General features: G+C 39.1%; 3 protein-coding genes across 3 annotated transcripts in view; 1 reads left to right on the plus strand and 2 right to left on the minus strand.

Annotated features, from left to right (window-relative positions):
• The first annotated feature begins 6,523 nt into the window (after positions 1 to 6,523).
• Positions 6,524 to 36,952, plus strand: LOC139457869 (uncharacterized). Its single transcript, XM_071239218.1, has 6 exons — positions 6,524 to 7,246; positions 28,481 to 28,565; positions 29,466 to 29,665; positions 30,928 to 31,013; positions 32,298 to 32,487; positions 36,062 to 36,952. Exons 1-6 carry the CDS (start codon positions 6,941 to 6,943, stop codon positions 36,176 to 36,178), a joined length of 984 nt encoding a protein of 327 aa, XP_071095319.1. The 5' UTR covers positions 6,524 to 6,940; the 3' UTR covers positions 36,179 to 36,952.
• A 6,386-nt stretch (positions 36,953 to 43,338) lies between these two features.
• LOC139457870 (uncharacterized) lies at positions 43,339 to 54,123 on the minus strand. The gene is made up of 6 exons (XM_071239219.1): positions 53,818 to 54,123; positions 48,082 to 48,166; positions 47,031 to 47,227; positions 46,459 to 46,541; positions 45,052 to 45,241; positions 43,339 to 43,455 (listed from the first exon to the last, which is right to left on the minus strand). The coding sequence occupies exons 1-6, from the start codon at positions 54,121 to 54,123 to the stop codon at positions 43,339 to 43,341; spliced, it is 978 nt and encodes a 325-aa protein (XP_071095320.1).
• A 17,137-nt stretch (positions 54,124 to 71,260) lies between these two features.
• LOC139457871 (uncharacterized) overlaps positions 71,261 to 72,089 on the minus strand; it is an 8,318-nt gene continuing 7,489 nt past the window's right edge. Inside the window, exon 6 of the mRNA XM_071239220.1 lies at positions 71,261 to 71,377. Coding sequence (XP_071095321.1) covers positions 71,261 to 71,377 — 117 coding nt within the window. The remainder of the gene's footprint in view (positions 71,378 to 72,089) is intronic.

Raw genomic sequence — 72,089 nt, forward strand, 5'->3', positions numbered from 1 at the left:
AGCAGTACTGCGTGCGGAGTAAGATATCAACAGAGAAATGCCTCAGCAGTACAGTGTGTAGAGTAAGATATCGACAGAGAAATGCCTCAGCAGTACAGTGTGTGGAGTAAGATATCGACAGAGACATGCCTCAGTAGTACAGCGTGCGGAGTAAGATATCAACAGAGAAACGCCTCAGCAGTACAGCGTGCAGAGTAAGATATCGACAGAGAAATGCCTCAGCAGTACAATGTGTGGAGTAAGATATCGACAAAGAAATGCCTCAGCAGTACAGCGTGTGGAGTAAGATATCGACAAAGAAATGCCTCAGCAGTACAGCGTACAGAGTAAGATATCGACAGAGAAATGCCTCAGTAGTACAGCGTGCGGGGTTAGATATCGACAGAGAAATGCCTCAACAGTACAGCGTGCAGAGTAAGATATCGACAGAGACATGCCTCAGTAGTACAGCGTGCAGAGTAAGATATCAACAGAGACATGCCTCAGCAGTACAGAGTGCGTAGTAAGATATCGACAGAGACATGCCTCAGTAGTACAGCGTGCGTAGTAAGATATCGACAGAGAAATGCCTCAGCAGTACAACGTGTGGAGTAAGATATCGACAAAGAAATGCCTCAGCAGTACAGCGTGTGGAGTAAGATATCGACAGAGAAATGCCTCAGTAGTACAGCTTGCGGGGTTAGATATCGACAGAGAAATGCCTCAACAGTACAGCGTGTGGAGTAAGATATCGACAGAGACATGCCTCAACAGTACAGCGTGCAGAGTAAGATATCGACAGAGAAATGCCTCAGTAGTACAGCGTGCGGAGTAAGATATCGACAGAGAAATGCCTCAGCAGTACAACGTGTGGAGTAAGATATCGACAGAGAAATGCCTCAGCAGTACAGCGTGCGGAGTAAGATATCAACAGAGAAATGCCTCAGTAGTACAGCGTGCGGAGTAAGATATCGACAAAGAAATGCCTAAACAGTACAGCGTGTGGAGTAAGATATCAGCAAAGAAATGCCTCAGTAGTACAGCGTGCGGAGTAAGATATCGACAGAGAAATGCCTCAGTAGTACAGCGTGCGGAGTAAGATATCGACAGAGAAATGCCTCAGTAGTACAGCGTGCGGAGTAAGATATCGACAGAGAAATGCCTCAGTAGTACAGCGTGCGGAGTAAGATATCGACAAAGAAATGCCTCAGCAGTACAGCGTGCGGAGTAAGATATCGACAAAGAAATGCCTCAGTAGTACAGCGTGCGGAGTAAGATATCAACAGAGAAATGCCTAAACAGTACAGCGTGTGGAGTAAGATATCAGCAAAGAAATGCCTCAGTAGTACAGCATGCGGAGTAAGATATCGACAGAGAAATGCCTCAGCAGTACAGCGTGCAGAGGGAGATAACAGTACAGCGTGCATCCTTCATTTAAAAGATATTTCGTTATAGATAACCCAGGTAGGTTTTTGCTAAGTATGTGTTTAATGCACTGTGTTCATAACAAATAGATTCAGTTGCGAGATCACATAAAACATGAACACAATAAACTATATCCATATATTCAAATAGCTGTCACATTCAACATAACATAAGTCAAGCAAGCGGGAAATCATTTGGTTATTTTTCTGAACAATGAGGACAAATCTTACCAATAGTACGTTACATTTCTATATCATAAGCATACGGAACTTAACTTTTCTGTTAGAATTATGAGCATTTAAAGTTGAAAGATAACCATAAAAAAGAAACCAAACCTTGTAAATATGAACAAATAAGAATATAATTTTGATGCCGTCTTTATGTGTTTAAACCCTAAGGGATACTGTTAACCTGAAAGTACATTATGTAACCCCATGGTTGCTTGTTTAGTACATGTAACTCCTTGGTTATTTATATGTTATTCAACATTATCCTCCAGACAGAGCTGCATGACATGTAATACACTTGAAGGTCTTGTCCTGCCCCGTCAAACGCATTCCACATTAAGGCCCTCAATATCAAATATAGTGTGTTCTTGAAACTCAGAGAAATACTTCTGTGCAACCTTACACAAATTACCAATTCACATTTTTACTATAACATTGTTTAAAATGCTCAAAATATTTAGCCAAAAAGCAAGACCGTTAATCATATGTTGTTCCCAGTCTAGGTCTGGTATGGTAATATGTAACCCCAATTTATCATTTGGAATAATTCGTCCCAACTCAGGGACTGATTTACCTTTGCTGTAGATTAGGTAAGAAGATATTGCCTGAGCACCAGACAAGAATGCCGAAGACTGTGTTGACTGTGGGAATTGATCAAGTTAATGTATCAAACCAAAGCTTTTAGAGTATGTTATAGGAACCACTATATCTCTGCCTTGCTATGTGCAAGGAATGAAAACAGAACTCTATATTCTGATCCAAAATTGGTTATGTCATCTCAGAAATTGACTGAGAATTGATCACTAATGGGTTTAGCGCATGGCTAACTTGGTTAACAATAACTTGTCTGATTGCCACAAAATATTAAACGTTTTCAGCTGCATAAAATAAGTTTAAGCATGGAATATATCCGCGCCCTGGGTATGAAATCAATATAAAAAGGGCAATGTAATATGTGAAAACAAAATGCAGGCTTAATTGCAGGCGCCTTTCTGTTTGATAACTTTATTGTCCTTTTATTCGGGAAGCTCGTCAAGAAATATTGTTTCAAAACAAAATGCAAAAAACTAGTATAGATTTGGGAATACATTCACTTGAATCAATACCTTTTGTACTAGAATATCATAAAATTACTAAATTAAAAATATAGTTTATGCTTGTGTCGTTTTTGCCGTACCAAGTGCCCTGAATATCATCGAAACCATTCTGTGAATCATTTTTCTAAGCACACCCTTCTACAGGACAATCAGTACGTTCTATTGTACAGTACACATGTTTACAGTAAACAGCCTTAATGAGGGTACCTACAATGTAACTGCCTTGTACCTATATTCCATAGGGGCGGTCGGGTAGCCTAGTGGTTAAAGCGTTAGCTCGTCACGCCGAAGACCCGGGTTCGATTCCCGACATGGGTACAATGTGTGAAGCCCATTTCTGGTGTCCTCCGCCGTGATATTGCTGGAATATTGCTAAAAGCGGCGTAAAACCTCACTCACTCACTCACTATATTCCATAAAAAATAGGGGATCATGAAATGCAAATGTTCCAAGTATTAGAACAAATATAAGTGTTGACGACAAGAATCCTATGCAAGAATGTTTATGTTTGTAAAACATAAGACAAAAACACAACCAATACTTTGAACGTGCTGCACGCAGTATCGTCACATACATGTTCGTACGTAGGGTATCGTTCCTGATTCGGACACTTTAAAGGAAGGGCGATTAATATCTGTTGACCATTACTTCTGCCAATCGTATTGATTATGACTATCTTACAGTTGTGATTTACTTGATTTCATTCATTGTTTGTGTATGAAGTAGCGATGCGCAGTCTGTAACAAGCGGAGCGTCTACAAGCTATTGGCCTGCTGGAAACAATGGAACAGGTACCAACAAACCCAAAATATTGACGATCGACCCCGTTCAAGGCGCTCCAGGTCAATGACAACAGTACAGTATCAATTAATCCAAAATCACGCTCTATACGAAATCGAGCTTTCATTGGGCTACTGGAGTACGAGTTAGGGGTAAGACGATTAGAAATTGTCAATGGTGTACACAAGGTCGAAACTGTACTAATCGTCGCTGGTCACAATTCATGTTTTTAGATTAATCCCTATTCACTATGCAATGATTGTGTGTGATTGCATCACTATGACTCACCTAACACAACTCCATATTGTGCAAGGCGTATGGGTCGCCGTTTTGTCTTGCAGGACGACAACGCCCGTGCACACAGTGAACGAATAGTCAAGGCTCACCTCCAGCAGCACACGATCCTTTAAAATGCCATCGCCAGCAATGAGCCCAGGCCTTTACCCTATTGAACACGTCTGGGACATTATAGGCTGCCGACCATGTAGGCTGAAATTGGCCAGGAACTGCAACAGGAGTTCGACATCAGGCACTGTGATGCATAGGCATAGAGAGAGGGAGATCTTACTTTCCTGAATACATTATGTACCATATGCACATTTACGTCCACAAACAGAAGACGCGTTGACACAAGTGCCACACCGACCTAATCCTCCACAGGTCAGAACTAGGGCAACGTTAAAAAGACAAATCACTAAATGTATCGCCTCTTAGTCTTCACTTGGTAAGGTTGGGCCAAGGATAGCAAACTACGTATTCAGACAGCGCTGTGTCCATTAGTCTGCCAGTTCTCAATTAACAGACTTCACGCCCCTTTTACAAGCTGTTATGAATGTCAAAATCACAATAGTAATATGAATTGCTCAGCAGAAACCCATTGGCCGCTGAATCTTTTTAAGCGTATGACACTGAATTATTACCTCCTTTTCTATACCATATGAAGATCCACCTCGAACTAATGCAACCTATTATATATGGATATCACTGAACAAACAAAGCTTGTTTTAATGTAACGTAAGTGAACACGGCAGGGAAAATCAATTGTAGCGTCATTAAATTGAAGATAAATTGTCACGTACACCTTCGTAACATGCATCCTTGTTTAGGACGAAATTTTTCCGTTACCTGTTCATGGAAAGCGATGTGTGCATCTGCCAAAGTGGGCGAGCAAGTGAAATTGTAGTCACATCGTTGATATTTAAACATATCGTGACTGTGAAATGTTATACATTAGTAATAAATACGTTTAGACTATATACATGTCTGTCTATAAACATCCGCAAAACGCCTAGATTTCACATGCCTATCCTTACAAGCAGCTAAACAAAAAATATCACTACACATAACAATACAATATTAAAAGGGCTACAGAGCAACTATGGATCTCTGCAATGATCATTCTGCCAATTTATAAAAACAACTTCCCATGTACATCAAAATGTATAATTCAATTCTATTTCCTTTATAAAACGAACAATTAAATTATAACCTATATCATTTAAATTGCTCGTGAAATATTTATGGATGAAACCTTGAAATAGGATCTCCTGTTAATGAAACATCAACACAGTCAAGCATCATGCAACAAGCACATGCACCTTCACTACTGTGGGATATATATATTTTCTAGGTATTAATCTCTTATGACTTGCAATATGCGACTTTACTCTGTTGGCTGTTCAGGACCGGTCTGAAGCTTAATTTATTTTTTAACTTTCAAATTGTCAGTCCTTACTGTCTGATTTTAAGAGTACTTTATTTGTCAAGTATGGTTTTGAATTTTATATTGCCAGTGGTATTTATGATTGATCTAGTTAGTCAAATGAAAGTGTATATATCAAATCTATTTCTTTGAAAAAAGACAAGCAAAACCCTCAGTCAGTATTTTACGGAAGCGTAGTATGGCCACGGTGAATTTTTTTGTCTAAGTATCTCCTACGTAGGACTTATTACCTCCTACGTAGGACTTAGTATCTTCTACGTAGGACTTATTATCTCCTACGTAGGACTTAGTATAGCCTAGAATTACTATCTCCTATGTCGGACTTAGTTTCTCCTACAGAGGACTTAGTATTGACTAGAATACATATCTCCTACGTAGGACGTAGTATCTCCTACGTAGAAGATAGGAGGTCCTACGTAGGGGATAGTAAGTCTTACGTAGGAGATAATAAGTCTTACGTAGGAGATAGTGATTCTAGGCCATACTAAGTCCTACGTAAGAGATAGTAAGTCATACGTAGGAGATAGTAAATCCGACGTAGGAAATACTAAGTCCTACGTAGGAGATACTTAGACAACAAAATAAGCACCCTGTCCCTACTACGCTTCCGTAGTATGTAACTTATGTATCGTTATAACCCTTCTTAAGCAGACTATCTCCATGAAGTAGCAGAGCGTCCACCCAGAGAGTAGAAGGTCTGGGGTTTGATCCCCGGCTGCGTTATACCAAACGTTAACGCCTGGCGCCCAGGTAAAAACAAAAACATTTCGGCTCAGAGTCAGTACACTGTGTCTGTGTGGGGAATCCGTGTTGAACTGTGGCATGTTATCTCTGCAGGTTTGCGCTATAAAATTGGCAGTAGTCAGGACTGGTAAAAGCAGCCAGGGTACTAGGGTCTTTCAATCGTTGGTGACAATTCCTGATTAGCCTTGGGGTAATGAATTTTGGTTTGTCAGCACTATCTTCGTGCACTTGAATTCCAATGACGAAATTTAGCAGGAGATATGAGTGTGTCATTAGTTCTCAATCCGAACTCAACAGCTAAACAAACGCTATATCACTGAGAAATTATGCGAATGCACAGTTCAATAGAATTGCAATCGATTTTTCTATCTGTTAATTTTCTCGTGTCGTTTGGTACGAAAGAACACCGTTTATTAAATATAACGCTCGCATTGTTTGCAAGCTTGTTGGCTCCCGCAATTCGCTTCCTCCTATCAGACGTTCAAACGTAGCATCTCATATGACAACCAAGTGAAAATGAGTTATATTGATCCTTTGACAATGGATCATGTAGCTAGCACAGAATCGGAGTGAATTTGTTGACGGTATTACTTCCTCGATCAATTCTTACTTATTTTCTTACGAGAAAGAGACCTAAGAAATCCCATTGTAGACTGGTATATTTGGAAACTAATTGCCAAGTCATTTTGTTCTAGAAGTGACGCAAAACATCCATTACTGTTGTTAAAAGGGACGGTCTTTCAGTTGAAACCTAACACAGCAAGCTCACAAAGAGATGTTCCACTGAGGAGTTGTACATGGATTTCAATAACTGCGGACGGGTAGTTGGACATAATATCTGTCAGCAACTGTAGGACCTGCCTCCAACTTTACAGATGAAGAATGAGATGGGATAAAGGTATTGCTTTGTTCAACTTGCATTAACACCTCTAGCTTATCCATCTCGTTTCTCAGAATACAGGAAAATGAATTTTAGTATTTTTACCGTAGTCCTAATTCTGACCTGTGGAGGATTAGGCATTTGTGACGCTTGCTTCAACACAACTTCTGTTGTGGAGGTAGATGCGCATATGGAACATTATGTATTTAGGAAAGTAAGGTCATCGTCTCTCTATTCCTGTGCATCAGAATGTCTGATGTCTTCAGTCTGCATGTCCTTCAACTTTGAAACCAGGATCCGCATCTGTGATCTCAACAGCAACAGCAGTGACCAGGTGGCCGTCACAACGCGGCCAGGTTTTCTCTTCAGTGACATCAACCACTGGCCTAAGGTACTGTTATAGTATAGTATATTGTTATTTTTCGTTTAGAGCACTTACTGACTCTTGTCTTTTGTACATGTGCAACCACAGTACAGGTATCTCTCATCACATACTTAAACTATTTTTAAGTCAATATTTATGTATCATTAGTGTACAACTTGATTTAGTCACGATATGGGTGAAATATTGCCGATATGACTATAAATCTGAACTCAATCACTCACTCAAACTATCTACCTTACTTTTGTATTGGCTTTAAATGTACGATTAATGTACTATCATTGGAGGTAAATGTCGACTCTCGCCATTCAATCCCTAAAGTCAACTGTACCTGTGTTGGATTATCAAAGCATGAGTGATCTTAGGGTAGCTGGGGTTACCGCATTTCTAGGGTTGCTTGCAGACAAACTCAATTAACCGATTTAACCAGTGTTAATCAATACTAACTTCAAACACAATCTGTCTTAAAGACATAATGCAAAATGGCAGCCAGGAAGAGACACACTATAGCCTGATGAAATAATATAGCACAATCCCATTAAGGGTTCACAAGTGTTTCATTGATGAACAGTGATGGTTTCTGGGATCGCACACAACTGCTCTCAGTTTTAACAACAGAAGTCGTTCACTGGACATGCTGGATGTTCTTAATAATAATGTCTTGAGGGTAAAATGGTTTGTCAAATAATTATCCTGTCTCACACCATGCCAAAATAGCCCATATCAAAGATGTTTAATGTGGCCTTGACATATTTTACCAACATGAAAGAACATTGAATGAACATTGTAGGTAAAGTAAAGTATTGAAGAACAAAATTCAAGTGTGGAACACCAACTTGACCTGCCAAATCAATATCAAGGTTACATTATTGATGCAAGTATTGATATCAACAGTAGAAATAAACCTAATTACCTTTATCGATGACGTCACTGCTCCCCAGAGGTTCACAAGAGATGGGCAACTTTAATCCCCCAATGGATCTTTTGAATAAAATGAGATCAGGTGTAGAAAGCTTCTTTGTTCCAGTAGTTTTTGAGGAGAGGATGTTTACGAAGGACGCAACTTGCTTGACAAACAGACCATGACATTTAAGCACAATTTCAGTCAGGTGAGCATATAACCAAGGTTCTTGGCAATGAATTTTACGCCTGAAGTGGGCCTGTACAATGAGGAGGGCATATAATCAGGGGGGATATATATTTACCATCATGTCCGTCCGTCCGTCCGTATTTCGTTTTTGGAGCATAATTTGACAATCTTGAAATTTGTTCTTCCAAAATTGGTATATGTATTAACCAGGGACTGACGATTTGTCGTTTAGATATTTCTCTAAATTTGATTTTCCCTGTTTACATGAAAACAAGTTTGACTCAGCTGAGATGGAGCTAGGTTTCCGTAGCAGAACTAAATAAAAATCCTCAAAGCCTTTCATCCAAACTTGATACATGTATTAATCAGGGGCTGAAGTGATGCCTTTTGCTATTTAGGAATTTGATAAAAAGTTATTTCCTGTTTCCATGGCAACAAGTTTGAATATCACTCTGTTCATAGAAGTGTGTTTGTCCGGACCATATCTCTAATAGTAATAGGTATTCTTTCCTGAAACTTTGTTCAAGCACAGACCAGGTTGTGCCTTTCGCTCTTGAGTTTGTAAAAGATTTTGTACTTGTTTCCTTTCCCATGTCAACAATTTGAATTTGTCTATGTTCATCGTAGTGTGTTTGTCCGGAACGAAAATATAATACGCATACTTTCATGACACTGTGCACACACAAAGACCAGATTGTCAAGTGGTGTAAAGTCAAATCAAGTCTTTTATGTGTACAATTTGTTTGTCTGTTTGTTTCTTTGTTTGTTTCTTTGTTTGTTGTTTAACGCTACACTGAGCAATATTCCAGTTATATTACGGCGGTATGTAAATGACCACTGGCCCATATATAGATAAAGTGCGTATGTACATATTCCAATGGTACATGAAGTCATAAGCTACTTATATCATAGTACAAATTCTAGTGTTCGCAAAACTTTGTCTCACCTCATAACTTTGACATAAAAATTTACATGAGTTTCTAAATAACCTTACATTGTTCGAAGTCAAAAGCGTTCTAATTTATATATATTCCGATTGTGACGACACATTTCAGGCTGATAGAGGTGTCTTATGTTTTTATAGGAGATACATATTTAGAGATAAAATGATATTTATCTTCTGTCCCTAGATCACAAAGAGGACATACACCTAAACTTAAATCAATCCCCGACCATCTCCCTTCGTTAACTTTCAACCGTAAATGGCGACTATGCTTGTCGTAAAAGTCGACTAACGGGATCGGATTGTCAGACTCGCTGACTTGGTTGATGCATGTCATCGATCCCAATTGCGTGGGTCGATGCTCATGATATATCAATCACTGGATTGTCTGGTCCAGACGTTATTATTTACAGACCGACGTCATACAGCTGGAATATAGCTGAGTGCGGCGTTAAACAATCCTTTTCACTACTAAGGGGCAGGTAGCTCCTCAATGCAAAAACTTTTTCTTGACTAATACGTTTACTTAAGAAGTTGAGGTGGTGAGGTGAAATGTGAAAAAACGTTGCGTTCAAGGTTATTGCGCTAATGTGTGTGTGTGTGTGTGAGAGAGAGAGAGAGAGAGAGAGAGAGAGAGAGAGAGAGAGAGAGAGAGAGAGAGAGACATGGATATAGATATAGACAAAACAAATGTATTATTGTCAGGGTTCATTTTTATCGCAAGTGTGAATCAGCACTCGTAAAACATCTAGTTTGTCCAAGCGCATTACATATATATATATATATATATAGCCATGTGGCTTCATTATCTTAATTACTTATTACCTGTACAATAGTCAGCCGCGTATTCAGTAAACAAAGAGCTGTATCTCCTTTATAGTACACAGGTTGGTCTGAGCACGGTTAGTGACTTTCTAATCTCTATTTAATCTCTGAATAATGCAAACCTATTAACGAACAAGCACTTGTTTGTCAGATATGCTGCTTTAAGGCTGTAATTGTGTTGCTCTTGTCTACCCATGATATCCTTAATCACAAGTCAACAGGCTAGAATCCCATTGACTCCTAAATGGACTATTGGGTTCAGAAACGTTAGCGTTGTAGACCCTCTATTTTGTATTTCCTTGGGCATTCATCTCATAAGATTGTGTCATGCATGGTAAAGTAAATAACAATCAATATACTTCTATTATATTAGTCTGCCTACGTGAAAATAACATGCTGAAGTTTTATGCACTAGCGCACACGCTACACCTCATGAGTCAGGGCAAATAATGCATAGTGTCTTGTCCTGAAGTTGGTGGAATCAAATGCCATAAACACTGTCAACTATGATATTCAGAGTAAGAAGCAGGGCAAAACTTAACAACCGTGTCTATTATGCAAAGTATCATTGATTTCTACCAACTTGTTGTACGCTGTTGTACACTGTGGACTGACTGACTGAAGTTGCGAGAGAGGTCATTTCTTGGACATCGAACATGCCATCATTTCTATTGTGGGGGTGACAGGTTATAGAAAAGGGTTTTAAAATGCTAAACGAATATATTTCTACAACAAACTTTTTGAATTAACATTCTATTATAAATTTAACATGTGTAAGTGTTATTAGTTAGTTAGCAATTACCCCCAGTAAACAATAATAACATCAAAATAAATGCCTCTCCACCTCAAACTTGGATGTGTCAGAACTTGACCTACAACATGGTTACTCACACCTCGCAGCTGTCAATGGCTGACATTCTTGTGTTTACATTCTCCATTGCGCCGTAAGCAGGATGACAACCCCGATCTATGATGTGCTTCAACATTAACCAGTAGATTTACTGGGAATGATCGAGCCTGCTGGTACAATATGATTACCAATGGAACTGAGTACGACTGAACAGCCGCTTTTTAGCCTGCAGACGAGCCGGACATTTTGTACACGAGGTAGGGCCTATCTCAGAATCTGCCTGGTGTGACCTGTCAATTTCAAGATTTCATGGATTCCAAAGCCAGAGTGTGAATGGAATGACACATAGTGGGTCGTGTATGATTTTCTTAATTGTGCGTGTTCTTAAATTAATTTCTTCAAGTTTGACTTCAATGATGTTGGGACATTGTTTTCGTGGATTTTCGAATGGACAAGTGTTTTCTGAGTGATGGAATTTCAAATCCAAATCCTTACGATGGTAGTTGACTGAGATAGAAGCGAGTATCGATCACAAAAAGTTTTGTAAACGACAGGTTGTGATGAATAAAGTTTATTCAATCAATTTTTATAATGTTCTATTTTACTTTCATTGTCGGTTGTTTCAATGTGGAAATAGCTTAAATTGTTCCAATCTTGTCACCATAGAACATTTCCCTAACAGTTTCATGAACATTTCATCTGTATGCTCAAGATATGCCTTCGTTAAATCTTTTAATGTCATCATGAAAGCAGCCAACGCCAAAAACATCCGATGTCAAACTACCGTATTTCCTCTATTTGACGCTTTGCCGTCTGTTAATTTCGCGAGGGCCCTTGCCTCGGCGTGTATAAGACACCTGGCTGGTATTAGAGACCCAGCATGTATTAGAGGAAATATAGATACGTTTTACAGTGGGGTGATCGATCGGCAGCCATTTTCTATGAATCGATATGTAGGCTATCTATGCATTCATACGCACGTTTTTGTTGAAAAGGCTTAATATTTTTGAAAGGGGTTTCCGTAGCAAATAGGAACGTTGTTGAAACGTTATAACCGACACCAACGATGCTTAAGAGTACCGTTGTCACAACAAAACATTCCTTTTACAGCTAATACGAAAAACTGTCGTTTGTCCACTGCACATCTGCGTTTAAGTTGACGATGAATTTTATTTATCTGGAATACATTCGTTTAGGCAAACCACAGTGATGTAATCGGGTCTGGACCAGACACTCCAGTGATCGATATCATGAGCATCGATCAACGCAGTAGGGATGGATGACATGCTTCAACCAAGTCAGTGAGCCTCTTACGCACAGGAACTCGTTATTGGTCAGTAAATAAAAATATAGACCCCTATATTTAAGTAGAGAAAAGGAGCGTCACTCGCCATCTTGCCGGTTTGTTTACATTCGATAACCAAGGCGATTGTTTTATTATACGCTTATTGACAAGCGCATTTCTGGCCTTAGATTGATCAATAGTACATTTCAACACATGTACAAGTCATCTACATTCAATTAATGTCCCTTACTTACCGAAATATCGACAGTTTATTTCGCGAGCTGGGAAAATGTTACCAACCCCGAGCGGAAGTAGATTTCAAACGCGGGCAGAATCGAGCGAGCCACCTGATTGGCTGAAAATACGCAGCCCCCCCCCCATTAGAGAAATTAGCGCGAAATTTGAAGACAGTTATCTGCAGTGACAGCAAAATCTAAAAAATGACATCAGATAATTTATTCAAATGGTAAATATTTATTATTAATATGTTTTTCATTTTATAATATACTTGTCATCTAAAGCTTATCTATTATTAGCTGGAGAATTTTAAACTTTCCATTACTATATTAATATTATAGGCACATTTTCATGTGTATTGCCTGTGCCTGGTGACATTATGAATACTGGTCATGCTGATTGAAAATGAATAAAGTGAACATTTCAAGTTATTATTTATCATGACTGCAAAAAGTAATTAATTTTTTTGAGAATAATAAGTAAATTACAACATTACTTGATCATATGAATATCACAAACACACCCAAATCTCATGATGTGCCACTGTAATATACGAAATTCTGATTTTTTACTAATGGCAGCTATATTGCAATGTTACAATAATTCAATTTTCAGTTATGTAAAGTTCTTGAAACATTCTCATAGTTTACATGAAAGGTATGTTGAAGATAGCAAAAGTACTTTTGAAATTTTGTGACAATTTTGGTCACAGATCAAAAGTGTTTGTCGGAAAATATATAAAAAATGCTTTTCCAAATATCACCACAACCAGGCACCGAAAACCTGGTGATTGGACAAAAAACATCACGGTTTACCGTGGCATCAATGTGAGATCTGAACAGACACAAAACATTGAATTTGCTGCAATATCTGATAACATTCCAAAAGACTATTTTGACTGTATAACTGTTGGAAGGCAGACAGGTTTATCCTGTAATGGGAACATGATATATTTACAAGTGAGATTTTCTACTGATGGGCATGTACATCTTTCCTTCAGTGGTACAGTAATAAATGACACTTTTGGTATTCAGTATATACATTACGACTCAAAATACCGTAACTCATTCTTTTCAACACTGAATATAACAAGATACTGTCAGGGCATATCTCCTAACAGAATATCAGATGAGAAAGAAAATATTGTTCTTCAGCAATATTTTGAGAAGGAAACCATTGCATACTCTGCTAACTGTTTGAAAGTATTATCTTTGAATTGTTTAAAGTCAACAGTAACATGTCAGAACTGTAGATTCCATTTCTCCTCAGTCTCTCCGTAATTTCCTTGATAAGAACCGTTATTCCTGTGCCAGCCTCGCCAGATTAGAGTGTTGTGTCCATCTTTGATCAAATTCCATGCAAACACCTGTTCTTCAGTCAAAGTTATCATTTTGAACCCACGTTGGTTGCACATGTGTTGTTGTTTTCAAGCTGACTTGACATAAGTATGTCAGGTGGCTCGCTCGATTCTCCCCGCGTTTGAAATCTACTTCCGCTCGGGGTTGGTAACATTTTCCCAGCTCGCGAAATAAACTGTCGATATTTCGGTAAGTAAGGGACATTAATCGAATGTAGATGACTTGTACATGTGTCGAAATGTACTATTGATCAATTTACGGCCAGAATTGCGCTTGTCAATAAGCGTATAATATAAAAAAAATCGCTGTGGATATGGAATGTAAACAAACCGGCAAGATGGCGATGACGCTCCTTTTCTCTACTTACATATAGGGGGTATATATTTTAATTTAGTGACCAATAACGAGTTCCTGTGCTCTTACGACAAGCATAGTCGCCTTTTACGGCAAGCATGGGTTGCTGAAGACCTATTCTATTCATATGAAACCTGTATCTAGAAATTGTATTTATGATGTGCTCTTTGCTGTAAAGTTGTCATGGCCGTTTTGGTTGTCTCAAACAGCAAACCTTTGGCATCAATGGTGTTTTTTCAGAGGTGTAATCAGGTTCCAAGGGTGGCCTTGAAGTAAAATTGATCGCTTAGCACACTGCAGACTCGAGTTCCATTCCAAATGTGTATCTGACTCATTCCCGAGACGTAATTACATTCATCTGCTAATTGCGGATATTCTTAGGAAGCAACCAAATTTGAATTGCAGAGAAATGTGGGCTTAATCCTATGTATTTAAAATTAAGCGAAATGTATGTCATATTGATTGTGTGCAATATATCGATAGTTTCAGAAAGTCGTTGTACCGCCACAATCAGAAATGAGAAAGAATTATTGTATGGAGTATGTTCATTACTGTATGAGTGTGTTGTAAACTGTGGAGAGGACGTGACTTGAAGCTATGTTACAACCCTTAATGTAAAAATTACTCTTAACGTAAAAAGAAATACATTAAGGATTGCGGGTTAAGTCTTGTTATAACCCTTAGTGTAAAAGTTAGAGTTAAGTTAAAGTTGTTAGAACTTTAGATGTAAAAAATACTCTTCGTGTAAAAAAATTACATGTAGGGTTGAAGTGATAGATAACATTTTTTTTAAATTAAGGGTTATCAATAATGTATATCAATAATGAAATAATACTTATCGAACTTACTGTTTTACAAGGTTATTTAGCGATACTCTTCAAGGTAACCTAATTTCCTTTACTATCCTAATACCATTACGACGGAACGGAGGACAAAGAAGATGAGACAAAGTCGGAGATGGTGGTGGGTTGTTGGAATGGTCAATTAACAGTGTTTTAGAAACAAAATAATGGACATTTTGAAGTAGTATAACGGATATGACAATTGAGCATCTACAAGAACCATACGACAGGAATTCTAATGCAATGATGTTTTGTTTAATAAACACACCCTGTCGGTTTCCAAAGTGCCATGTCGAGTCATAAATAGCCACTTGAAGTTATATAGTTTTCGGATATGAAGTCTATACCTTTTCTATCGCAGTTTACTATATCCTGTAGTAAGACCATTGAAAACAGCTAAAAGGAACATTAGGTATACGACCTATAGAGTATTTCATGTCAGTTTCGATATTCTGGGGGAGCGGACATAAGTTTACCGCGGAACTTCGTACCAGGTGAGCTGTAAATGCCATCTTTCGACATATGAATAAATCGTATTGGATTGTGAAATAGATTTCGCATGACGCATGACGAACGCCGTACAAAGACGGATGGCAATCCGTTACATGAGCCGTTCGGACATGTATGCATGTATGCATAGAAAGTAAGCTGACTGGAACTGTCCTATTAGGAATTAATGAAGGCATGTCGTACAGTGTCCATAGCTACACCTACGTACACATCTGAAAGAAATTGATGTAGTAATTAAGATGTCAATAAAAAAATGAAATGACGAAGTAATAAAATGCAATAATTCCGTCGAAATGAGAAAAAAAACCGATTGCGATGTGCCCAACTACATGTTGAAGTGGCCACGTGTACGATGTTTAACAAAAATCAATTAGTTTAGGAGGAATCGTCCGGAAAGTTATTTTCTGCGGACAGATTGACACACAGGCGGACACGCTGATTTCATTATACACCCTCACTTCTTTGCGGGGAAATGATATTCACGAGGGTTTTCAATAGGAATTTATGAATAGATGATTACTTATTTGAGACCTGTAACTTACAAAATGGCGACTGTGAGACCATCTATGATTTCTGAATGAGGTTATATAACTGGATGTTGTGCTGATCATCTGAGAGCACTTATTAGTATGGAAAAATAGTCTTAAATAGGGTTAACTATCTAAATTTCGACCAGACAGAGGACTCCAATCCGTTGCTATTGAAATAAATTGTGCTTTGTGTGCCAACTTATATCTAAATATCTTTTAACGAAGTCTAACAACTAAGTTTCGATCAATCAGATGCCGTGGTTACATTGCCATAACGGTAAGAAAACCTTTCATGTTGAGTCCTGAAATACATTGTACCTAAATAGCAAATTGGAACAAAAATCGATCAATCAGCTCTGCAGATGCCGCTTTCCGTTGCCGTGGAAAGAAGGTAGTAAGGTAAATAAAGTTATATTGCATGGTGTCCCTAGTGGCTGGTAAACAAAAAAGATGTATTCTGGCACTAATTTAATTTTCTATTGACTACGTTTCATATAAAGCAACAATGTCATGTTCAGCTACAAAAAGAAACAAAGCCAGTATCGGACAGTTTGGTTAAATCTTCTATATTCCTTGCAATGTAAGATATGCTTTTGCCTGTTGAATCGCTATAACAGCCCTGGCCACCCCGTTATTTCCCTGAGGCCGAGTTAACCTTCGACCTTTTTTTATATTCTTTTTTATTCCCATCATTTTAAATACAAAGTATACATGGAACATGTTACATTGAGATCAGCATGGTATATATTCAAATCGCCTTGTTGTACATTCAGTAGTTTGTTTCTCTGGTACATCTGGTAGATCTACATATAATGTTTCTATACAGAGTAACAGACAAATTGTAATATTAAATCATATCTTGGTATTCTTGAATAATGTGTGGAATGAAGACCAAAAAGAGAAATATTTAGCTTGTTTACAATTTGAGAAGGCAATAGATCTTGTAGATCTCATAATATTTAATTATTTCCCACGTTACTTGTTTAAAAAGTAGAATTGATTTTTTTCTCATTTGTTCAGAAATTATAAATTTTGCAATTAAAAATATAATATTTAATGAGTTATTGTTTTTCCCTTTAAATCCAAATAAAAGATTTTGGTTTTTACAATCAATACTTCCTTCCACTGTTGTCCCTAACCAATCTTTCAAATCCTCCCAAATATGAATTGTATATTGACATTCACAAAACATATGAATAATGGTTTCTGGGCAAGTTTTACAAAGAGTACATGTGGGAGAATCTTCATAACCAATCTTAAATAAATAACTATTTGTTGCAAGAATATAATGTAGTATCTTAAGGTGAAACCAAATTAGGCTTACACTTTGTGTACATCTGTAAACCATCAAATTATATATTTCCGACTCTTCATTACTAAAATGTTTTTGTAAAACATTTTCCCACCTAAGCAAACCATGGGTTTTTACGAAATTTGGTTGTAGAAGTGTGTTATAAAAGTTTTTACTTCCGCCTTTACAATTAATTATGAGTGATACATTGAAGGGTAATATAGGTCGTAAATATATTCCCGTATAATTATATAAATTGTTGGTTTTACAATATTGATGGACAGCACTTAATAAACCTTGATATGTAAGAAGATCAGTTTCAATTTTGTATGCTTCCACAAATTCTTCATAGGTATATATTTCCCCGCTATCCTTCAATAAATCACAAATAAAATTTAACCCTTTACAGAACCAATTTCTATAAAATACCGGTTTTCCCCCAATCATAATATTGTTATTATACCATAGAGATTGGCTTATAAATTCAATTTTGGTCTTTATTTTATTCATTCCCAGGTATCGCGACCATGCCTCCAAAACATCTTTCCAAAATGAATTTACAACATTTGGGAATGTAAGTATTAATGTACATAGCATCTGCCATCCATAATAATCTGTTTCTATTCGGTATACAATAAGAAACTAAAGTTGACCACTTGGACTGACTATACAGTAATCTCTACACCCATACTATTTTTTGTGCTACTATAACATCTTTTATAATGGGTACTTTAATTCCTCCATATGTTTTTGGTAATGAAATATTGCTTCTCTTGATTTTGTCTGGTTTACCCTTCAATACAAATCTAAAACATTTTCTTTTTTAAATTTCAATAGTTTCGACTGAAGGATTTGGCGGTGCTGTGAATAAAGGATTTAGTTTTGACAATAGAAGGGATTTAAAAACTACATATATGCCTATTGGTGTCAAACTTCTTGCTGACCATTGATTCATTTCCTTTTCAATTTTTTCCAGTTTTTCCTCTCCATCCACTAATTTTTCCAGGTCCACATCAAAATTTATTCCTAACAATTTAAATTTTGTACTTGTCCAATCTAACTTCCATTCTTTACATAGTTTATACCGTGGTCTCTTTTTGGATCCAATCCATATTATTTTGGTCTGTAATTACCTTTAATCCTGAAAATCTAGCAAAAAACTGAAATGTATTCATTACTGCATAGAGGCCGTTTTCTGTACCATCTAAACTTAGAGTAGTATCATCAGCAAATTGACCTAAGATATGTTCTACATTTCCCATTTGAATTCCCTTAATCTTTTTGTTGCTCCTAATCATAAATGCCAATATTTCAGCACATCTAATAAATGCATATGGTGATAACGTATCGCCCTGACGACAACCTCTAGTTAGTTTAATGAAAGAACTTGTAAAACCATTTACTAGAACACTTGATTCCATACCATTAAAACATATTTTAACCCACTGTTGTATATTTGGTCCAAATTTTAAAAATTCTAAAACATCTAAAATAAAATTTCTATCCACTGAATCGAATGCTTTTTCAAAGTCTATGAGTAATAATAGACCAGGAATTTGGTATGTATCAGTATAATGCATTAAATCATATATAAGCCTCGTCACTTCTCCAATATATCTTCCAGGAACAAAACCTTTTTGGTCTTCATATATAATTTGGGGTAATACTTTTTTAAATCTATTTGCAATTTTTGCTGATGCTAATTTATATGAGGTATTCAAAAGTGATATTGGTCTCCAGTTTTTTAGAAATAATTTAGATTTGTTTTCTTTAGGCAAACATGAAATCAATCCTTGTTTTTTGTGATATTGATAAAGATACATTTCTGTATCCAAAATTAAGAGAATTTATTAGATATTTACCAATGTCAATTCAAAAGAAATTTTCATATTTTTAATGCTACAAGAGCTTCCTCATAAGATATTTCTCCTTCTAAATCTAATGATATATTTGTGGCTAGTCTTGGAATATTTATCTCAGTGAAAAACTATTCTAAATTAATTTGTGTACATTCTTCACTGGAATATAATTTTTGATAAAATAATTTTGTTTCTTCCAATATCTCATTTTGTTTTTTAATTACTGTTCCATCACTTTTTATCAGTTCACTAAAAGATTTATCTAAAAAAATTCCATGTTCTAAATGCAGAAAATATTTACTGGGTTTTTCCCCATACTCTATCCATTTTGCTTTTGACCTGACGAATAATCCCTGTGTCTTAAGTTTATATATACCCTGCCTTTCTGCTTTTAGTTCATCTATGGTGCTCAATATTTTGGTCTTTTCCGCTTCTAATTCTACATTATCTATTTTTCTTTCCAGATCATACAGTTTAGTTTCTTATTCTTTTTCTCTAGCAATAGTTTTTTGTTTTTTGTGGATGAATAATATATTGACTCTCCTCTATGAGCAAGTAATATGGTTTCCCATAATAACTGATCATTAATCACATACCTTTTACCTTCCAAATATGTTTTATCCTCATATTGGTTAAAGGTAAACTTTATTAATTTCTTTATTTGTTCAACATATTCCTTATCGTACAACAAAGAATTATTAAATTTCCAATACCCTTTTCCTCTTTCCATATCTGATAAATTAAATGTCATCGAAATCAAAGAATGATCAGAGTTTAAACTTGGACTAATATCACATTTAATAAATGAATACTGAAAGTTTTGTGAGATTAAAAAATAATCTAAGCGGGCCTGTTTAATTGGATTTGGCTGACGCCATGTAAAACGCTTTATATTTGGATTAGATTCCCTCCATGGATCTTTCAGATCCAACAGATCGATAATTTCTAAAACAACCTTTCTGGATTTAGGATTATTTATATGTTTATAATTAAATGTATCCAAATCTATATCTTGTATTAAATTCCAATCTCCACATAAAATTACTCTGTCCCCTTCAAATTCAGTTATAATTTCTTTTATTTTTTCAAAAAATTCTGGTTTATCCAAATTTGGCCCATAAATATTAATTAGTGTGTATACATAGCTATGTATTTCTATATTTAAGGCAACATAATTTCCTTCATCCTTATCAAATAATACTTTGGTAACTTTGAACTCAAAATTATTATTAAATAAAATTGCTGTCCCTCTTGCATTACTTTTAAAAGGGGCAGTATAACATTCTTTATACCCCCCATTGCTGCTTTATTATTTGTTCTTGATCCGCTGTGAAATGAACATCTTGTGGACAATAAATTTGTGCTTTTTTACTTCTTAAAAATTTAAATATTTGTTTTCTCTTAAACGCACATCCTAGGGGTCTACAGTTTAATGACATCACAGTTAATTTATTTTTCCTCATAATCAAATTTACTCATATCTATATATTGTACTGAATATACTTTATTAAATATTGTAAAGACTATCATCACATCAAGTTTGCACATGTAGACCCTATATTGAAAAGGGTGGGATTTTTTATACAGAAAACAAAATTCATATAACTGTATCAAAATTATACTTAAAACGACTTCCATTTGGAATCATTGTTCGCAACAACCCAGCTTTATGAAATAATGTTCATATATATGCCTCTTTGTACAATATTATTCAGAGTACCTGGCCATATATAATTTTCATATAAAGAAAAAGAAGAGAAAAAAATAAAAATAAAAAATTAAAATACGTTTTGTATATAAACGCTTCAAAACAAAAAACTGTCCCAAATCCGCTATGAATGACTGGGGTTAATCCAGACCTCACTTCCTATTATCATGGCTATAACAACATATGTAATTGTTTATATTATTTGTACAATATTTTGTATACCCGATCATATCACACATAATCTCATGATAATTAAATACTATAGATCAGGTCGAAGTCTTTTTTACATCCCTGTACAATTACAATACGATTCCATAAGTATCAGGAGTTTCCTTATCAAAAGATTCTAATCATTACTCACATCACCATGATCACACATAAGCCTATGTTCATAGCTACAGCACTCCTCTTTGCCCCATTAACATGAAATTCAAAATAGACATTTGTGATCCCTACAGTCTCTATTAATATAATTTGTAAATAGTCTATACAACAGTACTGTAGCCAGGTATACGCAGTGTGATTAAAAGCAAATAGACAACCTTCAAGTGATCAAGACCTTGACTAAAACTTCAATTGTTTTTCTTTTAAAATTACATCACCTGAGTATTACAGACATCGTAAATTATATCTTCTCAATATATAATCAAATCATGTGTTTAATCATTTTAAGGGTCATATTTCAAAACTATAAAAAAGTTCTATCATGTCTTATAGATCTAACAAAGAGATCTACATATTGTCTCTTAGCACACATCTTCAGACTTTCGTTCACAGTTCTGTTAATAAAGAATAGAGGTAATAATGGAAATATACCTCTCTCTAAAAATAAGGCTTCGACCTTGACGGCAGCACCCGCTCCTGGTCCACAGCTTACGATGTTCCACTTGAGTCGTGATGTGATGTTCATCGCCTTACAGAGTAGTAGCTGGCACGTTCTCAATAACGAGGCGGCTGTTCTTATAATAGCCCGAGATCTGAGCAAAGTCAGTTTCTCATGCTGTCGCTTATTACGAATAATTACAAGAAACCGAGCAAAAACAATCAATAATGTGAAAATAGCAAAAAGTAGCCTTTATTTCTAATCAAACTTTGTTTTTAAGAATCTTTTATAATTACGGGCGATATGTACAATATTAAGCCTTAATGTAAAAGAAATATTTTTTACATTAAGGGTTGTGGGTTGTTACTCTTAATGTAAGAGTTAACACGTAACCCTTAATGTATTTCTTTTTACATTAAGAGTAATTTTTACATTACGGGAATGTTTCAAGATACAGCGGCGGGTGCTGATGAAATTCACTATCAGCTCTTTAAGCATTCAACCATGTCACGAAACCCTTTAGTTATATTTGATCAAAGGTGGACTTCAGAGAACGTTCCTCCTTCTTGTCATGATGCAATTGTTGTCCCTATATCAAAACTAACTATTGACCGTCCTATCTCTTTGACCAGCTGCATCTGTAAAACCATGGAACGTATGGTAAATAATAAATTAGTTTGGTATTTGGAAACAAATAATCTAATTTCAAGTATTCGATGTGGTTCCCCAAAATCAAAGAACTGTCGACTATTTAGTACGATCCTTTGTTAAAAATGCTATTGTAAAGAAGCACCATTAAGTTAAACCCCAATTAGGTTACACCTACTTGGGCTGACAGTCCAGCCATGACGAAGCTGAGCCACAGTCAGCATACCAATGAATATTTGATGAAAGGTGAGGTACCTCCGTTTTGTGTCCCTTGAATCGAGGGAATGTTGATTCTTCTCTCAGAAGGGATAATAACTATAACTCAACGTCTTCAAATGATCTTTTTAAAAATATCAATGCTCGTTCCATTCTCGACTTTTTAAAAGAAATAGAATGGTTTGATACATTATGAATGCTTTAATTGTGTTTGAAAATTAGTGGGATGGTGTCACCAACTGAGATTATTGAAGGCGTTGGGTTAAAGTAGTGTAAAATTATTGTCCCACTGACAGTGGCGATTGTGTCTATCTTAGTTGCAGTATATAACATTGACTGCTGTTTTTATTCCTTGTTTCTGTTTTTTTAAAAATATCGGTTAGCATTCCATATAATCACTGGTGTTTAAAGTAATGGCATAAACCCTGCTTGGGTATCATGCAGGAAGCAGAAGTCCCGTTTATCCCCAGTAAGGTAGTCCTGCTTTGGATGCAAGTGGTCTATAGCCTTGTTTTAATATATTTAACCCATCTATTGAACATTTATTTGTTTTAATTTTGACCTGGTTTTTCTTATACTTAATCTATGATATTTGCCCTACTGTTTCACTTGCTTTGTCGACAGGTATATAAATATTACTAACTTTACGTTAGATCCTTAGTTCCTTATATTACCGTATATATCTTTTGAACTTAGGAGGCACATCTCTACATAATAGTTATCCTGGAAAAATACACCTAATGGATTAAACATCCTGCTTGTTGATTGGACACAATCGAAATAAGCCTTTTTATGTCGGTTTTTGCTAACAATACGCTTTTGCCAAATTTCTGGACCACCAATTGTATCAGAGACTGAGGCACACTTATCATTAACATAATCATTGACTGGTGTACCCTCTCGATATAACAAATGGTGAATAAACCGATTTTCTCCTGGTTCTTTCTTTGGAATAAGGACGGCAGCTGCTGACACCCTAGAGTTTGGTATTGGTGGGCAACTAAATGGCCCTGCCATCCTTCCTGATGTAATATATTTCTGTAATCTTGGCTTGACTACTTCTGGTAGCTGTGAACATGATTTCAAGTTGTGGGAATAGCATGATTCCCTTTGACCTGTATAAGTAATTTACACTTAAACCAAACCAAGACCCCCCGCCATAGGTATTCAGACATATCTCGGTCTGGGTAATCTGTTAACAAGGCCGCCAAAAAGTCTAGGTTGACTGGACATTCATGATCATGCAAAATTAGGTTGCTTTTCCGTTTGTTGGGTTTACATTTGCTAAATTTAACCTATTCTTTTAAAGGCGGGAAGGGTGAGGCTTACTGCAACTGGTACAAACATGTGCACATCTGCAAACACTACGGACCCATTGAAGTCATAGCATGGAAGCTGGCATGTAGTGCTTAACATGTTGCCTTGGCCTTGCTTGTAGTGTGGATTGATACTACCACTTGATGACGAGTTGCAAGCATAAGCCAGAGTTCATGATTGATGACAGGTCATGGTTCGTGCTGGTTGTTTGGGGGGCGAAGTCGAAACTCCCGATCACAGGAACACCAACTATAACCCATCATCCTGTTAGCTGTCATGCGTACAATAATATTGTATTTTAGCATTTGCTGGGTGTTGCCCCTAAATTTCGATTGTGTTGATTATTGGATAATTGCGTCCTATGACCTCAATACCACATGCAATTGTGCATTGAACCTCAAGAGTCTTCACCGTCAAGCATATATTGCTTGACTGTGTGGACTTTGCAATCGCAAGGGATTCACATTATGAAAGTGTAAATCTACAAGATCTCTTTTCCCGTGTCAGAGGGCATCTCATTATAAATTACTTGAAAGAAATTGGTCTGTATAATAAATTTTAAATATGTATATGAATAATTAAATGCTTGTTTTTAACTTTGGTGTGATGCTACTGTAAACAGACATTATTAAAGGCTCTGTCAAGGAGGTTAAAGTACCGTAAAAATATTGCCCCCCTGCGTGACACGTAATCCTAATCAATGTAACTATCATCAACCAGTGTTTTTTAAGCCAACTCATTGATGAGTATTTTCTAATATTGGCCAGTATTGTGCACAACCACCAGTGGCTAACGTGATCATGCAGGAAGCAGAGGTACTGTAAGTCCCCATGATCTCCCAGTGAGGTGGCCTAGCTTTGGTTACTGGTGGCCTATAGCCCGTGTTTTAAAACTGTATATATAATATTGTTATGCTCAAATATGTTTCAGGAATTGTTTCTAAATATAGTATGGTAAAATATGTTTTACAACTTGTTTTTAAACAAAACTTTGCATTAATGGCAAAATTGTAAATATATTAACTTGGTCTCGTCGCTATATGGCTGAAATAATGCCGATGCGACGTTAAATTTTAACTCACTCACTCAAGAGTCTAACTGGTTACTAGCCTTGTCTCCTGTCTGAGCCCTTTTAGTTAAGATCCCTTTAACGGCATACTCATTTTATATATTTTTTCCTTGATATTTTGAACTTCAAGTACACTGGACCCTAAGCCCTAAGTTATCTTAAGAGAGTACGATAGGCTTAGGAGCAAATAACATCTTGAAATCATGCACACCAAGCCCCTGTGACTGACATGTCAGTTGCCATAGCAACCGCATTCCTGTCACGGCTACCAACTGCCGTTGTAAAACTGTATTTCTAGACCCTCATTTGTAAAAATTATATATATATATATATTCTGAACATCACCCAACCTGTAAAAAAGCGTGCATGTCATTGTGTTGTTCACGGTGCCTATTCAATTCCAGCAGATTGTGTATGGATAATAATTCATTACCCTGAGTTTACTTAGAAAGTGATTGATGTGGTTGCTGTACAATAACGAGCCAATGCTGGTTATGCAACTCAGTTATGTATCGAACCATTTTTGTCAATACAGTAATCTTCCATTTAACTATGAAAAAACATTTAGGAGCGTCTTTACAATCTTTTTCACAACATAGAAACGATGACGATATTCACGCACTGCTATCACTGTTCACAGTGACTTGAATGCTGTTTCAATTAATGACCTGCGTAATAATAGTAAAATGGCGGCCAAATGTCGGATGACTCTTGATTTCTATGCAAAAATTTGGGAAACAATGTTCCTTCATGTGGGGATGGCGGTTAGAAACTAATTCAAAACATACACTTCCTCTTTGCCATTCTCATATTATTTGTTAGCAGCGTTGTGGTCACCCATCAACCCGATTTCCAACATTTCGAACAGATTCCGCCTTAAAGTTTCCACCCTATTGATCACTGATACATCTAGTACACACAGTTGTACATCTTCCCGAGGCAAAGGAGTTCACTGACTATAAAAGTCCAGTTTCCACCCTATTGATCACTGATGCATCTAGTACACACAGTTGTACATCTTCCCGAGGTAAAGGAGTTCACTGACTATAATAGTCCAGTTTTCACCGTATTGATCACTGATACATCTAGTATACACAGTTGTACATCTTCCCGAGGCAAAGGCGTTCACTGACTATAAAAGTCCAGTTTCCACCCTATTGATCACTGATACATCTAGTATACACAGTTGTACATCTTCCCGAGGCAAAGGAGTTCACTGACTATAAAAGTCCAGTTTCCACCCTATTGATCACTGATACATCTAGTACACACAGTTGTACATCTTCCCGAGGCAAAGGAGTTCACTGACTATAAAAGTCCAGTTTCCACCCTATTGATCACTGATACATCTAGTACACACAGTTGTACATCTTCCCGAGGTAAAGGAGTTCACTGACTATAAAAGTCTAGTTTCCACCCTATTGATCACTGATACATCTAGTATACACAGTTGTACATCTTCCCGAGGCAAAGGCGTTCACTGACTATAAAAGTCCAGTTTCCACCCTATTGATCACTGATACATCTAGTACACACAGTTGTACATCTTCCCGAGGTAAAGGAGTTCACTGACTATAAAAGTCCAGTTTCCACCCTTGCCGAAACAGGCTGGTATTATGGAGTTACGTTTTGTCTGGGCCAACGAGTCTATCCATAGTCAAATCAAAATCGCGCACCGAAATCGAAATCCGGTTCGTAAACTGTCGTGCAGATTTCGATCAATTGCAGGATTTGCAAAGAATGTGCATCGCCAATTCATGTCAGCAGATATTTTCCAAATCCGTTTATGTTTTTAATCACCTGAGCACCTTCATGCGATGACGCGATGTAAGACCCGTTTTATCACAATATAGATCTTGATTATCGATCAGATCGTCCTGACTGGGCGCCACCTTTTAGTGTGAAGCAAACGCAAGTGATACGAGAGGTGGAATCTGATTGGTCCATACATTATATGTAACATTATAAGGCCAAGATGTTCACTTCCGGAAGAAAGCATGAAAATTTGTACATAGGGGTTTTAGAGTATGCAGAATCCGATTTTAAGGGGATCCACGCTGGCAAACCAATGGTTCCCACTCAAAATTGAGAATTTCAAGATGGCCGCCATCTGTATTACAAATTTCGATATATGGCCGTAACTATGGATCTATTTGACATGGAAACATGATCTTGGTGGCAAATTATAGGTTTTTCGGGAACAAGGAATGCAATAAAATAGTTTAAAATAGTGAATGAAGCTAGGAAGCAACTGTTCTCATACGGTAATCGGAAGTTGGAGAACATCCCGCCGTCATGTGCAGCAGTCTACAACATGTCAATGGAGCGGCTTACCAAGCCGGACACATCTGGGGACAGGCTCTAAAGGCCAGTCCTATTCTTCCAAGTCATTCCGAGTGGGGATGGAAACTGGACAGCAAAGGAATCTGGGTGCCGTTATGGAGTACCCTCCCTGAAGCAGAAAAGGGGTGCAGAGAACTCATCAAGTGTGACTGCAAGAAACGCTGCACAAGACGATGCCAATGCTCCAAAGCCAGTCTCCCCTGCACACAGCTCTGCTTTTGTGGTGGACAGTGTACACCAAGGGACATTTAGTGAAGGACCTCTTGCAGACATCGAGTGAAGAGAACACTTGTTTTTTTAGAATTAGGTGGAATCCATCAACTTTTACGTTTATAAGTTGCTTGTATGGTAGCATCACGTCAGAAAAAACAGTTTTGTTTGATTCTTGATTCTTGTGGGTTTTTCTTACATGTATTAGCGTCGTCATGCCCACAAAATATTTTCAAAATCGTATAGTTGCAACAACTTTATTCACATGTGCTGATGACAGAAAAAAATCAATCAATAAAAGCTATGTTTTAAATTATGGTTCAACTTAATACATTCTATGTTCAATTCTGAGTGGGAATCAAATTATTGTTATGGAGAGATATCGAAATTCGTAAAATGGATGGCGGTCATCTTTGATCGTGTTTTAAACTATTTCATTGCATTCATTGGCCTCGAAAAACCTATAATTTGCCACCAAGATCATGTTTCTATGTCAAATAGATCCAAAGTTACGGCCATATATCGAAATTAAAATACAGATGGCGGCCATCTTGGATTTCTCATTTTTGAGTGGGAACTATTGGTTTGCCAGCGTGGATCCCATTAAAATCGGATTTTGCATACTCTAAAACCCCTATGTACAAATTTTCATGCTTTCTTCCGGAAGTGAACATCTTTTTGACATATCTGCCCAGCTACTTGGGCGCAACGGTCGAGCCCTGTAATGCAAGCTTACTTCGGCAAGGGTGAAAACTGGACTTTTAAAGTCAGTTAACTCTCTTGCCTCGGGAAGATGACAGTTGTAGCACCGAATTGCTGCAAAGACAAGAAGACATACCCTCAATGACTGGCAGTGGATCTTGATAAATTTCCATCCGTGTCGCCATTTATATTTGAAGCACACTAAACACCCTATGACTGTATTGTTTTACATAGTCACTCGCTGGGGCCTGTTCGGAGACGCCTTGTCCAATGTCCAGATGTCATGTAGATCGACTCGGCCATGCATCATGCGAGACAGGTAAGCTATTGATGGTAAGAGAATGGTAGTTCTAATCTACACTTTCATTTATTGAAAACATTTGGCTTGGACTGAAATGATATTTTGTTTGTTTGTTGTTTAACGCCGCACTCAGCAATATTCAGGTCAGGTCAGGACCAGACAATCCAGTGAGTGACATCATGAGCATCGATCCACGCAATTGGGATCGATGATATGTATAAACAAAGTCAGCGAGCCTGACCACCCGATCCCGTAAGTCGCCTTTTACGGCAAGTATGGGTTGCTGAAGACCTATTCTACCCCGGAATCTTCACGGGCACGATATAGCACAATGAGAATGTACTTTCACGTGTTAACTTATTCTATGTCAGAGTGTCTGGACGATGGTTCGGTCCCCTGCTGCGTCATACAAAAGAACGTAAAAAGACATAATTGGTGTTGCACTGCCTGGCCTTAGATACTAGGATGATAAGCAAGGACTGGTCTGAGTGGATTATCCATGTTAAACAGTGACATGGTGGGCTAGAATTATAAAAAGGCATCAGTACTGACGAGTACAACCTGCCACACACAGAGACACGCACGCACACACACACACACACACACACACACACACAATTTTATTGCAATAATCTTGAACACGTTGTTGAACCCCATTTCAACTCAAGTTACCACCTCCTTGTGATGTATTGAGCATGTTGAAAGCGCAATCACGAAGGAGCAATCACTGAGAACAGAAGGCGGATTTCTCTACTGACTGTGATCTCTGATATATATCAATTATTCAACCTGCCCATTACTCTCTTGTTACCGACGCGGTTCAAATCCAACATCACGAGATTGACAGATTTGTTAAGTAATCAATTTGTACTTTTAACAAGGTTTAAATATATCAACACGTCATGCTATATGCTACAGAGTTTCAAGGCTGTGACGCACCACCTGCTGTTGCCAATGCTGAGATGCATTATGACGGAGTGTACGAAGGAGCAGTTGCAGTATACACTTGCAAGAACAACTTCAAGATGTGCACACCTAGCAATAGCAGAGTTTGCCAGTTGGCAGGAAATTGGAACGGTTCTGTTGGCCCGTGCTCACAGTACAGTTGGGACAACCCGGTAAGATGGTTTTATGTGGTACAGTATGAACGTTGAGTATGAAGCCATATTTAATTATTGTGACAAGACTGATAACTACGAGGGGCGTTCAATAAGTTTTGCAGCTTCAATGTAAGACCAAGTCGCAGAATATCTTTTGCACTTGTATTTTTCAATATAATCTTCATTCACCTCAAAAAACTTATTCCATTTGTCCTTCAAGCTTTTAATACCACTTTTATAGCAAATAGTCACTGGGGGCTAAGTCTGGGCTGTTCAGTTAAATCACCCACCCTACAGCTCAGACTTAGCCCCCCCAGTGATTATTTCCTTTCCCGCAAATGAAATCTGCCTAACTTGTAAGACGCTTCCAGGATGACGAGGACATAAGGCTGTCACAGAGGCGTTGTTTAGGGCCAATCTGCGGATTTCTACAAAATTGGTATTAAAAGCTTGCAGGGCAAATATGTCCTAAGAATAAGTGTATTGAGGTGAATGGAGATCATATTAAAAAATAAAAGTGCAAAAGATATTCTGCGACTGAAGTTGCAAAACTTATTGAACGCCCCTCGTATGTGAGATGGACTCAATTTCATGGACAAAATACACATCACAATCAGCAATGAAGGAACAAGCAAGATTGGAGCGTGTTAGAGAGAGGGAAGGAGTAAATATGGAAATTAATTTGTGCTGAGAATTCTAGTCGACATCCATCGCATTAAAGCCGGTGATAGAAACAACAAAGGCATTCGTACCAAAACATACATATGATAAGAAGCTGCATCCATTTGCGTTGGCAATACAAATATGTACACAGCCGTTAGACAAACAGCATCTAAGAGCATGAAATTATTCAGATGCTGCCGCGACAGAGATATATGTTATTGTTCAATTAATGTCCTTTCGGTATAAGTTCAAAATCACCAATAAAAGTCGATTGTTCAATGATATAGGTTGGCAAGAATGCTTTGAAAACATCCCGAAAGAAGTTATGTAAAGGTTTACATTTGAGTTGTCGATACCAATATCTGTACTAGTGCTTAATAAACACCAGCTGGAACCTAAACAAATGCTGTGTCTTGCCTATTATTATGTGTTATTGTATGATTAATCTTTTTCTTTTCTTTTTGACTTCTTATACAATTTTTATAATGCCGAAAACGTGGGATTACACCCAAGGACACGTTATGTGTTTTCCAACTGAACGTAAAAAGTTGACAAAGGAATATAGAAATTTTCGAACTTGTGGATGAAACATATTTGATTCCATTTTTTTATTACAGGTGATTGACTTCGAGCTGGAATTGCCTTGTGGGCATTCAAGGAGCTTCAAAGTTGCACTGAACGTCACGCCAACGGCCGTTAAAAAGTAAAAGACAGATATTCACATTAATGATTATAGTGATCAAAAGAATAAACGTGGCCTCTGGGGGAATGTATTGAGTGTGTATTCCAGGTACGAGTTGGGCCCCAACAACATTTGATTCCATTTCCCCAGTTCGAGTGGTAAGACTCGGGGATTTGAATGATAGTTCTTAGCCGTAGCCATCGACGGCGAGAATCGTTGCTAATAAAATCAATCACTGAATTGTCTGCTCCAGACTCGATTAACAGGCTGCAGTCATACTGCTTGAATATGAAGGTTGGTTGTTTGGTTCGTTGTTTAACGTCGCACTCAGCAATATTCCAGCTCTATGACGGCGGTCTGTAAATAATCGAGTCTGGACCAGACAATTCAGTGAGTGACATCATGAGCATCGATCCACGCAACTGGGATCGATGACACGTATCAACCAAGTCAGCGAGCCTGACCACCCGATCCCGTTAGTCGCCACTTACAAGCATAGTTGCCTTTTACAGCAAGCATGGGTTTTTGAAGACCTATCCTACCCCGGATCGTCACGGGTCATATAAATAAAAGGTACCTAATCTACACCCCTACGTATATTTCAGGATCTTTAATGGTAGGCTTAACATGGTAGGCTTATCTGAAAACATGGTAGGCTTATCTGAAAACATGGTAGGCTTATCTCCTGAATAATGGATTACAGTCAGTGATCTGAAGTGCGTATCAAATATTGGGACGCTATTTATACATTACACTAACTCAAACAATACAATTGAAACAAAACATTATGGATCTGCGAATATCTGGGTTAGAATAGGTCTTCAGTAACCTATGCTTGTCGTAAAAGGCGACTAACGGGATCGGGTGGTCAGGCTCGCTGACTTGGTTGATGCATGTCATCGATTCCAATTGCGCGGATCGATTCTCATGATATTAATCACTGGATTGTCTGGTCCAGACTCGATTATTAACAGACCGCTGTCATACAGCTGGAATATTGCGGAGTGCGGCGTTAAACAACAAGCCTAACCAAACCAAACCATCAGGTAGCTGTAATATCGCTGAGTGCGGTGTTAAACGACAAACAAGCAAAACACTGAGGCCGCTAGGATTTGCTGTCGTATCCCATGACCCGCCTATCGTTTAACATGGACAGTTGTTCCATATGTCACTACTGGGTGTGACAGATTCCTAATCGAACAGAAAAAAACCTGGTATGACCACCATCTTGTTTTCAAAATTTCCATGTTTTGTTTTTCTGGTCTCATCATTCATATTAACAAAGTTTTCCTGTTTTAATTAAAGGGTACATATGGATTTTTTCGGAGGGGAAAATATTCTGTGTCATATCGACTTCCGACTGGATGACAACACGCTAGTATTCAGCTCACGCTTCGCCGGTGTTTGGGGACAAGGGGTTGTACTAACGCCGGTCCCAATGGAAATGGGTATCGAGTCTCTGGTGGAGATACGACTGGACAAAGGCGTGTATATGGTATGTTGTTGTTCTAGTTCTACTGCTCTATTCAGAAGATACGGCACTACTAGCCGGAAGTAACGAAAACTTTCAAAACCTGCTTGATATTTTCTCACAGTATTGATCAATGGAGAGAAAAAAGTTGTTACATTTGGAGGTCCCAGAAAAGATTATAACCACATTCAATCAAAATTTGTTGAAAATGTTGAAGAGTATAAATATTTGGGACATCTAGGATTTAATCTGTAGGAACATGTTGATGAGTATAAATATTTGGGATATCTAGGATTTAATCTGTTAGAAAATGTTTAGTATAAATATTTGGGACATCTATGATTTAATCTGTTAGAAAATGTTGAAGTGTATATACATTTGGGACATCTAGGATTTAATCTGTCACAAAATGTTGACGAGCATAAATATTTGGGATATCTAGGACTTACTTGACGGGTGGGGATGAGTCTGATGAACAGTTAATTGAGAGAAATATCCACTCTGTTCCATACAAAACGTACAGTACAATTCCAGGTGTTTCCGAGACACAAAAATAACACACAGTGCGATACATATAGAATACTAAACGAGCTCCCGTGTAATTCCAATTTTATGAAACGAGTGAATAGTTCTGGTATCTGACGAGCGAAAGCAAGTCAGATACCACAACTATTCACGAGTTTCATAAAATTGGTTTTACACGGGAGCGAGTTTAGTATTTTATTTATTACTTGCCATTTACAACGTTTTTAGAATTATTCTGTTGAGTATGAATAGGCTGACACCCACGGCATAGTCCAATTGAGTTTAACAGAATGATACTTCAAACACGTCAAAAGTTGAAACGTATGAATTTAATACCATACTACGGTCCACCGTTAGAATTCACAAAATTATCGTAGGGCTAAGACTATGGCAACTCACATTCTTTAACTTAGACTAACGACTGTCATTGCTCTACAATACGATCGCCTTGTGGAATGGGCCTTGTACCTCAAACTTTACAATAACGTCACAATACCCGATGACGTAATTTGTGGAATTTTGTTGCAAGACCCATCGGCGAAACAATGCCATGTGACGTCACCCTAGCAACAAAGTTGCTGGGGTCATCGAGTGTGCACAAGCTCCTCTCAGTGATCTATCAACTCCACATGCAATGTCTTTGAATAAGCCAAGCGATGTTGAGAGCTTTCAATATTTGTTCGTGAAACGTGTTCCGAGAGTACACAAGCACGCGTTTTGGTATTACACAATGTGTAATACAGCTGTATGTTTATTAAACGGGTGATCTCTTCACGGGCAAGTACTAAAAAGTAGTAAACCTACTCCTGTTCAGCAGCGGTTACTTTACTTGCCACATGAGTGTGTGAAGTTTGTTTACTCTTCAAAAAAAAGAAAAAGAAACTTGACATAGATGTAAAACCACTTTACTCAAAATATCCAAAATCATTAAATGAAATGTGATTAGAATTAGTCAAACAGAAGGATGATGTTTCCGTTATTCGCGGAAACACATCCAAACCACATAAACGTAGCGTTTGGGGATCAATTATACAGATTCATCCAAACGCAACCGGCTGTAAAAAACGTGCAGCACAGGCTCCTGTATTTATGCATGCATGCACCCCTGCTAAAGGGGTATAAAAAAGCACATCAACGGGCGTTCATACAGACCTTATAACGACAGTAGACGCGGTGACAGAATGCCAAGAGTGGATACAGTTCAACATCACAACGCCACTGGGAGATAACAAGCTGGAGCAACTCAGCAAGATGTGGCCAGGCGGCACCTTGTCGTTTCCCGACAGACAATCTCCGCATTATGGACCCGGTACAACAACACCAACAGTTAACGACAGACCAAGGGTGACAACGCCAGCACAAGATCGATACATACGGCTGCGACACCTACGAGAACGCACTACCGCAGCAACGTCTACAACCACACAGATCCCTGGGCTACGCAGAACAGATCAAACAGTAAGCAACAGATTGAGGGAGGCCGGAATTCTTGCACGAAGACCTGTTCGACGTCATGTATTGTAAGTTTTGCACATCTGGCACGTCATCTGGCAGACCGTCTGCATTGGTGTCAACAGAGGGTGAGATTGACACGTGCAAGGTGGAGAAATGTACTGGTCACTGATGAGTCCCGTTTTATACTCGCACTGTACCAGGTACATTGACAGGCGTGCGTTACAGAGACTTGATCCTACAGCCTTACTTTCTGCCTCACTGAAATTCAACGTTCACGGTAGGCAATTCCAGCAAGACAACGCTCGACCGCAAATTGCACGTGTTTGTCAGGACTTTCTACAGCGCAACAACATCCAGACATTACCTTGGCCAGCGCGCTCACCAGATCTATCCCCGATTGGTTGGTTGGTTGGTTGGTTGGTTGTTTAACGACGCACTCAGCAATATTCCAGCTATATGACGGCGGTCTGTAAATAATCGAGTCTGGACCAGACAATCCAGTGATTAATATCATGACCATCGATCCACGCAATTGGGATCGATGACATGCATCAACCAAGTCAGCGCTCCTGACCACCCGACCCGTTGGTCGCCTTTTACGGCAAGCATGGGTTGCTGAAGACTTATTCTACCCCGGAATCTTCATGGGTCTTACCCCCCGATTGGGCATCTGTGGGACGAGTTGGATCGACGAGTGCGCAGAAGGACTCCATCACCCGAAACACTTCCGACGCTTCTTGTGGCATTTCAGAATGGCACCACATTCATCGGCATGCTGTTCACAACGTGATTGCATCTATGGGTCGTCGGTGTCAAGCGGTGCACGTGGTGGTCACAACCGATACTGACATTTCCTGCACCACTGTGACATTAACTCTATTGTGTACGTGTGTCTGTCTGTGCGACACGATTAATGTTTTGAACATTGTATACACTGATCCTCAAACTGTGTTTCAATTATGGTTTCTGTGTCCTTTTTTCAAACATTGTTTTAATCTTAAATTTTGAAAGATGGTGTAAAGTTTCTTTTTTTAAGAGTATATTTAAGTTATGTCATGGCATATCGCATTTATATATAAATTTGGATGCCTGTGATTTGCACAGCAACGTTTTCAAGTATATTTTTGTGTTTGTTCTGCTAGACTTTAGATAGATAATGGAAACAAAAAATGCTACCATTTTGGAAAATTAATTACTTGAGAAGTTTATGCCATACTTTAAGCTTTACAAATAAAATATTATTCGTAAAAATGATATTTCTGTCCATGATTTTGAATTGTTATTCATTTAGTTCCTTCAATCAGGAGGGCGGAACTATTCATTGAAACATCAATATGAAACTTGTTCATCCTACATCCTCGATTACCCATTGTATTATATTTCCATTCTTTTATGAATACCTTTGAACCATTTCGCCATGGTAGCCTTGTTTCGTACCCGACGTCACTATATCCATGTCTCCTGTCAATAACTTTGCACAGAATGTCTTTCGATAATGATCAAAATGTGATTAGGCAGTTATTGTTAGCGGCTCCTAAAGAAGCTGTGGTAGGGATGTGTCCAGGGAAAAGGAAGGAACTATATTATAATCGAGGATGTTCCATTTAATTTCTTGCAGCTAGCTGTCGATGGATCAAGCATACACAACTTCACAGACCGATACCCGGATGAGATTCTAGAAGACCTCAAAGTCAGCGGTGACGGCCACGTCACAGCCGCGCTCATCACCATGTGACGTTGTTGTCTGTATCCATTGACTCCCTGTTACAATCCCTGCAAAGAGAAAACATCTCACAGCAGGGGTAAAAATTGTTTGGTGTTCCATATTAAACACAACGTGTTAGGTGCAATTGAGCATGTTTTTTTTCTGTGAAGATTTCAAGAGCAAGGTAAATCGTTCAAAGCGTTTTATAGTTGTCGTGTGCAGGACATTTCAAACTTTGAAGCATCAGTAACAAAAATGATATCTGATGAAATTCCCTGTTTTGATTTGTACCATATGTTCCCGTGTTTTTTTCCAGATGAACATTGATTTGCCTTTGCATGTGTTTGTGATGGGTGCAACAGGTGGGGCAGGATCCTGGTAGCGAACACCTGGCATCAACACTATTTGATATTCTTTCATAAACACATGCTGGTGATATAATCGGAATCGTAAAATCGACTCTGCGTTTCGCAGAGACTTTTGATTAACATGGAAAGGGTTTTGTCGCTTTTGTGAACCGTTTCGAGATTCGCAGGAGTACAACGTTCTGACGTGACCTGTACTGGGCTCAGATCTTATCGGTAGCGAGCACTAAGATTTGATTTTGATAAGATTGTCTCAGTTGATCTGTGAACTTCAAAAATAATATCTTGTGATTTTCAGTAACGGCAAAAAATCTGCCAAATAAACCAACACGTTTGTCTTACAATTCCTGCACTTTACAATTCGTTGGTAGAGAAAAGGACATTCACAAATTGCATGATATTTTACAGGAAATAACTGTTCATTTATGATGTCATGGGCTCAAGGAAATCATTTACTTTTGGTAATTTCAGAACGTGTTTTTTACACATAATTTTAAATTTGCGAAGGAAAATAATTTCAAATGTTAAAGCATTGTACTCCGATTCCATGTAGAGTATTGTTTCATTAAACTTGAGATAAACATTATTCGTATCGTGTTTTCCTTTTAAGCCGAGGGCTTAAATTTTCAAACATATTACACCAGTAGGATCTGTAATTAAGCCCAGGGCCGATGTATTGGTTCATAACACGATGTTTCTAACAATACTCGGTAACTTTTTGTGGTGTCAAATAATCCATGATTTATGACTTCACAAGCATTGATATCGGAAATCGTTAACACTTTCGGTGGAACAAGCGAGCTTGTTTAAAGTACTGGCAATTCAAGAGTCATAATGTGAAATTCTAACCTATGGAGACTCAACATGGCACAATTAATTAGGACACCCCAGATCTTTGCTACCCCAGAATATGTCATCTGTATGTTTGCCATGACGGCAAATATTCTTTTATAATCCATTTGCTTTTAGTGGGCGAGGGAGTGAGTTAATATTTTCAATCGCATCGGCAATATTGCAGCCATATTGCCATAAAAAAAGTTAATTATTATTTAATACCTGTCGATAAAGGTCAGTAAAACTCATTCATGTATAACAGCTTAGTTATGAAACAAACCAGTTCACAATGAAATCAAAGAATTCATTCAATAGATTGGGAAGCAGAAGATAAAACTGGCCACCAAAGCTAGACCACCTAACTGGGGATCACGTGTTTGCTTTTAAGAACAATCAATACCCGGGTCAATTTCATTGGATTAAGAACATTTTATAATTTTGTAAAATGAAATTTTAATCGGTGAATATAATCATTTTAGCAATGAGAACAATGACCCTAGGGATATATCTACACAATGCCGTATGCACATAATAAGTACCGAGTATCAATAAGTGTCCTCAGAACATTTTACACATATGTTTATAGTTTTCCTAAACTATCGGGCCAGAGAAACTACACACCCATTTTTGATGGTGGCTAAAAATGAAACAAACAACAAATGGTTTCTTAATGTAGACTAAATGGTTACCACAGATATGTTTTGGACAAGTTGCAGTTTTGTAACGTTTGGATTCACTTTGTAATTGCAAATATACTTTCTTTAGCCCAGCTGGTTACTTGGGTTCATATCAATATGCACATCCATCTTCAGATCCATTAATTGTACTATATATACGACAGTTTAAGGTTTTGTCCACAAGGCCAACCTTCAAATCAAAATCAATGGTAATTATGAAATAATTAATTCACACAATTATATTTGCATTTAACATTTACTTATCATGTGCATTATTCCTTATTGAGAATTTGTTTGACAGAAGTCAGATTGCGTCGGGGATGTAAGAAGTTTTTGTGCTCTAGTTATGCTTTTGTTGAAAAAGCATTCAAACGGTTTGACAACTGGGTCATCAAAAGCACAACCAGAGCGCAAAAACTGATAAACTCCTGACGTAATCTGGCAACCTGTTTTTTTAAACAACCTTTTGTATGCTTGTTTTTATTCTTGCTGTTGATGTGTCATAAAGTTTCGTGTGGTGTTAAGCTTGAGTTTGACAGGGAGGTATCGATCATCTTGCTTTAATGTATCGGCGTTATAAATAAAATTTCTGTTGTTTGAGTGAGGTGAGTTTGCTAAAACGCCCCTTTGCACAGTATTTCAGTCATATCGACGCGTGTCAACATGTTGTTGTAAGAAAACCCCGTCTTTCACCTGCGTAGAAACAATAGCCGTTTGTTTTGTTTCAGACAAAAGCTTAGATTTTTGTATAATAACGGTGTGAAATCTAAATTCTTACATTAAGTTGGTGGACGTAATAGATGCTGTTGGTTCGGAATGGCCGGGCTGTTTAAAAATATCCTAACATGGGACAAACTAGGGGTCACTGGCAGGAAGAATGCTTGTTGGCTATATATACTCTTAAAAAAAAAGAAACGCAATGCGGATATTTTGGGCCATAAAAGAAACATTAGCGGACTAAGAGGTGCAACATAACGAGGTTGAATGTGTAATAGTGTCAGTGATTCCCGGATCAAAATTATCACGGGATCGGATGGTCAGGCTCAGTGACTTGGTTGATGCATGTCATCAATCCCAATTACGTGGATAGATGCTCATGATATCAATCACTGGATTGTCTGGTCCAGACTCTATTATTTACAGACCGCCGTCATATAGTTTGAATATTGCTGAGTGCGGCGTTAAACAACAAACCAACCAGCTAACAACAAGGGATATACTATTTTGGGGATTGTTATGCTCCATTAAACAAACTGATCGGGTCCCAAATGCTTTTGTACGTTACTCTTTGGTTTTCACTTTTCTTTAAAACATGGAGTTCCGTTTTTCAGCAACCCGAGTTGGTTTGTCGTAAGAGGCAAGTATCGGGATCAGGTGGTCAAGCTTGCTGACTTGTTTCATGCATGTCATCGTATCCCAATTGCGTGGATCGATGCTCATGTTGTCAATTACTGGATTGTCTGGTCCAGACTCGATCATTTACAGACCGCCGTCATATGGCTGGACTATTGCTGAGTGCGGCGTCAAACAACCAAAAAACAACCATGCTCTTCTTTTAAAGCACCGACAATACAACCAACGATTTTATGCACACTTCTGCCACAGGCGGTTTCTCATTTTCAGTGATCCATTCACATAATTTCCACCGCTATTTTGCCATTTACGCTCAAAGGTTTCTGGTCTGGCGTTTCTAGGCAACTCCGATATACTGTCAATTCTCCGCAGTGGCGCATGATCGTGACTCGTTTGACTGCAGTCATTTTAAGTTTAAGGGCAGCTCTTTCATCCAAAATGTTGACAATGCACCGCACACTCACTTCCCGAAATACAGCTTAACACACGGAGATGTCGGGATCCTCCGTGCATCTGATAACGTCACGTGAACAAATCAAGGCCATGTGTATTCAGTTTGGACAGAGCTTTTAAAATGTTTAACCCATCAGTTACAAAAAGGGTGTCCGATGCAATTCCTTATTTTAACTTGTACATTAAGTTAATGTGAGTGAGTGAGTTAAGATTTATAGTCCCATCGGCAATACTTCAGCCATATCGTGACTAAATCAAGTTGTACATTAATAATATATAAATATAGACATTAAAATTTGTCGATAAAGGACAGTAAAGACACTAGACTATCACAGATGTAGCTTTTAAACTAGCATATCATAATAAAATTCGTAACAATTCATAACAGTAAACACTAAAAATGGGCTATAGATCGCCAATAACCAAAGGTAGGTCACCATACTAGGTACCATGGGGACTTACGATACTTCTACTAGCTACATAGTAACCCAGCAGGAGTGAGTGAGTGAGTGAGGTTTTACGCCGCTTTTAGCAATATTCCAGCAATATCACGGCGGGGGACACCAGAAATGGGCTTCACACATTGTACCCATGTCGTGAATCGAACCTGGGTCTTCGGCGTGACGAGCGAACGCTTAAACCACTAGGCTACCCGACGGCCCGTAACCCAGCAGGATTTACACCATCGTTCTGGCTACTGGTGATTGTCAGTAAGTTTAAGCCAAATCATTTAAAAACAACAAGAATTCTACGATTAAAAACATGGAAAATAAAAAATACTTCGAATGAAATAGGACGTATGTACCCTCTCAGGGGGACAATTATTTTACGTTACTTAAACCCCCTTTGAAGGTACAGTCACTAACAATCATAGTTATATAATCATTCAACCAAATTAAAATCACATACTTTTTACAATACATATAATCAAAATTTATCTATTAATTCAATTTGTTTTAAAAAAGAAATAATTAAATGAGTACTTACATTAAAAAGATCCTTCATAGATGAAACCTGGAAATAATTATCCCTTGTGATGGAAAAACCAATAAAGTCAAGCAGGACATGCTTCACTGTGATTCTTTCATCACATGGGATACAGAAATGGAGGATCTCCAACTTAATATGCGAGGAAAGCCCGAATTGTTGCAGGTCTCACAAGTATGCCACATTGGTGAAATCTACGGTTATGACAAACTGGATGAAGCAGGATTCGAATTCACGAAAATCGGTTTCTGACACCCCTAACAAAAACCACAAGCGTATAGTTGACAGAGTCATCTATATACCCCGTCCATTTTAACACGTTATGGTCCCAAACCAGGTAACTGACCCAACATTCTCTTAGCCCATGTCAAAATAGCTGCAATGGAAATTCTAAAATAAACATTTCTAAAACTCCTTAATATCAAATGGCACTAGTTCAGTATGCGCTTTATATATAGACATGCAATGTTTAGCAAGGAAATATTTAACAGTTTATTTGTTATACTACTTAAGTAAACCAATCCTATATTAAAACTTAAATCCAAATTGTTGTCATGGAAACATAAACAATAAAAAATTCTAAAAGTGCTATATATCAAAAGGCACCAGTTCAGTATGTGCCTGGCAGACATGCAAAGTTTTGTAAGAAAGTATTTAACGTTTTTTGAGTTACACTCTGGAAACGAACACCACCCCTGTAGAACCCAAGTCCAACTTATTGCCATGGAAACATGAAAAATAAAAATTTCTAAAATTCCTTAATAGCAAGAGGCACCAGTCCAGTAAGTGTCTGGTAAACATGCACAGTTTTTGTTGGAAAGTATTGAACGGGTTTTGAGTTATGCTCCGGAAACAAACTCTACCCTATAGAACCTAAGTCTTGCAATGGAAACGTAAAAAATAAAAATTTATAAAATTCCTCAATAGCAAAAGGCACCAGTTCAGTATGTGCCTAGTAGACATGCAAAGTTTTGTAAGAAAATAAAGGATTTAACAGTTTTTGAGTTACGCTCCGGAAACGAACAGCACCCTTATAGAACCTAAGTCCAACTTGTTGCCATGGAAACGTAAAAAATAAACATTTATAAAATTCCTAAATAGCAAAAGGCACCAGTTCAGCATGAGTCTGATAGACATGCAAAGTTTCGTGGAGAAATATTTAACGGTTTCTGAGTTATGCTCCGGAAACGATTTCGGCACGCACACACACACACACACACGTGTATTTATAAGCAACAGAACAGAACAGAACGTTATTACACTCAGGCCGAGATCATCGGCATGTGAGGTACAAAATGACAGCAAAATACGCATTATAATAGCAGATATGTGGTTAACCAGAACATTTTACAATTTGCATTACATATTAACAGAATTTACTAAGGTTTTTTTTAATACAGATATCTCTTAACACACTTGACACAGGTCTCCGTAGATCACCCTGGTGCTACTATACAGAGCTTGCTCAGCTGCTGACGTAGAGACATGAGGTATCCCAGGTGGAACCCTCAAACCAGAAGGTTGGTTAGTTGGTTCGTTTGTTGTTTAACGCCGCACTCAGCAATATTCAAGCTGTAGGAAAGCGGTCTGTAAAAATAATCGAGTCTGGACCAGAAAATCCAGTGATTGACATCATGAGCATCGATCCACGCAATTGGGATACGATGACATGCATCAACCAAGTCAGCGAGCCTGACCAGCCTTACCACCCGATCCCGTTAGTCACCTTTTACGGCAAGCATGGTATGAGGTTTGACTCTGTTGGAGTGAATTACAAGATATGTCGCATCAGTAATATATCGCTGTCAAAAAGAAAAATATCTATAATCTCAATGTACTGCGATTGTAATTATAACGCTTTTTATAATATAATTTTTAGTGTTTAGGGAAAAGTGTTTTATATGGTTCTCATATTGAAATTACAATTTGGATGGTCGAAAATGTAAAACGTTTAAGTACGATGAGAAGGAGTTTAGCAAAAAAACATCCTACCGTTAGACCGCATGATGATGAACGATTTGTCGATGGAAACACTATGGGAACAATGATGTATGATGCAAGAGCAGGTTATCACTAACCAAAATTGTCACAAATTCAAGGCGGATTCTCAGTAGATATTTTTTAATGATCGGGGAAATGTTTGTAGCTGTCTTTTACACTCGTAACTTGTCTTTACTGGTATGTTTGCACACGTAGTGTTTAAGCCAATTGATAATAGCACATAGGAAGGGGCACCTGCATGAAACACTGCGTCGAATTCTGAATATTGCAGGTCAAGCCAGAGATATTAGAATTTTCTAAACGGGTGCTAGTCAAGGTCATGGTGAGTGCTATTTGGAGATTGTAATTGGTTTCACACCAATGGAACTGCTGCACATGCTTAACGACATGACATGACACGCTGACTTGCACATACATAATTTTGCCCCATCAGAGAAAAGGCTTCCATTTGAAAAGTTATCATGAGCTGGCCAAGAGTCTTCTTGATCCGTTCAATTCACACGATGCAGGAGACACAATGTCATAATGTTATTTCTGCTGATTCAATGAGAACGGCACCGTCAACCTTAACATTTTGCGGTAAGATGTCAGGGAATCTTCCTGTGAAGTTGTAGATGCCTTTTCCATCCACTGAAAGCTTAAATGTGTAAAATATGCAGATTATTCAATGAGTGTGTCCTGTCATTATTCATGATTGCATTCAAGTTGATTTCAAATACCCGAGGGGCGTTCGCTCGTCACGCTAAAAACCCGGGTTCGAAGTCCCACATGGGTACAATGTGTGAAGCCCATTTCTGGTGTTCCCCTGCCGTGATATTGCTGGAATATTGCTAAAAGCGGTATAATACCATACTCACTCACTCAAATACCCGATGGGATCACGGGTAAGTATATACCCCCAGCAACCTATGTTTGTCTGAAGTGAGTGAGTGAGTGAGTAAGTGAAAATTTAACGTCGCATCGGCATTATTTCAGCCCTATGCTTGCCGTAAAAGGCGACGATGCGACAAACGGGATCGGGTGGTCTGGCTCGCTGACTTCGTTGATGCATGTCATCGTATCCCAATTGCGTGGAGCGATACCCATGATGTCAATCACCGGATTATATGGTCCAGATGCGATTATTTACAGACCGCCGTCATACAGCTGGAATGCGGCGTTAAACAAACAAACAAACAAACAAACAAACTGGGTTTTGACGAATATAGAGTCCTAGCACAGGAACGTAAAATCTGTTCAAGCGAGTTACTGAATTCAAAGTAATAGGGTTTCGCTGCTTTCTTTTCAAATATGATTTGATCTTATGAAACACCTCGGTAAAACGCATCTATTATTGATGGAATTGATGTACCAAGTAAGATTCAAAGTTAAGAAAATCACCAAACTTATCGCATCGTCAATACTTCACGGGTTTGCATATACATTAAGCTCCTCCAGTATGCGTGAGAATATGTGACCACTTCCGGCGCAGTCCCTACTTTTTAAACCAACAAATCAAGCATCTGCTAAGGTCCAGCGTTGGAAAACAATGGGTGCTCAGATCAATCGCACAAACGGAAGTGTTTCATGGCCTTTAGCTTGTGCAAAATGTGCGAAGTCTTGTATGTGCCCTACACATTTTAAAGACCCCTGAAGGTCCGGGGTAGAATAGGTTTTCGGCAACCCATTCTTGTCACCCCGTGAAGAACTTGGGTAGAATAGGTCTTCGGCAACCCATGCTTGTCTCCCCGTGAAGGTCCGGGGTAGAATAGGTCCTAGGCAACCCATGCTTGTCTCCCCGTGAAGATCCGGGGTAGAATAGGTCCTAGGCAATCCATGCTTGTCACCCCGTGAAGACCCGTGGTAGAATAGGTCTATAACGGGATCGGGTGGTCATGCACCGCTGACTTGGTCATCTTATCTGTTGGTTGGTTTGTGTGTTTAACGCCGCAATCAGCAATATTTCAGCTATATGACGGCGGTCTGTAAATAATCGAGTCTGGACCAGACAATCCAGTGATTAATATCATGAGCATCGATCCACGCTATTGGGATCGATGACATGCATCAACCAAGTCAGCGAGCCTGACCACCCGATCCCGTTTGTCGCCTTTTACGACAAGCATAGTCGCCTTTTATGGCAAGCATGGGTTGCTGAAGACCTATTCTAGCCCGGATCTTCACGGGTCTGTGGTGGAAGTACGAAGAGGAGACATACCCGTGAAATATTGACATTGATCCTTAAGTAACGTACTCTGTAAATTCCTTCCTCCAGTGTTATTTCCGTCACAGACTGAACTCCCAATGCCAGCTGAACATGTGTCAACCTTATTTCTGCCCCCCATGCACCAGCAACACGTGTGTTGATCACCGTGGCGTTGACATCCATTCGGAATTCATAGTGACACAACAAATCCGCGTGTGCGCGCACAGACACTGTTATACTGAAAATACAAAATGGGTTGGTTATCAAAACATTAAATCACCAAATGAGTTAGTCATGAAGCTTTAATTTGTTTACTGTTAGAATGCTTAATCACATATTGCTTGATTGTTTGTTGTTTAATACCACGCTGATTGGGTGGCTAGGCTCGCTGACTTAGTTGATGCATGTCATCATGATATAAAATTACTGGATCATATTACTTTCAGATCGCTGCCAAATAGCTGAATGTGAAGATCCGGGGTAGAATAGGTCTTCAGCAACCCATGCTTGTCGTAAATGGCGATTAACGGGATCGGGTGGTCAGGCTCGCTGACTTGGTTGATGCATGTCATCGATCCCAATTGCGTTGATCGATGTTCATGATATCAATCACTGGATTGTCTGGTCCAGACTCGATTATTTACAGACCGCCGCCTAATATTAGCTGGAATAATGCTGAATGCGGCGTCAAACAACAAACCACCGTTAAACAACAAACAAACAAACAAATTAAGGAGAGGTCGCTTTTCTTGGGAGGGACGACTTAAACTGTACACGATCCTTTGAATCCAAGAAACCCTATACTCTGCCCTTATATAAAAACCTCTGCTCTAAAACTGCTTGAGTGATCAAATTGATTAGGCATGAATGTTCCTCTTATGAAGGCATCTTATTTTGTACTAACCATTTCGATTTGATGTTTACCTTCCAATTTTACAGATAGATTTAAAATTTTATTCTCAAGAACCCCCAATGAACAATCAAGATTGTTCAAGGAATAAAAATGGTCACTGAACTCCGCTGCCAAAGACAATATTACAACAATGTTGTTTCCCAAAGTAGTAACGCTGAAGCATCATATAATTTTTTCTTCCCAACTATCGATTTTTGTCAAAGTTGTAACGCTGAAGCATCATATAATTTTTTCTTCCCAACCATCGATCTTTGTCAAAGTTGTAACGCTGAAGCATCATATATTTTTTTCTTCCCAACTATCGATCTTTGTCAAAGTAGTAACGCTGAAGCATCATATAATTTTTTCTTCCCAACTATCGATCTTTGTCAAAGCAGTAACGCTGAAGCATCATATAATTTTTCTTCCCAACTATCGATCTTTGTCAAAGTTGTAACGCTGAAGCATCATATAATTTTTCTTCCCAACTATCGATCTTTGTCAAAGTTGTAACGCTGAAGCATCATATAATTTTGTATCCCCAAGTTGTGTGTTACTGTAACCTTGTGGCAGCAGTTGGTGTGATGTACAGGGAGAGTTTGAATCTGCTCACATGCTTGCACGGCAGGGTCAGTCTGGTCCCGTCCTACAGATGTGAAAAATAACAATACAATATTAAGGGATATACGGAAGCCCGGGCCATGTGTTTTTAAAAAAAATTCGATACTATCTTGAAATTTCAAGATACTTAGTTGAAATTTCAAGATATTATCTTCAAATATCTAGAAACTAAGTTGAAATTTCAAGATACATGTACTATCTTGAAATTTTAAGATACAGAAGTTGAAATTTCAAGATACTTAGTTGAAATTTCAAGATACACAGAAGTTAAAATTCAAAAACTATCGAAATATATATAAAAAACAAATGGACCTTAAAGGCTTCAGTAGGGACCGACCATTTGACAAATGTTTTTTGGGGGGAGGGGGACTGTGATTTGGATCATAAGAAATTCAGCTAGTGTCGATACTATTTTTTTATTTAAAACTAGGAGCCTGATTGCTTTAAAGCAACACCTTGCATCGATGTCATTTTTGTGGCAAGAATTAAAACATTGAAACACAAGCATCCTTACAGGGTTGTCCCATCTGTATCTATGACAAGGACCGACACAACCGCTCCATTTTCTACTTGCTTTGCAAACACTGCTGCTGTTGCGGCACATGAGGAAGTCAGGTAAACACGTGTATGTTGTTACAGCTCCCAGGTATACACCGTCATACTTTCTCGTCCCGTTGGTCAGAGTCGGTGGTTCATCGCATCCCCGGAACTCTTCAAAATAAGTAACACTTGACAATTTGAAATTCAATCACATTCCTCGGATCAATGTTGACCCTACTCGTTTTCGTTTTGGTTTGTTGTTTTACGCCGCACTCTGTAATATTCCAGCTATATGACGGCGGTCTGTAAATAATCGAGTATGGACCAGACAATCTAGTGATTGATAACATGAGCATCGATCAACCAAATCAGCGAGCCTGACCACCCGATCCCTTTAGTCGCCTCTTACAAAAAGCATAGTCGCCTTTTACGGCAAGCATGGGTTGCTGAGAACCCGTGAAGATTCCGGGGTAGAATAGGTCTTCAGCAACCCATACTTGCCGTAAAAGGCGACTATGCTTGTCGTAAAAGGCGACTAACGGGATCGGATGGTCAGGCTCGCTGACTTGGTTGATACATGTCATGGTATCCCAATTGCATGGATTGTCTGGTCCAGACTCGATTACTTACAAACCGCCGTCATATAGCTGGAATATTGCTGAGTGCGGCGTTAAACAACAAACCAACCAACCATCCATTTTAATATTCCATCAGGCCTTGTACGTTCGATACAGCTGTTGAACGGAATTAGGTCACTCATTAGCCAGACCTTGTCCTGATTTGTTGGTTTGTTGGTGTCGAAGAAAACAATTTTTTAGTTTAATACAAATTAATGTTGCATGCGGGAATCTTAACAAATGAGTAATAGTTGTTCTTTTTCAAACTGTCCATGAATGATCAGTGTATTTTTCTTTGTTGAATATTACTTTTTGAAATAAGATACATACCTGGCACCTTAATCGAAATAACCATGACAAAAAGATTGGAGGTTAATATCATCTTTTATGAATAGCGATGAAACTTACCCCGCACGCATGCTGTACGACCAAGTCGATCAAGATGACACGCTTTCTGGCCGCAAGACGTCGCTGAACAGGCACCGGCGAGAGACTAAATGAGGAAAAGTATTTTTACCCTAAAACCTTTATGGGTTTACTTTGACGGGGGTGAATATTAACATACCAGTATCTGTGTGATAAGTTTCCTTGCTAAAGGGGCCCTGCAGTTTAGGGTTCTGCAGTAACTAGGCCCCTTGTGAATGTTGTTTGTTTGTTGTTGAACGCCGCAGTCAGCAATATTCCACGTAAGGACATATACAGGCTCCAGCAACGGTACCTGCCCACCGACACCACAGATGACTGACCACCTAGTGGAAAACCAAAGGTCACCACATGACGTCAGGATCGTCAGTTTGTGCGACAGCATCTTCAAGATCGCTTTGTTACTGCTGCGGAAACTGCTCGACAGACCATGGGGACACACCAGCGACACATTAGTGCGGACACCGTGCGTCGACGATTGACGAGCAGACACCTCCACTGTCACAGGCCACACCGAGGACCCATTCTTGCACCACATCATCGCCGGGACCTTCTTCAGTGGGCAACACAACACCAGCATTGGCGCCACCAGCAGTGGAGAAGAGTCCTCCTCTTCTCAGACGAGAGTCGTTACTGTATCTCAACAGCAGATGGCAGAGAGAGAGAGTCTGGCGACACCGTGTGGAACGTTACTTGGATGCTTGTGTTGTTGAGAGAGACTCGTGTAGTGGTCCGAGCATCATGGTGGAATTGGTCTTGCACAGAGGTTCGGTCCTGTGCTCTTCCAGAAGATCGGTCCAGGGAAAGGCAATGGTGTCACAGCAGCTCGGTATATTGATCAAGTCTTGAGACCACACGCCATGCCTGATTTGGTACGTCACCGCAACCACGAGTTTCAGCATGATAACGCCTGTGCCCACACTGCGAGAGCATCAAGAGACTTCCTCAAGCAGAGTGACATAAGAACCATGCAGTGGCCTGCCCTCAGTACTGATTTAAATCCCATTGAGCACCTGTGGGACGAGATTCAAAGACGGCTGAATGACGTCCGACAACTGCAGCTGAACTGAAATTGTGGACTCAAGTGCCTATGGCCTTCATCAACTGCCTCATCCATTCCTTGTATCGCCGTTGCACGGCAGTCATCAATGCACATGGCTGACACACTTGTGATGCCATTTCCTCAGATACTAGTGTTGTGTTTCAGTTTTAGAATATTTGACACTTTTTAATATGTCTCAAAGTAAGTTTACAGTGTTTGGCCAAATAAGGTTTCTCATATATCTACCCAAGGTGACGTTACGTTTGCGGTTGAGTATATATATCTTGGCTTTCCATAACCAAATGCAGTAGAAATTCCATTTTGATGATATACTAAGAATTGATGTCTACTACCGACAGAAAATATGAGATCTAATGAGTTGATTGTAGCTTTCGTTGAGGTGTACATAGTGAGTGAGTGAGTGAGTTAAATGTTTCATCGCATCGGCAATATTGCAGCCATATCGCGATGAGAACAAGATAATAATTTCGATATTCCTGTCAACAAAGGACAGTAAAATGGTAGGGTAAATATCACAATTAAACAATAAAACAAACCAGATGAAATTCAAAACACCATTAAGTACATAGAATAATAATATCAATTAAAAATAGGCTACAAACCACCAGCAACCAAAGTTAGACCACCTCACTGGGTTGTGAGGTGTACATAAGCAAGACCATTCCGTTGCATCTCAACGCAACATCTGCTAGTAATCAGAATGAAATTTTACGTGCTGGCTGCACCTGCCCACAGAAGCTGAAGTGTGTCCTCCTGTTGGGGAACTCACAATCACTGATGCAACTGACCTCAGCACACGCTTAAAAATCCCTTCGAGACAGTATCTCAGTGAACAAGACTGGCGAATTGTGGGTACGATGCAGAGGGCACGTCCAAACTTGAATCAATAGAATATTCCTGAACATCAACAGCGTATTTCGGACCACCAATAGGATATTTCGAAACACAGCAGCACATTTCTCAACAATACTGTATTGCTGAACTCTTAATAGCGTATTTGTTATTAGTAGATATAAAGTGTAAGCTGCGTGAGTGATCAAGCGGGTTTGAACAGATATATCACATGACGTTTATTCGTGGTATCCTGGATGTTGTGAAAGCCACATTAAGTCTTGAAGCAGTGACCGACTTTGAACATGTTGTCCAGACAATGTCAAGCATATATTTTAGTTGAAATACTTATAAGAATTGGTTTCTTTGCTCTCACTGCAGACATATCCACCGCACGACATGTTTGCATAAAATGGATAAAAACTTTTCCAGAGTCATACGAAAACTCTAAATATAGAGTCCATTGTACGGTTCCGACTATATATTAAGCATGTTATTATGAATAACTATCAGTTGTTCGAGAAAAGGTGAGTATATTCTGCCCAATCGGTGGCACCAGTCACAAACACATGCAGTGGTAAGTCAAGTGTTCACCTTAACAAACACGGGTACAGGTCAAAATAGAGAGTTGCACTGAATCCTGATCACAATGTAGAAATGTCCTCCACATGTCTACGCTAAAACTTTTGAAAGTTTTACTTAGGTCTAGAATGCTTGTAACCCCGATCAAACAACCTTGGAGAAGAATCATATGTTATATGATAGCACAAGCAACAATCAATGTCATTGATTTCAGCTGAAAAACAGGCAGTATACCTGGTCACACAGAGTAAATATGCAATCTATAATTAAATCACTGATTGTGATAAACATTGGCTTCGTTCCACGATCTATACTGTATGGTACTGCCAGGAATTTCAATAGAAATCCAGAACACACTCTTATGGCCACACACTGTCATAAACCCATTAACGACAAATAGCTTTTGAGGTTGCGTACAAACAGACACTTAACAGCAACTGACTCTGAGATCATTATCCACCACTTATCGCATTTGCTCAAAAAAGAATTTCATAGAATGCCAACTTCCGTTGAAGGTCTTCCTCACCCACTCTTGGTCTACATCGAACAACAAAAGAATGAAACATGTTATGAAAGTTTCCGTTTCATGATAGGCGTCCTTGCGTCCAAGTCATACATTGATTTTAGAGTTGTTAAGAGATATTGAACTCTGTAATGAGGTTCTACTGGCTAATTGATCATTTGTCTTGCAGGCTGGTATGCCAAGTCACGCGCACGATTCTGCTGACAACCAGTTGTATTCACATCCCAGGAGCCCCGTTAAGATTCCGGGGTAGATAGGTCTTCAGCAACCCATGCTTGCCGTAAAAGGTGACTTTGCTTGTCGTAAAAGGCGACTATCGGGATCGGGTGGTCAGGTTGATACAGGTCATCGTTCCCAAATGAGTGGATCGATGCTCATGATGTCAATCAATGGATTGTCTGGTCCAGACTCAAGAGTGCGGCGTTAAACAAACACACAAACAAACCATTCGAATATTCACAGCACACATGTGTTTGATTGTGTAGATTGTGCACAGGGTTCTGAAAAGGAAAGCTTTTGTCACAATGTCCTTACAATATTGGTTTGACGGAATAAATTGTGATAGGTTGGTTTGTTGTTTAACGCCGCACTCAGCAATATTCCAGCTATATGACGGCGGTCTGTAAATAATCGAGTCTGGACCAGACAATCCAGTGATTAATATCACGCGCATCCATCCACGCAATTGGGATCGATGACATGCATCAACCAAGTCAGCGAGCCTGACCACCCGATCCCTCTTACGACAAGCATGGGTTGCTGAAAACCTATTCTACCCAGGATCTTCACGGTCCGAAGTGGAAGGGGGATATAGGAATCTGTGCCGTCCAACCGTCACATTTTGTTTCCGGAGCAGAACACAAAAACCAGGAGAGATATCTTAACCAAACCTGGCACATAGATAGGTCTAGTGGTGAACTTGTGCCTTTTGATAGTTTTGGATATTTAATTGTTTTTAATTTTTCCATGGCAACGACTTTGACTTAGACTGAAAATGGCGGTAGTCCTCGTTTCCGGAGAAGATCTTGAAAACCGAACAATATTTCATCACCAAATTTGGCACATAAATAGGTCTAGTGGAAAACTGGTGCCTTTTGATACTTTGGGATTTCTGAAAATAATATTTTTCGAGTTTCCATGGCAACGACTTTGACTTACACTGACAAACACCAAACTTGACACAGATCTTGAAAACCGTACAATATTTCATCCAAACTAAATAGGTCTAGTGGTACACTGCATGGTGCCTTTGATAGTTTGTGACTTTTATTCTACCAAAAAAAACCATCCACGCAGGGTTGTCTGAGAACCGTTACCATAATTACCTAATTGATATGTAAACCACTTGACAAAGGAACTTGGTAAAGGTATATGGTGAATTATTGTGAAAACACAATTTACAAGTGGCACCCGAACCGCCTTCTTCATCAGTGCATGGTGGTAGCATGAACAGTGGCACCCGAAGCAGCCTCCTTCCTCACAGTGGGTACCGGTAACATGAACAGTGGCACCCGAACCAGCTTACTTCCTCACAGTGGTTCAGTGGTAACATGAACAGGGGCACCCGAACCAGCCTACTTCCTCACATCGATCGGTTTAGTGGTAACATGAACAGTTTCCTCAAAGTGGTTTAGTGGTAACATGAACAGTGGCACCCAACCAGCCTACTTCCTCGCAGTGTAGGTTTGTTGGTGTGCTTGATGTTTTGAGTTTCACAGAAACACACATCAATGATTACAGTGAAAGAGACCTGCCAGAATATCAAGTCTATCCTGGTTGGTTCGTTGATTTACGCCGCACTGAACAATATTCCAGCTATATTATATGACGGCGGTCTGTAAATAATCGAGTCTGGACCAGACAATCCAGAGATTGACACAATGAACATCGATCCGCTCAGTTGGGATCGATGACATGCATCAAATAAGTCAGCGAGCCTGACCACCGGATCCCGTTAGTCGCCTTTTACGACAAGCATAGTCGCCTTTCACGGTAAGCATTGGATGCTAAAGACCTATTCTACCCCAGAATCTTCACTGGAATTGCTGTATATGTTTCAACAAGTTTCAATTGAGAACAGTGTCCAGCTATGTGATGTAATGTCATCTCACAGTATTGTATACATTTCCTTTCTTGTTGGCAAGTTCTTCATTGCTCGTGTAAATGTTCCCCTAAGAGTGTCATGGACACGGTTGTCACATTCACGCAGTCATTTCATGCAGAAACTTCAGGATCTCTCCAAGCAGCGTGAATGCGACCCCTGCTCTCATTAATCTCTAGGTAAAGTAAGAACTCCCTAATAAGGTAATAACATAACTCAGTTACAAATACAGTTACGTATTATATCATAAACTGCAGATGGCAAAACAACACCAGTAATAACTTGTTTTAAGTGCTGCAATTACGCCATTTACAAAAAGGCCCAGTGAACATGGTTCACAGGAGCTAATACATTGCACACAACCGGACATGTGATATTGGCGGGGGATATGAGTGTTTCATGCTTGTTACCATATAAGACCGAGTTTGTTCGAAGATTGATTGAGAATCAAATATATCAGCAATCGTCGATAAAAGCTTAGCCTCTTCGGCAAGCCCCAGACATTTATACTATTATTGACTCGTGTTGATATAAATCTCACATCAAAAGAGACGCGGTAACTATATTTTACTGTTATCTATTTGATATTGGATCTCTGTATGTCTGAAATATTGCAAATACCTTCGGCCAGTGATCGATGTCACTGAAGAGAAATCCTGGATGTGCTGTGACGGCCACCTGGTCACTGCTGTTGCTGTTGAGTTCACAGATGCGGGTCCTGGTTTCAAAGTTGAAGGACATGCAGACTGAAGACATCAGACATTCCGATGCACAGGAATAGAGAGACGGTGACCTTACTTTCCTAAATACGTAATGTTCCATAAGCACATCTACCTCCACAACAGAAGACGCGTTGAAACAAGTGCCACACCAACCGAATGTTCCGTAGGTCAGAACTAGGACAACGTTAAAAACATTTAAATGCATTTTCCTGCTTTGTGAGGACAGAGATGAGTATGAGTGTTTGTTGTATCGCCTCTTGTCTTCTTTTGGTAAGGTTCGACAGTACAATACACAAGACGTACGTAGTTAGATAGCCATACGTCCATTGGTCTGCCAGTTCTTAATTAATAGACTAAAACCACGCCCCTTTTAAAAGCTGTCATGAATCACAATAGCCATGTGAATTGATCAGCAGAAACCCTCTGTCAGCTGAATGTTTTTAAGCGCAGGACACTGCATGAATTATTGCCTTTTTCCATGTCATATCAATCTATCCACCTCTAACAAATGCAACCTATTATGTACAGAGGAAACTTAACAAACAAAACATGTTTTAACGTAACGGAAGTGAACACGGCAGGGAAAATCAATTGAAGCGTCATTAAATTGAAGATAAAGAGAACGCCACCGAGATCGTTCTTTTGTCACGTACACCTTCGTAACATGCATCCCTGTTTGGGAGGAAAATATTCCGTTACCTGTCCATGGAAAGCGACGTGTGTATCTGCCACATTGAGAGAGCAAATGAATGAGTTGAAATTGAAAGTCACATCGCTACTATTTCAGACATATCGTGACTGTGAAATGTTATACATAAGTAGTTGGTTTGTTGTTTTACGCCGTACTCAGCAATATTCCAGCTATTTGACGGCGGTCTGTAAATAATCGAGTCTGGACCAGACAATCCAGTGATTAATATCATGCGCATCGTTCCACGCAATTGGAACCGATGACATACATCAACCAAGTCAGCGAGCCTGACAACCCGATCCCGTTGGTCGCCTTTTACGACAAGCATAGTCCCCTTTTACGGCAAGAAGAAGACCTGCTAACCTAAGCATGGTTACTTAATGAGAGGTGATCTTCTAAATAGAACGACCCGTGAAGATTCCGGGGTAGAATAGGTCTTCAGCAACCCATGTTTGCCGTAAAAGGCGACTATGCTTGTCGTAAAAGGCGACTAACGGGATCGGGTTGGCGGACGGCACCCATTCCTATATCTCCCTTCCACTTCCGACCGTGAAGGTCCGGGAGAGAAAAGGTCTTCAGCAACCCATGCTTGTCGTAACGGGATCGGGTGGTCAGGCTCGCTGACTTGGTTGATGCATGTCATCGATCCCAATTGCGTGGAACGATGCTCATGATATTAATCGCTGGATTGTCTGGTCCAGACTCGATTATTTACAAACCGCCGTTATATAGCTGGAATATTGCTGAGTGCGGCGTAAAACAACAAACCAACCAACCATAAACCTAATCTTATTCAAACCTATGACCCTTAATCTGTCTTTTTGAAAAAGTCAATGTATGATTGTGGCAGACAATGTCTCTTTGTTGTTGCCTAAAGTTTAAAGCTTAATTATATTTTTTTAAAAATCAAATTGGTGGCCCTTACTTTCTGATCCCCGGATTTGTCCGATCATAGCTGGGGGAACTATTCTGACGCGGTATCCCCATGACTTCTAATAAAAAAAACAAAGGGTTATAACGGGCATTTCATTTTAAGAGTAATTTATTTGTCAAGAATGGGTTTGAATTTTATGTTGGCAGTGGTATTTATTATTGATGTAGTAAGTCACATCAAAATGTATTATTCAATTCTATTTCTTTTGAAAAAAACAAGCTACGCTTAGACAGTACATAATTTATATATTGTTATAACCCTTTCTTACATAGACTACCTCCCTGGCCTAGTGGTAGAGCATCCGCCCAGAGAGCAGAAGGTCTGGCTTTCAGCTTGGTTGGTTCGGTTGGTTGGTTTGTTGTTTAACGCCGCACTCAGCAATATTCCACCTATATGACGGCGGTCTGTAAATAATCGAGTCCAGTAATTGATATCATGAGCATCGATCCACTCAATTGGGATCGATGACATGCATCAACCAAGTCAGCGAGCCTGAAAACCCGATCCCGTTAGTCGCCTTTTACGACAAGCATAGTCGCCCTAAAAGGGGCTAAAATGGTCAGGTAGGCTCAGAGTCAGTATACTGTGTCTGGGTGGGGGATCCGTGTTGAACTGCGATATGTTATCTCAGTGGGCTAGCACTATAAAATCCACATTAGTCTAGACTAGTACAAGAAGCCAAACACACACACACACACACACACACACACACACACACACGCGCGCAATAACCTTGAACGCATCGTTTTTCCACCTCCATTTTCTTATGTTAACGAAAAAGACAAGAAAAAGTTTTTGCATTGAGGAGCTACCTGCCACTTAGTAGTGCCAGGATCTGCTTAACATTGGTCAAATACAACAGTTCCCTATAGTTTGATCCTTGGAAAAAGTCTTGCGACATTAATTCTGAATTTTTTTTTGAAAAAGGGCGTTATCTGCAATGCTCGAATTGTGTCCCTTATAGAGCAGGAAACGAGACCAGAAAGTGATGATCATTTTGCCCCGGTAAGAGGTATAGTCATATTATTTATTACCCACGTGGTGATGATACAGGTGGTAAGATACTAAATCCGTACGTCACACGTGTGTCGTACAAGGTTGACCTTGTTTTATTCGTTTTGATTGGATAACCGTGACCTCTGTCACACCGGGACTACTTTTTCATTCATAAACAATCGCGAGACGTCATTCATTTTGCGATTACAAGGCAGAACTGAAAAAATTCACGAGAACGAGAGATATTTACAAACACTTTATTAAACCAAACAAGATAGTCACACGCATCAAATTCGGTTTGCATTCTATATAAGTTATGCACAGAGCTTCTACAGACATATAATCGAGCCAGATCTATTAATCGATTTACAATGTACGACTGCCGATCGAGCGCGTCCCTTGAGCGTGACGCACCCGACCACTTTCGCAACTTTCAATTTGATTTAACGTAAAAGGATAAGCGTGGTGAAATGAAGTCTGTTTAAACTATCTGGACAGATATCTAGACTTACTTGGGATGATCCGGTTGTGCCATCGGTGTCCCCTTTGAAGCGTATGTTGTGGCGCTGTTTCGGGAAGTGTTGTTCATGAATGATCAGATCACATAAGTTCACAGTTCCGATACAAATCATTCGAAAACTCCGTGGAAGTGTGCCTGACTTCTGATTTTGAGGCCCCAAACATCCCAAATGTGAACAGTAACATTCCCTATCTCTAGCGTAAAACGCTGTGAGTGGATCGCGGTTGTTTTTACTTATTCCGGTGGCGACCTTGCCCTTCGATCGTTCGAAGCTGTCACTGACATGCAAGCAGATTTGAGTTTGTTGATTTTCACGTCTTCAGTATATAGGGTGGTACAGTTAACATGAATGTCTTTGGCGAACAGTCTGATTTCCCTCTTCCAAAATGGTACGGACATGATATAAATTCAGCTGATAGATCAAGGAAACCGAACCATTTTGATTGCACAGACGGGACCCCGGCAGTGTGATGCGTGTGACTGTTGGTCTGATATTCAAATACTCGCTTTCGCTCGGTCAGATACCATAGAAAGTCCACTCGTTTCGTAAAAATGGTATCTAACGAGAATGAGTGTAGTATTCTCTATATACCAAATGAAAGCTTGAAACATATGGATTACAAAAATGCATGTCGTAATAAAAACGATGTGGACATTTTTTATTTTTTTTATCAGGCATTTGAATGTAGGTAAATTTCGGTCAATTTTCTATGCTATTCCGAAATAAAATGACGGAAATACACACTTCATTGCTTGTAAATTATTTCATAGCGAGTCATTATGACTTGATGGCCACAGAATCTTTACAGATATAGATTCTGAAGAACAGCTTGTACAATAAATCATCCAAATAGGTATTGTACTTATACTGTACTTAAGTATCAGTGTAAGCCTGTGCGAAGACAGTTAAAAGTTAATAATTCTAACTACTAACATGGCTTTATCCATGTAGCTATAGTTACTACCCTTTATGGTATGTTATATTGTTAGACAATTTCGCGCAGTATAAACAACTATTTTAACAGTTTCAACGAGATACCTTCACAGCGTTCACAGCGTTCGCAGCGTTCACAACGGTCACAACGTCGTTCACAGCGTTCACACAAGTCCATCAGCATCCTGAGCCCCACAAGAACATAATTCAACGCATGTCAAATTATTTTGTCTGCATGTGCATCTGGTGTGACAGATACCACGTACACAGTGGCATACAAGGCTCTCAAGCAGCTCTGATGCAGATTGCCCTTCAAAGAAGTTCGGTACAAGCGACATGTTCACAGTTTTTGTCCACCCAAAATCTAAAGGACTTCCAAGGTAGTGCTTCATGTGACTTCATCCAAATTTGGGGGCGGCCGGGTAACCTAGTGGTTAAGGCGTTCACTCGTCACGCCGAAGACCCGGGTTCGAATCCCGACATGGGTACAGTGTGTGAAGCACATTTCTGGTGTCTCCCTCCGTGATATTGCTGGAATATTGCTAAAAGCGGCGTAAAACCAAACTCACTCACTCACTCACTCCAAATTTGTGTTTGCCCCATGCACGTTTTACATGCTGTTCAAACCTGAACTCACAAGGAGGAGGGCAAGAGAGGTCTGTATTTTTTCTCATGCACATCCTAGCTCTCGTGAGGTTGAGGTCATGGTGAATGGGTTTCATGCTTTCTTTGGGGTCATACAAATATGCAGTAAGCCGTCTTGCAGCATTAGGAGCAGGTGTAATTTCATTCCCACCCATGTGGTGCATCTCTGAATAGACGTCAGGGTTAGCCTTCAAAGCATTGTACACAGTCTTCTTCTCAATTCTGTAGAAGGCTGAAATAGAGTCACACCCAGTAAGAGCATGTACTGCTGGCAGAGCTTTGCAAAAGCTGAGCTGTCTGCATATATCATGAACGGGGATCAACCTTCGTCTGTCTGTACTTCTTGATGCCATACCACCCTCAATCCAGAGCTCACAAACGTTGGTGAGGTTTGAAAAGTAATGTATGCACAGAAAGGAAAGGAAAGGAAGTACATGCAATGTAGAGGTTTTTTTCATCATTGAGCTTCAGAGATCTGTCATTACATCGCGGTACGTCAGTGCTTTCTGTCTTTGACTTATCTGTACACTGAAAGACAACTCTTGCCATTGAATGGAAAGTATTTTTCCCATCCACCGTTTCACAGTTAATATCCACATTGTCATCACCCTCTTGTATAAGCAATCCACCATCTGCAGGTGAGACAATGCCACTTGGTTTATAGATGCCATCTCTGATTCTGTGTAACTCCGACTAAGCTAAACTTGTCATGAACATTCTCACCTTCTATCCTCCCAATTACACCCAAGTCCCCCACTGCTATTGCTGCTGCATTTAGGTCAACAGCTCGTTCAAAAGACTGAATTGTGTGTAGTTTGTTGTTACCACGATGCTTTTTGAAGCCACAGATTAAACAAGACGACCACTTTATTGATTTGACAGATCTAGGTATGATAATGTCAGTGAATCATCATGCTTGACGTTTATGATGTGACTCAATACTTCATCTTGACGACTGTGTGCAGCTGAGACTACACGTTTTGAACCATGGATTGTTCCTAATGTGATGTCCCCGTCCTGTTGCCCACAAATCAGACACTGTTCGTGTACATCATTAAAAGAGAACTTAGGTTTTTTCTTACTGGTTCCAGCTTTAGAGGGCTGGGGTCACTTGAATTGCAAGGTTCCTTCATTAATCTGTAAATAAATCTTTGCTTGTGTTTTCTTACAGAAAATATTCAACTTGCTTTCTTTGTGTTTTCTAGTATTAGAACGTATAAACCGACAGACGCCTTTGTAATCATTATTAGCGGGGAGGAAAGCAGTATTAACCTTTGGCAGTGCAGCACGGTGTATGCCGTGTCTAGGCCTAACTCATACCACTAGCACTTTTGTTTTTGGTCTCATTAAATCAGAAAAAAATATATATTACACAATGTTTGTCGTCATTACGATCATTTAGCCAAAATATTCAATTTATCCTACTATTTAATACAGATACACATGGCAAGTGGCACGCTGCTATCAATGAAATGTGTGGGTCGGCGTTTCCCGAAGCATATTCACTGTATATTTTAATAAATCTTTATAATTTGAATTTATATTCGCTACAATACCAACGTTAACTGTGTGATATGTCTTGCATGAGCAGTATTTATCTCATTAACTATTTCCTGTGACCATTGTGCGTTTGTGTTTACGTTTAGTGACAACAAGGGAGATCACTCCCAGCTGAGGATGTATGGACAACTACTTTTATATATACAGACATGTCGGCGTTTTCCGATGCATATTTTGTTCCAAATTTCTAGATTAACGTCCGTGTGAAATCCATTACGACAAATTTATTTTGATTCTACATACATTAAACTTTACCAAAATGCATACAAAAGGTATACCTCTTTCAGGGGCATAATAATATATGTTTCAATGGGAAATCCGGGAACGTTTGCTCGGCTATTACGCGTACTAGGGTCCTACGATCGTTGGTGACAATTCCTGTGTAGCCCTGGGGTAATGAATCTTGGTTTGTCAGCACAATGTACTTGCTCGTGAATTCCAATAACGGCATCTGGCAGGTGATGTATGTCATGTCATTAGTTCTCAATCCGAACTCAACATCACCGAGAAGCACAAATACTCAGTTCAATAAACGCTCGCTGACTTGGTTGATGCATGTCATCTATCCCAATTGCGTGGATCGATGCTCATGATATCAATCATTGGATTGTCTGGTCCAGACTCGATTTTTTACAGACTGCCGTCATATAGCTGGAATATTGCTGAGTGCGACGTTACACAACAAACCATCCAATCAAACAAATTGGACATGCATGAACCAATTCAGCGAGCCTGACCACCCGATCCCGTTAGTCGCCTTTTATGGCAAGCATGGGTTGCTGAAAACCTATTCTACCCCGGATCTTCACCAACCAACGTTTCGATAGTGCCATATAATTTCCCAAAATTCAATTTAGAATAATAATCTTTATTGTGAATACTCTTTGAGTAGTAGACCCTGGGTAAATCACCGAATTCCAACAAAACCCTAATGCTGTCCAGTTTCAGACAGCTGATAAGCTTAAGAAAATCCTGCAATCCCATATGGTTGACATTTACCTTGAGGTTTTTCTCCAATTTTGGGTCAATATCAGCGATACCTTCCTTCCTTTCTTCCCTCTGGTCTCAATACGTTTGTGTGTTTCACATAATTTCACGTCAAATCTGTTCAGGCTTTGTTTCATCTCTGTTAAAAGTACAATTTTCATTTTTCAATCACAGAAATACAGAAGCAGAAAAATTTAAGTAATGTTCGAAACTGAAATACAGAAGCAGAAAAATTTAAGTAATGTTCGAAACTGAAATACAGCTTGCGTGTGAGTGAATGAGTGTCGTTTTACGCTGCTCTTGGCAATAATTCATCAATATGACGGCGGGTGATATCAGAAATGGGCGTAACAAATTGTACCCACATCGGGTAAGTAACTTTCACCAGTAAATAATGGGTGAGTGAGTTAAACTTTTGAGTCACATAGGCAATATTTCAGCCTTATCGTGACAATAAATACAATTTACTTACAGAAAACGGGCTATGGATCGCCAGCCGCTGAAGGTAAATCACCACACTGGGGTCCATGGGGACTTACAGTACCTTTGCCACCTGCATGGACCCCAGCCGGATTTACATCACCCCTTCAAGTGCTGGCGATCACAACCCCACCGACGCTACTGCTAGATTTGCATAGGTGACAAAAAAATGGTTTGTTATTTGATAAATCTTCCTGTGTAACTGTGTAGGGAAGGCAAGCAATGTGTGTCCACCTTGAGCATTTATCGCACTGAACCCAGGTGGTTTGCACTGAGTGGTTGATAGTGTTGGATGGATTTCGCCGTCTGCACACAGAACATACTGACTTTTTCTTCCTTTTTTCTCTCTTTTTCCGGGCGTTCTTCTAACTTCCTCTTTCTGTCTTGAATCCTCTGCTCTTTCATCATGTTCTTCTTTTCCTTTTCTTCCTCTTGCTCCCTCTTCGATTGAATAACTTCATTATTTTTTTTGTCTTTTTGGACTGGGGAGTAACAACAGGTGGCAAGAATATTTCGTTCCAAGATGATGTTTCAATCTCCTTGAATATTTTTGAACCGCCAGTTGCAAGTGACTGTAGGATCGAATGTGCATCTAACGTCACAGCATCATTGTCAAGACTCGCAGAGGCCACAACTTCAGCATCAGAAGGAGCCTTCTCAACAACGTCTAACTCCAGTTCTAGCATCTCTTCAACCGCAGAGGTCAACAGGGCCTCAGGAGGTTCTGCAGCCTCTAGAGCAGAGGGGGGTACCAGGGCCTCAGGAGGCACTGCAGCCCCTAAAGTAGAGGGGGTGCTAGAGCAGCTGGAGCCTCGGTTTCATCTAGAGTCGCCTGGGCTGCCTTGTATGATTGCGATGGCATGAACGCTTCTGAAGGCAAAGCATCTTTATCAAACGGGAAAACCCCGCACGCCCTAAACCCGCTTGTGGTGTTCCCATGGGTAAGTGCTGCATTATACGCAGACCTAAATATGGCAGGCCAGGTAGCTTTGGATATGGTCTGTCCTGGGTTGTCGCTCATAAATACGGAGGCCATTTGATTATAGTCGCTCTTCAGTGACCTAAAGACACTCCTGTCCAGTGGCTGTAGGTAGTGAGTGGTGTGGGGAGGAAAGGCTAGGGTAATATTCTCCTTAGATGCTGCCTCTAGGAGACCCAGGGTCTCATGGCTGCAGTGGCTGTCCAACAGCAGCAGCTGAGGTCTCTCCTCGCGGATGTTTGGTAGGAATACTTTCGTAAACCAATCCCGGGCAAGGATATCTTCGATCCAAGCCTTGAAACGGTATAAAAAAACAACCTCTGGACCAGCACCCACATTCCAGGCATTTAAAGCCTTCCACGTCTTGCCTCTCACGATGATCATGGGGGGCAGTGACCACTACCGTGATGGATTCCCTGGAGTTGCTAGTTCTGCCAGGAACAGATTTGCTGCCTCTTTTAGCAATTACGGAGCTTGGGGTGTGTTCCATAATTATCCCCGTTTCGTCTAAATTCCAAATACGCTCTGGTTAATCCATGATGTCCAGATTATCAAGTGTTTGGTTTAAGAGTTTGAAAGTTTTTCAGGGCGTCTTATTGATAGTTCAGGGTGACGTTTGTGGAAGCTTTCCCACCAATCTACAACGGGGATGCTTTCTTTAAAAGGTGTTTGTATTTTTAATCTTTTTACAATGCGGCCTGTTTTAATTAACAATTGCTTTCTCGATATCCCGAAACCCATTGCAGCAGCTTTGGAAACGTTATCCGCAATTATATTTTCATTTTTTTCGGTATTACCGGGGGTCTGCCAATGGTGGCACCAGACTCTACTCACCCTTTAACGTGATCTCGTCAAGAAGATTTGGGGATGCCATACAGGGTAACAGCTTTGCCATAGCTTATTGTTGCCAGATTTTATCGCTGAAACGGCAGCTTCCAGTTTTATAATATCATGCTGCGTGTATACGCCCTTCTTCTTGTAGGTTCGGGGCATCTTCAAATTAGCAAAATATTTTTCAGGATTTCCTTTTGTCTTCATTAATTATTGCTAATTATGTGCAACTGATTAATGTTTATCACTATTTCATACTGTTTTTTCTCATTTGATAACTTGTGAAGTCTATTTCTAAAACAAAACTTAAGCTCATATTCGCGTTATGTTTATTCAAATATCCTGTACAACAAGGACGGGGTAATTCCGTCCACTTTAAATTCCTGTGTAATAGCTTTTTTTCAATTAAATTTATGTCATATGTTACATTTTATTGAATTTAGAACGAAAGTAACATGTTTACAACTTTTAATATTACCTTTCGGTCAATGTTTTGGGTTGTTTACGACAGTTTCCTGACGTTGTCAAAAGCTGTCAAACCTCGGTTCCCGGCAATGGAGCGTCCCTGTGACGTCAGAATGTTGACCAATCACAATGAATGTTACAGTACTAGATGAAAATAACCAGTGACGTATTGGGAAAAAACCAGACTATTTATAGATTAGTCCCGAGTGAAGCGACGCCATTTTTCTTCGGTTTTATGATATATTAGGTGTGTAAATTGCGTTGGAAAAAGGTGTGCGAAATTACCCCACTGTACGAAATTACCCCATTCTACCCTATATGACGGCGGTCTGTATAAATAATCGAGTCTGGACCAGACAGTCTACTGATTAATATCATGAACATCGATCCACGCCATTGTGATCAATGAATGACCGTGCATCAACCAAGTCAGCGAGCCTGACCACCCGATGCCGTTAGTCTCCTTTTACGACAAGCGTAGTCACCTTATACGGCAAACATGGGTTGCTGAAGACCTATTCTATCCCGGAATCTTCACGGGTCTCAGAGGGGATTGTATATGTATGACTTGTCAGGTTATACCCCGCAAGAGTTTGAAGTCCTGTTATGACAGCGTCAAACTGTTGAGGGGTCGGATGCTCTGACAACATATGTACATTTGGATTTGTCTGCTTGATTGCTTTTAACAATCTCCCCAACTCTTTCATTTTTTTAGCAATATACTGCCAGTTATGCTGGTTTGAACCAACTTTTTCAAAGTGTCTCTGCCCAAAGAACTGAATGAGGGAGTCCTGTTTCACAATTTCAGTGACACAGTCCTCCCTCCATCTGTCCAGAAGACCCGTGAAGATTCCGGGGTAGACTAGGTCTTCACCAACCCATACTTGCCGTAAAAGGCGACTAACGGGATCAGGCTCGCTGACTTGGTTGATACATGTCATCGATCCCAATTGCGTGGATCGATGCTCATGCTGTCAATCACTGGATTGTCTGGTCCAGACTCGATTATTTACAGACCGCCGTCATATATAGCTGGAACATTACTGAGTGCGGCGTTAAACAACCAACCAACCAACCAACCAACCAAATCTGTCTAGAATGTTTAGGTGAAACTCATCCTTGTGTTTCGGTGGCGGCAACTGCCTCGACTTGTCGAGAGTTCTCCCCTGGGAAACTTCTTTACTGTATTTTTTGCAGGTCTTCTGACGATTGCTCATAGTTGTCTTAATGGCAAATGCGTAGCAGAACTCACACGGGAGATAATTTTTTGCAGGATTGGCTTCTCCATCTCTTGACCTGTACTTTAGACCAGGACACCTTGGTTTTGGCTTAGAACAGCGAAATTGTGAGCAAAATCCCCTTCTCTTAATAAAACCTCCCGTGCATGTTTTCTTTCTCTTGATTTTTTTAGGCACCGAATCCTTGCAACACCTTGGCTCATTTGAATGGCATGATTCCATGTGTCGTGGCAATTTGGAATAAAATATTCCACAATAGACGCAGCAATGTGTCTTTAGTTGTCTTTTTCCACTTATGTTGGTACATGACTGTACGGAGATCTGTTTTGTATATCCCGTTGTTTGTGGAATCAATCTTGTAACAATAGTTGAACAGCTTGACCTCTGCACAGACTCGTCATCAGATGAGTCTGGAACAAAATCAGTCGAGTCGTCCGATTCATCTTCGAGATAGTACATCTGATGAGTAAAATGAAACTTATGTGAAAAACTATGACACAGCAATGAGATATTGTAAACAGTGCTATTTTATCCACCTCTATCTTCATAGTTCTATTCACAATGCATTCCTTTTTGGTCCTTGCAATAGATTCATGATTTCATTAAGCCCTATAATTTGAGGTCAGTAGGGGTCCTGTTGCTAGTTTTGTACGCAACTTCCATGATAAATCCATATTGATCATTTGCCATATTATTTTCCTTTAAGAATTGATTAAACTGTGTGAAATTTTAACCAACGCTTTTAAATCGTTCACACTTCAATGAACCCATTCAAACTGACGCTCACTTTTTATAATTTCATACTTTGTACTTTTTACTGGTCTCGCTAAATAATATTGCAACGCAAAATGAAATTCAGAAGGACCAGGTCTCAGTTGAGAGTGAAATTCTAGACCACGTGAAACAAAATGTACAGCAATGTCGAACCAAGCTTTAGACAGAACACCGAGTGGACTCTCGTGTGACAGATAATCTTGAATTTTGGTCATATCGACATTAATAATTTTTTTTATGTTGTGTTGGCATAGATTGACCGTTACGGACATTTGATTTTAATTTTCCATTGAGAAGGTCATTGGCACGTTGGAATTCTTTGTCCGTTACTACGACATGAACATATTTATAAGTATAAAATAATAACAACAATTGAATAGGGGGTGTAAGTAGGTCACGGGACTGTGCGAGACATTTCGTTGTTTAGTACTTCCGGTTACAAACAACGTCTCGCGGCAATGGCAACAGCAGTGTTACGTCGGACATGGCCCGGCTAATCATATTCGGAACACTCTGGTGTAGCTTCGAAAAACATGATATCGTCACAGGCATTAAAACACTCGAGTTAGGTGGCATGAATAGCAAGTGTTGGCATGTCAAGACAGTTGCAGTGTTGTCAAGACATACTATGATCGATGTCAAACTGGCTGCTACCCATTCATAAATATTGAGGTAAGTTTTCACTCTGCTCACTTTTCTGATAGGCTGTTGTAATTGTCATTGTTGATAAGTCAATACTGATCGGTTAATCATCACGCGTACAGTGATGATGGCGTTGAAATATGAGCATTAACAGTCGTGCTGTGACTCGTTTGATTGAATTTGTTGTTATTATTTGTTGTCAAAAAAGAAAGACGGTATTTGCAATTGCAATATGCTCCCAGTTTATGCATCATACAATGTTATTGCAAATTTCCATGACATCTTTCCTGAGCCTTTTTCCAACATTTAATGTTCAACTCTAATGAGGAACGTCACAGAATTATGTTTATGGGTCTAGGGGAGATGACACAAACTAAGTCATAAGAAGGCCTATTATGTGCATCTGTCCTGGGATCGAGGACAATGGTTCGATCCCCTGCTGCGTCATACCAAAAGACGTTAGAATACGTAATTGTTGTTATCCTGCCTGGCGCAAGGCACTTAGAGGTTAAAGCAAAGACTGGTCTGAGTGGATTATTCATGTTAAACAGCGGCATGGTATATCAGTGGGCTAGCATTATCAAAAGGGCATTTCATGACTAGTACAAGCAGAGCAATGAAAGGACCAGCAAGATTGGAGCTTGTTAAATCTTTTCAATTTGGTCCGGTTCGGTCTTCCATTGTGTAAGCTATAACTGGTAATTAGACATGTAACTGTGCAAAAGGGGAAGGTGTAAAACGTGGAAATTAATGTGTAATATGAATTCGAGTCGACATCCATCGTATGAAAGCAGGTGATAGAAACATCAAAGGCATTCCTTTTCATTCCTATTCCATTCATAAACATGAACATAAGAAGTTCCATCCATTTGCGTTGGCAATACAAATGTGTGCACGACCGTCAGATAAACAGCATCTAAGAGCATGAAATTATTCAAACGCCGCCCCGCGTGAGATATATTATTGTACAATCAATTTCCTTTCCAAATAAGTATTTTTATAATCAGCAAATAAAAGTGGATTGATTGATGCCATAAATAACCAAGAAAGGTTTGACAACATCCCGAAAGATGTTACGAAACCAAAGGACAGATCAAAGATCAAAGTTGTTGCATACAGTTGAGTTGTCGATACCAATATGTGTACTACTGCTAAATAAACACCAGCTACAAACCTAAACGAATGCCGTGCGTTGCTTACAAATATGTGTTATTACATGATTAATCATTTTTATTTATACATGACTTCATGTACAAGTTTTGTAATGCCCTAAACATGCGATTACACCTAAGCACGTTACGTGTTTCCCTATTGTACATAAAGTGTTGACAAAGAGGTACATAAATTATCGAGCTTGTACATGAATGTTATTTAATACTTTTTTTGTTTACAAAGGTTATTAAATACTCCAAGCTGGACTTGCCTTGTGGGCATTCAAGGAGTTTCAACATGGTTTTGAAAGTCACGCCAACAACTGTTAAAAGGTAAAAGATGGATATTACATTAATGATTAGGGTGATCAAAAGAATAAATGTTGCTCCTCAGAGAATATATGAGTGTGTATTTGGCTCTGTAGGGTATTCTAGGTATATGCTTGGAACTCAACGAGTTCGAGTGGTCAGACTCAGGGACTTTATTGATATCATGTTACCTTAGAACCCAACGGCGCGAATCGTTGCTCATAATGCTTGAAAATGACGGACTGCAGCGTTTAATAGCAAACACATATGCTAACTGGTTTAATTCTTTTTTTTTCTTTAATCCTGCAGTCAACCATATTCAAGCTTTATGATGTAACATAGGTCACAGATATGCACCCAGTTAGGACCACATTGCGAGCAGTTTAACACACATCTGCTGCGTTTTAGGCCCAATTAAGGATGACGTAATCTGGCATCTTGTTTAAAGGCCTCTCCAGACCGTGCATGTTGGTCGTCATTTACACAACACTATACAGAACGTGTGTTATCGCATGAAAGTCACTTACGGCAAGAGATGACACATTTGTGGCAATGGGGTGTAAATAATATGTACTTCATCATCAGCCGCTGGATCTAGCCTACGATCTAAGATTACGCGTTCCAAGAGAGCTCTGTTTTCAAAGCGCTGTTGTCGTCATGGTAGCATAGATATAGACCTACTTGGTGGACTTTGCAATCGCAAGGGATTCACATTATCTCTTTTCCCGTGTCAGCGGGCATCTTATCATCAGCTATTTGAAAGAAATGGGTCTGTATAAATTGTTTTAGATATGTATGTGAAGAATAAAATGCTTGTTTTTAAATTTGGTGTTATGCTACTATTAACTGACATTATTGAAGGCTCTGTCCAGGAGGTTAAAGTACCGTAAAAATGTTGTCTCCCTGTGTGTGTGACAAGTAATCCTATCATAATCAATGTGACTATCATCAACCGGTGTTTTTAAGCCAACTCATTGATGAGTATTTTTTAATATTGGCTAGCATTGTGCACAACCACCAGTGGCTAAAGTGATGACGTAAATCCTGCTGGGGCATGATCCCCAGCGAGGTGGCCTAGCTTTGGTAGCTGGTGGTGGCCTATAGCCTGTGTTTTAAAACTATATATTATATTGTTATGCTCAAATATGTTTCATGATATTGTTTCTAAACATAGTATGGTCAAATATGTTTAAAACTTGTTTTTTAAACAAAACTTTGCATCAATTACTAAATTGTAAATATATTAACTTGGTCTCGTCGCTATATGGCTGAAATAATGCCGATGCGACGTTAAGTTTTAACTCACTCACTCACTCACTCTTGAAATGATGTAAACACTGACGGACTACTTCCACATTCATTGGGGAACCCCTGCGAATTCTCCAACAATCGTTGTTTCTTACCATTTAGACCCTTTCATCTTGAACTCAGCGTTTTAATCTACATTGAGAAACCTCTGAGAGTTTGACTGCATGATCGTTCACGATTACCCTCACTACGACCCATTCCAGTGAACAAAACATAGAATTGGACATCCAAGCTATCGTAGTATCGACTCGATCCGTGTCCAGGCTGACGGTGACCGTCTCCAGCAATCTATGAATTTACCTTGTTTCTGAAGAGCAAGTTGTGCATTCAGACGCTCATGTTACCTGTCTTTTTTAGGAACTATTTTTTTCGCGGTATAGCTGGTTGTTGTATGGCTTTCAGTGTAAACATGAAGTCACACGTACTAAATAAAATTGTGTTTACATCTTGGTCTACATCCTTTAAGGTAAGATATTGTTATTATAAAAATATAAATGCTCCGACGTTCTTTCAGTTAGGCCATCAATCTATGAAGGTTCATACTATGAATTCACACAAAGTGCAGGTCAATTCTTAATTGTACAGATATCTGAGTTAACACAGATCGGCTGTCTATGATATATCAACAGCAGGAATACAAAGAATCACACTAAAAGTTGTTAGATGCTGTCCCAGCTGCCAAACCGTTCGAATGCTTTTTCATCAAAAGCACAAATAGAGCCCAAAAACTACCTTTATTTCTGACGCAATCTAGTTTCTGGAAAACAAATTCTCAATAAGGAATAATGCATATGTTAAGTAGAAGATTAAAGCAAAAAGTATTGTGTGAATTCATTTATTTCATAATTGCCATTGATTTTGATTTGAAGGTTGGCCGTGTGGATAAAACCACACCTGTTGTATATATATATATATAGTACATTTTCTTAAATTTGAAGATGAATGTGCATATCAATATTAAGCCATGTAATATACTGGGCAAAAGAAAGTATATGTGTGAACATTGCAATTACAAAGTGTATCAAAACGTTACAAGGCTGAAAGGCTGAAACACTCCAAAACACACCTGTGGTAACCGTTTAGTCTACATCATCATCGAAACCATTTGTTGTTTGTTTCGCTTTTATAACTGAAAATCACAAGACATTATATTTCATTATATAGTTCATGGATCAGCTGAGACAATCTCATTAAAATCAGATCTTAGTGCTCGCTAACTCAAAGATCTGAGCACATTTAAGTACAGGTCACGTCAGAACGTTGTAATTATGCGACCTCGAAACGGTTCATAAAAGCAACAAAACACTTTCCATGTTCATAATAAATCTCTGCCAAGAGTCGATTGTACGACAAAACCGTTTTCAATGATCATAAGGTAGAAAACGTAAAGGCCAGAGAATAAGAAATCTCCGCTGAAAGTTCATTGTACGATTCTGACCATATCACGAGCATGTGTTTATGAATCACTATCAAATAGTGATGATGGCAGATGCTCGCGCAAAGGTGAGCGTAATCCGCCCCACTTGTAGCACCCGTCACAAACACATGCAGAGGCAAGTCAATCGTTCATCTGAGGAAAAAACACGGGAACATATAGTACTAGTCAAAACGGAATTGCATCAGAAAACATTTTTGTCACTGATACGTCAAATGAAATGGCCTCCACTCAACTGCTATAATTATAATATGCTCAGAAAGCTTTACCGGAACCTTGAATGTTGTAACCTTGATCAAACAATTTCTGAGCATGTGACGTGTTATGCTCTTTGAATCTTCGTAGAAAGAGCTTGATCGATTGTGACTCAAAATTTGTGCAATATGAGACACCGAACAGTTCTGTATAATGTGTTGCTTTTGCAGGGTTTGTTCCCGAGAGTCAATCGACACTGACAACAACGTCACATGGTGATGTGCGCCGCTGTGACGATGCCGTCACCAGTGATGGAGAGGCCTTCTAGAGTCTCATTCGGGTATCTGTCTGTGAAGTTGTGTATGCTTGATCCATCGACAGATAGCTGCAAGGAATCAACTAGTATAATGGAGATATAATTCAACGGGTAATCGAGGATAAACGCTCCAGAGAAGAAATAAGTTGCATATTGATTTAACACTGAATAGTTCCGCCCTTCTAATGGAAGGGACTAAACTAATAACCATTCATGTTATGGATAAAAATATTAATTGACAAATAATATTTGATTCGACAAGAATAAAGTATATCATAAAATTTTCAAGTAATTCATTTCCAAAAATGGTAGCAGTTTTTGTGTGCACTAAAAATAAAGCAGAAAAATCATAAAAATATTCTTTAGAACGTTGGTGTGAAAGGTTACGTCCAAATTTGCCCTGAATATTATTCTTCCTTTGTCAGCACCATACCCCTGCCGGTATAATTTTTTTTCCAAAGTGGTGAACGTTTGAGAGTTGCATACATCTCGACCATCTTTCAACATTAATGTTATATGCCATGACATAACTTAAATACACTTCCAAGAGGAGTAAACGATCTTCACACACTCATGTGGCAAATAGTACCGAAGTAAAGTAACCGCTGCTGAACAGGAGTACGGTTTTCTTCATTGTATGGGATTGTATGGGATTAAGTGTTTTACGTTTGCTACTGCTGCCTTCCACGATAGGAAACACCTATTTGCACAATAGTACTGATGATACTGATAATTGTTTACATTTTCCTCAGGTAGACAAACCCAAAACGATGTTGGTCGA

Source organism: Haliotis cracherodii, unplaced genomic scaffold, assembly GCF_022045235.1.
Source record: "Haliotis cracherodii isolate W230 unplaced genomic scaffold, xgHalCrac1.p SCAF_12, whole genome shotgun sequence".
In the NCBI taxonomy this organism is placed as follows: Eukaryota; Metazoa; Mollusca; class Gastropoda; order Lepetellida; family Haliotidae; genus Haliotis; species Haliotis cracherodii.

Bases quoted from the DNA above. Each gene is read 5' to 3' on its own strand.
- LOC139457870 (XM_071239219.1), bottom strand. From the start codon at position 54,123: ATGCATTTAAATGTTTTTAACGTTGTCCTAGTTCTGACCTACGGAACA. The intron at 45,242-46,458 runs GTTACAGTAACA...TTGTATTTTCAG, and splicing joins ACACCAACTGCTGCCACAAG to TATAACAGTGTCTGTGCGCG. The intron at 43,456-45,051 runs GTACGTTACTTA...TACACATTTAAG, and splicing joins TGGAGGAAGGAATTTACAGA to CTTTCAGTGGATGGAAAAGG.
- LOC139457869 (XM_071239218.1), top strand. From the start codon at position 6,941: ATGAATTTTAGTATTTTTACCGTAGTCCTAATTCTGACCTGTGGAGGA. The intron at 7,247-28,480 runs GTACTGTTATAG...TGTTTTACATAG, and splicing joins ACATCAACCACTGGCCTAAG to TCACTCGCTGGGGCCTGTTC. The intron at 29,666-30,927 runs GTAAGATGGTTT...TTTTTATTACAG, and splicing joins AGTACAGTTGGGACAACCCG to GTGATTGACTTCGAGCTGGA.